This window comes from Oxyura jamaicensis, chromosome 22 (assembly GCF_011077185.1).
Source record: "Oxyura jamaicensis isolate SHBP4307 breed ruddy duck chromosome 22, BPBGC_Ojam_1.0, whole genome shotgun sequence".
Taxonomy (NCBI): Eukaryota; Metazoa; Chordata; class Aves; order Anseriformes; family Anatidae; genus Oxyura; species Oxyura jamaicensis.
In genome coordinates this window covers 3,695,227-3,764,212 of record NC_048914.1, presented here as the reverse complement: position 1 = coordinate 3,764,212, position 68,986 = coordinate 3,695,227, and the positions used below count along the sequence as shown (strand labels likewise).

The 68,986-nt window shown below is 57.8% G+C and overlaps 1 protein-coding gene and 1 long non-coding RNA gene across 3 annotated transcripts; both read right to left on the bottom strand.

Moving 5' to 3' along the window:
- Positions 1-31,125: 31,125 nt before the first annotated feature.
- On the bottom strand, positions 31,126-53,704 carry GFRA2 (GDNF family receptor alpha 2). Of its 2 annotated transcripts, XM_035345107.1 has the most exons (9): positions 53,121-53,704; positions 48,344-48,658; positions 45,028-45,111; positions 41,332-41,680; positions 33,851-33,960; positions 33,614-33,754; positions 33,344-33,516; positions 32,391-32,444; positions 31,126-32,229 (listed from the first exon to the last, which is right to left on the bottom strand). In XM_035345107.1, exons 1-9 carry the CDS (start codon positions 53,158-53,160, stop codon positions 32,101-32,103), a joined length of 1,395 nt encoding a protein of 464 aa, XP_035200998.1. In that variant the 5' UTR covers positions 53,161-53,704; the 3' UTR covers positions 31,126-32,100. The 2 variants fall into 2 exon arrangements, with proteins under 2 accessions (XP_035200998.1, XP_035200999.1); XM_035345108.1 differs by lacking the exons at positions 45,028-45,111; positions 48,344-48,658; positions 53,121-53,704 and adding an exon at positions 42,351-42,631.
- Positions 49,443-52,063, bottom strand: LOC118177426. Its single transcript, XR_004755792.1, has 2 exons — positions 50,635-52,063; positions 49,443-50,552 (listed from the first exon to the last, which is right to left on the bottom strand). It is a non-coding gene; the product is annotated as an uncharacterized LOC118177426 (long non-coding RNA).
- Positions 53,705-68,986: the final 15,282 nt, after the last annotated feature.

The window sequence follows — 68,986 nt, the reverse complement described above, 5'->3', positions numbered from 1 at the left end:
CTGGCAGCGAGCAAGCTGGCTGCCGTATCTGAGAGCACATCTGGATTTCTCCTCGGTTTTCAGCAATCCTTTCCAAAGCTCTGGCAGAGCTGCGAGGGATTTTGCGGAGGAAGCACTGGCTCAGCCCGCTCTACAGAAACACCAGGCGAAGCAGCGCTCGCATCTCAGCACCGATCCAAGCACGCTTCCACGGGTGGCCCAAGCCTTTCCTGGAGCCCCACGTGCACAATTCCAGCACGCCATTTAATGTGCTGTGCTCTGACACGTTAAACACACACTTGTCACGGGCTGGTTCCGGGATATTATTATTGCTGTTTCTCGAAATCACAGCACTGAGACAGCAGCGGGGACTCGGCGCCGCTGGCTCGGTCTGCGCTCACACCTCGGTGCACACTTTGCATTCGCAGAAGCTGCGACGCTCCTTCATCCCCAAATCCTGCCCTGCCCGGCACGGGGCTAAGCATTAAACCCTGCCATGGAGCCTCCCTGGGTGCCTTTTTATTTTCTCTTTCTCCAATATTTAGGGACTCACTTTCAGACAGCCTTGCAGGACCATGGGCACAGCGGGGCACGAATATTACCCCTGCTCTGGGTGACACAGAGCATGCGAGGGGCTGCAGAAACACGGGGGGCTGCACCCCGGGAAATGGCCCGCTAAGGCCAGAAGGAATGGAAATGTCTACCGAGAAACACAGAGAATTAAAAAGAGTCGAGATCAATAAAAATGTTTCATTTCAACTCTCTCTGATGGATAGGAGCGCATGGGGAGGGCTGAGTGATAGATGGGTATATCTGGAAGCTAGTGAGACGGATAGGATTCCCTAAACGAGTTGGGTTTATTTATTTATTTTTATTTTTGTTGTGTTTTTATGACAGCTTCGTTTCCACTCCTCCCATGCCCCTTGTGGTCCTGGCACAACGACGATGACAAATGGGACGGGGATTTGGTGTGAGCCTGGTGGAGCCAGCCAGCTTTTTTTGCCCTTCTTGGGGACATCCTCAAGCCACCGTGCCCCAGCAGAGCTTGGAGTGCTCCTCCTCGAGGGGTAACTTTGGGGCTGTGTTCAACCTGGTCTACTTCTGTTGGGGCAAAATGCAGCCAACAGGGGGACAGCGCTGGCAGAGCGGAGCCACCCGCAGATCCACCGTACAAAACCTGCTCCTGTTCAGGTGGATGAGTTCCTAAGCATTTAAACGGCTCCCGTTCCATCCGTGACTCATCTCCCAGGCTTACAGGAAGCAGCAGAGCACGCCCGGATGCTCAGCTCCCAGGGTGGAAATCGCTGGGGAGGAATTTTGTGCCGCTCCTGTGGCACCGGGTGCTCAGAGCCCCTCGGGGTCCCTGCAGACCGGGGCACATTGCCCCCGTTATTCTCCTCCCGTATCTCTTTTTGACAGGACCGATGGCATTTATGTTTCTGAAAGCTTCAATAAAAAGCACTTTAGCCACAAACTAATTTCCAGTCAAATCCCAGCACCTTCCCCCTCCCGGCTGCAAGCGGAGGCTCGGCTGCCTGACAGCCCATCAGCGGCACAGCCCTGCCCCGGGGATGTCTCGCGTTCGGAACCCAAGGACAAAAAATTTGCTAAATGGCTTGAAAATGACACAAAGAGGAAAAGCAGACGGCAGCTGGGCTGCTGACATCCCTGCAGCGGTGACAGCATCCCAGGCACGGTGCAAAGGATGGATATTTCACGTGGGGCCCCATTTGTGCGGCACCCGATGGGGCTCCAGAGCTTGGGATGCTGAGCTCCAATCTGGGATGCTGAGCTCCGATCCGCCGTCCCTCTCCGTGCCCTGTTATTACCTCAGATTGCAGCATTTTGGCATTACCGAAATGGAACGGTTTTGCCTGAGCGCGACGGCTGTTTTGACAGCACTGAAACGAAATGATCCAACATTACGGAAGCGTTTCAACAGCTCCTTGATCAGATTGCGCTTATTAAGGAAAATAAAATAAGATCATAGGAAAGGCTCCAGATTTCCAAAGGGAAAGGCAGGCTGCGAAGCAGCAGCCTCTCCAGCCAGCCCGCAGGGTGCTGCCAGCCCTGCTCAGGGAGCAGCAGGAGGGAAGGGACACCCGCGGCACCGCATCGCCCCGCGCCTGGACCACGGAGAGATGATGGAGAAGCAACGAAAAGAACCAACTTCTCCCCAAATTGTCCTTCTCATATTCTCAGTGAAGGAAAGGGGCTTTATAATCCGATTGCTTTTTGGCTTTTAATTTGTAGTGGCATTTCTGTTCCGCTTTTTAGGGCTATCTTCCAGCTCCAGATTCAGCGGCTGACCTTAAACACGAGCTTTTGCACCGCTTTGAAGACAAAGCGGGTATAACAGCTACGAACCGCGCAGGGAAAAAGGGAAGAAAAAGCCAAGTGGCTCCTCCAAACTTTCCATAAGGGAAAAAATCGCTCGTGAGAGGCTGCCTGGAGCGAGCAGGGCGGGCAGAGGGGCTCCGCAGCCATCCCCAGCGCAGTGGCAGCGCTAAGTGAATGTCAAATGCCAGCAGAGCCAGAATAGCGGCACTTTATATTCACTTTGCACGGGTATAAATGACTGCAGAGCAATGGGAAACGAGGCCCCTGAGCCCTCAGGGCAGTGCTCGCACGCCTGTGTTTGCTATCCAAAGCACAATAAACCACAACATGGGATTAATCTCGGCTCCGCATTATTCAGGCTCCTTGCTCGGGGAAGTCCTAGCGGGCTGGGTCTCAGTGCATCTCATTTCGGTGCTTTGCCACTCACCGTGGTATCAAAGGTCCTTATTTAATGGTTGCTCCATTTTTATGCAGACAAATTGCCTTTGAACTCAAGGACTGTAAGGGAGGCTGCGGGTATTGCTGGGCTGGAAGTTTTGAGTCCTCAGGCATAAAACTAATCACAAAATCCTGAAATCCACTCTTCTCCATGACTCGGTAAAGCCTCCAAAGCTCCCATTTCTTCGTGCTTTCCCTTCCTCAACCTTTTTGTTCCCGAGGCTGATGAGACAGCATGAAATACTCGGCTCGGCTCGGGGCTATTCTGCTCAACCATGCCCACCCTGGCTCACACATGTAGGTCCCCACAGTCCCTGCCCCAAACCGCATCATCTTCCCCCAAAACGCAGCACAGCATCAGGGAGTGAGCCACAGCTGGGGAAAAGCAGCCAGGGAGGGCACTGTCTGAAGCTGCTGGACGAACCACGTGTGGATGCACTTCCCTCTGCTGTTTCACCTCCTTTTCTAACCGCCCTTTGGTTCTCTGCCCCTTTCCCTCTCCGGAGCACTCAGGGCCGGTGCCGGGTGAGGGCAGATAGTGGGGAATTGGTATGCTTGGCAGTGACCTTGGGACATGGGGGATTTATTTTAATCCAGTCCATTAATCAATTTCTCTGTTGAAATTGAATTAACCGTCTTTCATCAGCATCACATCCTGGGACTCGGAAGCAGGAGCAGCCGCAGAGGAATGCAGATGAGGCCGCGGACACCTCTCCGGCCGGGTCCCACCGACGTGGAGGCAGGGGACAGCCCGGTCCTCAGCCCCCCAGGGTCCCTCTCCCCCTTACCTAAACAAATTCAGTCAAATCTGACTCCTTCCTACTCTTTTTACCGGGGCAGGGTGGGGAATAGTTGCTTGAAACTCAATTTAAAATGAAAGCAAATCAGATCTGGCTCCGTGATTCAAAGGCAAAAGGCTTATTACTCTCGTCTCCCTGCCGCTGGGATCTCTAATGCTATGTAAATTTGACAGCATTGAAAGAAACCATTCCTCACATCTCTGCCTGGAACCCCCCCCCCGCCCTTCTGCCACTGTGGGATAATTGAATGCAACCGGGGACAGCAACGCCTGCCAAGGAGCTGCCAGTTCGTGCACAGTCCCGTGCAAACGTGTCCCTCTCCCGTGGGTCCCCACCACCCCTGTCCCTCGCCTCCTGCTGCCACCCCGGGCAAATCGAGCCCCCACGTTGCTCTTTCAGAGAATCACTGACTCATTTTGGTTGGAAGAGACCTCCAAGATCACCTCGCCCAACCTCTGTGCCGCAGGGCAGGTCCATTTCCCCACCATTCAGCTACCCCATGCCGGACCCAGCATCCACCCAGAGCCATCAGAGCTCCCCCGTTAGCATCAGGAGGTGTGGGGCCAAATATTAAATCTGGGCTCTGGATAATGGCTCTTTTTTAATTAGTCCTCAGCCATCCATTGCGAACTGCTTCACTCGGAGCCAGGGCCCTGTTAGTGCAGGTTAGTGCCCAGCCCCAGCCTAAGGAGCGGGGGATGAGAGAGGAATTTGCAGAAAAGAAAGTTGCTGCATTATTTAAAAATTTGCTGATGAATAATTTAGTCAAATGAGTCTGTGAATGTTAGACAATATTGCATTACAGAATAAATCAATTACAATATATGGAAAAAAAAAAGGCTCCTTGGCTCATTGAAAAACACTGCAAAGGCAAACAGCATTCCCTTTATTAATATATATATATATAATTTAAATAAGAATCTGTTACAGTAACCAAGGCACTACCACCAGCATCTCCTTCACGGAGCCATGAAAGGGGAAGGCGCATCCTCCCTCTCCCTCCCTCTCCAGCAGCAGCTGCGGCGGCTCCCCTCCATTAAAATTCCTCTCCTGCTTTGGCGAGGTTAACTTTGAACCCCGGAGGTAGCCCAGCTTCCAGAGCAGCCGGCTTGGCTGTAAGCGTACAGAAATCAGCAGGGCTGCAGTCCACGCTGGCATGGGAGCAGCTCCAGGCACCCTCCCCGAGCCTCCGTGCCGGATTTCGGGAGCGGTTAGGGGTCACCCTGGCTTCAGAGCAATTTCCTTGCTCGGCTCGCCCCGGAGCACCAGAAAAGCATTTTGTGAGCGTCTCATGCTGGGGGCTCCCTGCTCTTACCTACCCTGCTGAAGCAGGGCTGGGAGATGAGGTCCCTAATAACACCAAAGTCCCCCGAAGCCCAGAGCCACTGGGGAGCTATGTATATGTGAGCACGGCCCCATAAATCCAGGGGCAGGCTGGCAGCCGAGCAGCTCCTGGGAACAAAAGGAATTTCAATTTCTCCCTGCCCAGCGCAGAAGTCGGGCTCCGGTTAGTTATTGCTTTGTGCAGGGCTTGAAGGGTTTAGGGAGGGAGAGAATTAAGGCTCCTCGGACGGATGCCAGGCCGGGGCACCTGTGTGCTTAATTGAATCCTGAAAATGAGTTAAAATGTTCAGCCTGCTCCTGACAGCCGTAATTGCCTGGCGGCTTGATGGAGAAACCTCTGCACGTGGTCAGCGTGCGTGCGAACCGTGGCAGCACGCGAGGGCGGCGGGGATGCTGCCCCGTTGTGCTTTTCCTGCCAGCTTCTCCCCCCTGCAGCTGGGAGAAATGCAGGTGCCCTCCCGGCTGGTCCTGCTCAGGGGTGGGCAGAATTAATCCCTGGGTAAATCGAGGCCAGGATCAGCATCATCAGAGGGCTGGGATATTTAATAGGAAGCCGCGTCTCTTATCCCAGCGTCCAGATTTTAAAGTGGTTTCATTACCCTGCCTTTTCAACCTTCCAATTATGCTTCTTTGCCAGAAATCAACCCAAGCTGTTCCCATCTCGACCCAGGCCAGAAGCCTTTGAGAAGCATCAAGCTCCTGGGGAGCACTTGGGACAGCTCCTGCCACCCTTCCCATAAAATATTGGGGTGTTTGGAGCATCCACGGCTCTTCACACCACTGCTCCTGGGGCAGGAGCTGTCACCCCACAAAACGGGGGCACCAAGCAGGGAAAGGTGCAAGCCTTAGGAGCGTGGTAAAGCCCTGGTATTACTTATTATCACGGAGAGGACTTGATGGGGAAGAGAGCCGGGGCAGTTTAATTAAAGATAGGATTGTTTGGGTGCTTATCGCGAGGCAGGCTTGGCGAGGACCCGAAGTTAACCCCGGCGATTTAAAGCTTGCAGCATAAAACCTGCGAGACAAGTACACACCACGGGGCAAGAACATTTTCTATGCAAAGCCTCTGAGAAAAGAAAAATAAGAAAGAAGGGGTTTTGTGGAGCACTTTGGGTGGTTGAGCTCGGGGGAGCTGCGCCCTGCTCACGTGGGGCGCGCACCCACAGCGCCTGGCGGAGCTCGGGGTGCTCGCACCGACGTCCAAGGGACACCTCGGGCCTCGTGGGATGGGTTCAGCGGGTCCTTAAGCCAATTTCTTGGCCTTTCTGGAGCTGCAGGAGAACTAGGCATCTTTGGTGTTAATTAAATCATAGGAGGAAATGACGGCGGGGATAAAAGCGGCAGGCACGGAGCGGCTGGGAGCCGGTGCAAGCCGGTGCTAATGACGGCTGATTTCGCATTAGCATGACTGCCTTTGGTGAGCAGACAGAAATCTGCTGAAGCAGAGGCTTTTGTCAAACCCGGGCCAAAACACATCTGTGAATAATTGAACAATATTCATGTCGGAGGAGTCAGCAATTTATCGCTGCCTTCCTCCGCAGTCTCGGGGAAAGGGGGGTGGCTTTCGGCGAGCGAGAGGAGGCGAAGCAGCTCCGGCTGGTACGTCAGCAGCCCGAGAGCACGCAGAGGTGATGCTGCGACCTGGCAGGCCCGTGCACGAGCAAATCTCCATCATTTCTGCCGTGCATTTCTGCTGTCCTACAGGAGAGAAAGGCAGGAGGAGGAGGTGGTGGTTGTAACATCGGCGTTGGCGTCCTGCGTCATTTTTCTCCCCGTGAAAGGCCAGCAACAGCTGGCCCTGTTCACGAGGACCTTTGGTGGAGAAAATTGCCTGGTGAGAGGGTGATTTCCAGGAGAGACGCTGCACTGATTGCATCGGCTGCCCGCTATTGGCATTTAGACACTGTCGGGCTGCTGCCCCGGCGCTTCTTCCCGTGCCAACCCTGTGTGCAAGGGAGGAGCGGGCTGGGGCAAACCCCGGTCCTCGTGCTGGGATTTGTCCCTCGGTCCCAAGCTCAGGGCACCGTGGGCTGGCTCCGAGGTGCTTTGCTGCCTCCACATCACCAGCCTGCCCGTGCAGATGTGTTGGGAACCTTGAATGCCTGCGGTCTGGGAGCCCGGAGTTGCTTTTGTAAGGGAAGCGGTGGGAAGGCATCTGAGATTTTGCAACATCTTATAAAATTCCCTGAAAACACAAAACATGGAAAAAACATGAAACATTTCAGCTTTAAAAAATCCCCACCCTGATTTAAAAAATGGCTTTTGGCCTACAAAACGCCGCCACTCAAACTGTTTGACTACTTCTTGCTGGTGTGTTTTCAGCTGAATAAAATAAAATAAAATAAAATAAAATAAAGCAGTTTTCACACTCCAGTCCGAGCTCCGCCAGAAGCTGCTGCTCTGCACAGCCCCACGCTTGCTGTTTCCCTCCCTCCAGCCGTGCACGCTGCCTCCCTGCTCCTTTTAGCAGCCCAGCAGAGCGTGCATCTCGTACAGCTCCAGCTCCCGAGCATGTTTGTAAATCTGCAGCAGCACCAGCCCGAAAAATTGTAAATCTCTGCTCCGGCGTTGGAGGCTGACACTTCTGCAAACCTGAATTTGTTTTTCCCCTGAACAACCCCATTTATACGTAAACGTCCTGCCCCCTCCCCGTGCTCCTCTTTGCTGTACTGGAGCTGAACAAAGAGGAAGAGGAACTTTGCAAAGAGGAGCAGCGAAGGCAGGCTGCGTGGGGTCAAATCTGCAAGGGGAACCCATGGTGCAGCATCATGGCCACAGCCTGCGCCAGTGGCTACAGGTCCCTGCCTAGCAGGGGTCGATATACTCAGGGAAATCTCTTTTCCAAGCTCCAACCCAGCTGAGCACACCATCAGTGCTGTCACCTGTCAATGGGACCGTCCGCACAACGTTTCTTCTTTTTGTGCTTGGTCCTGAGCACGCTGCCCTTGGCTTTTTTGCTCCGAAAGGGCAGAAAATGTGCACCTGCACATCCCCAGAGCGGAGATGTGGCCCCAGGAGCGGCAGCCCACGGGGCTGCACCGAGCAGCCCTGCCAGTGTTCCCCGCATGGGGTGCGAAGCCAAGCAGGCGAGCAAAACACAAGCCAGCACGCTCCAAGAAAGCATCTGCCTCCAGGCCCGGTGCCCGTTTTTCAGGCTTATTTGCAAGCTGTGGCACAGCGCAGGATGAGTAGTACGTGCTCGCTACCAGGAAAGCAGGGAAACAGAGAGGGTGGCAGATTGAGGGATGGTTTGGTCGCAGCCGCGCCAGGAGCGCAGGTGGGAGCCGGGCTGGGGACAGCCGGTGGCGGCCACCCCCCGGGGCTGTCCCTGCCGTGTCCCCTCTGCTGCCCCACGGTGTCCCCACGCGGCTCCCCTGGCTGCCAGCAATCGCGTCCAAGGATTAGCGAGCGATTATGAAGTGCTTTGAAAGTGTAAAGCACAACAGAGGAGATAATTATTTAATATGGAAGAGCAATAACGGAGAGCAACCAGCAAGGAGAGCCAGCAGCAGGGATTTGGCACAGAAGCAGTGCAGGGGTCAGGCTTGGGGGGCTCTGCTGACCCCATCCCTTATGTTCCCCCCCCGACCCTCAATGCCTGGCTCACCATCCGGACCCTGCAGGCTCTAATTTTTTACATGGGGTGATCAACACCCCAAAAAAAGAGCCCGGTGATGCCCTGCAGGGCACAGCACAGAGCAGATTTGGGGGTTTTTCAGGAGGTATTGCCAGCCAGCGAGCATCCAGCTCGGCATCATCTATGTGCCTGCAATGGGAGGTGACAGCAAAACCCTTTCTGCACCCCACAGTCCCAGCAGGCAGAGCTGGGGACACCGCGAGGACAAGGCTGCAAGGTGCCACCCACCTCCCAGAGCCCTGCCTGGCAAGCCGTGCCATTTGCTTTCTTTTGCCTTAAATCCCAACAGCTTTGGCTTTCTTTTTTTTTCCTCCTGGAAGCCGTACAGCTCTCCGGGGATGAGTTTCCGAGCTTTTCCGCAACGCGACGAGGGCCAGCAGCTTTCTGGAGAAAAGGAAAGAAAACTGTGATTGGCACGAAACCACCCGAGCCCAAACAGGGAGGCTCTCCGGAAAACAGCAAATACTGTGAGCACCATAATAAAACTGGGAGAGCTGGCAGCTCATAAGTCATAAATCACCTCCGGGGCTTCGTCAGGAGCGAGAAGGGGTCGGGCAGTGAGGCTTTGAAGCTTCCTCGTGTCGAAGGGGGTGGAGGAGAAGTGCTGGAGGAAGAGGATGGTGAGGCTGCAGCAGCTCCACGTGGCACAGCACGGACGGCAGAGACAGGCAGCAGCCTGCTCTGTGGGGACAAGGGACAAAAAGCACTCGGGGAGACGCTGCTTCAGCCAGATCCTCCCAAATCTGTCACCACGTCCCATGCAAGGGCTGCGTCACGGAGCTCTGCACCCTGCTTACAGATTTTGGGGGCTTGGGGCCAAAACTCCCCCCTGCTGCCGCTCCCCGGGCTGTCCTCCTGCTCCCCTCCAGCCTGGGGACTGCCTGACCCAGGGGGATTTTTTCACCCAGCCCTGGGGGAGCGCAGCCCTTCCCGCACGTGTCCCCCTGCCTGCTGATGCTCGGGGCCACGGCTTTTCCTTGGGAAGAGGGCTGGGACCGCTCGGGCTGCCACCTTCCCGTTGTGGGAACGATCCGTGTCAGCACGTGGAAATGATCAGGGGGAACATCGGATTCGAACGTATCAGCCAGATTTGACTCGCTCCCCCACCTCCAGACAAATGCCTTCCCATCCCCAGCGTCGAGCCGGGGCTGGGAGCTGCCATATGGATCCGATTCTTTTCCTGGAACTTGCTCTCTAACGCATGCATAAAACGAGTTATTTGCGCTCGGGCCCAAAAGCTGCCATTTCGCCCCGTTTCCCTTTGACCTATCCTGTTCCTCCGGCTTATTTATGGGCATAATTACACCGCGCTATTGATTTCCTGACAGCTGTCCTGACGGTAACTATTTTACAGAATCAAGCTCATTTCTACAGCAGAGGTTTTCACGGCCCTTGGCAGCCCCACGAAGGCGGCTGACGCAAGAAATAATCTTATTTTCTGCCGCGGCTCAGATACCTGCTCGCGTGGCACGGCAGCCGGTGGCAGGACTCAATCACCAGGGGCTGGCAGCGGTGGCGGTGTCCCCGCTTGTCCCCTCCTCTGGGCAGAGAGCGAGGAAAAGGCAAGAAGTGCACGGAGACCCACAGATGCCGGTGACGCAAGAAATGAGCTGTGAAACAGCCTGGATGGGAGCTTGGCGGAGATGCAGTGCAGTGTCTGAGCTGGTTTTGCTCAGAAAAACCTTTTCCAGGGAATCGAGTGGGTTTTCTCGCTCACTTTCCCCCCCCCCCCCCCGAGGACAGGGTGCCAGTAGAAATGTCAGGGACTCGTGGGGATTTCTGACACACTTTTCCATCCTGGACAAGTCAAAGAAACGGCAGCTTTAACGGAACACAGAGCTGAGGGGGAAAAAAAAAGATATATTAAATCAACTCGGTATTGAAAGAGGTTTATTTTTTTCCAGAATTAGGATTCAAGTGAAAACACATTGAAATAGCAACATTTCCAAGTGATGCGTAAAACCACCGTGGATTCTTGTGCGTGGGAGCGGAAGGAGAAACCCACAACCCAACTTTTTCTTTCTCTGCTCCAGGACTGCCGCTTCCAAGCGCACAGCACTGCTGCGCTGCCCCGAAACTGGGGATGCACCGGCACATCACTTCTTTTTTCCTCGCCCCAAAAGTGCGAGGGGCAGCACAACGGAGCCGTGGCACAGGAGCTGGGGTGGAAAATCCCTCCCCCGGTGGGAACAGTCCCTACACTGAGGCTTGGATTTAAAAACGTGTGTGTCCAGCCAAGGAAATACCTCGCTGTTCCTGGCGCCCTGCCTTAGGGAGCTCGCGTTGCCATGCGGCCACCGTGCAGCAGCCAGGGCAGGATGAGCCCCATGCCAGGGATGTGCCAAAACCACTGCTCAGCCCATCTTGCAGCAGCAAACAGGGCACCTCGGCGGCTCTTTTATCCTCCCCCAGGACAAAAATCCCCCTCCACACACCCCATTAACCCTCTGCAGCAGCACGGGGGGCTCGGGACACCGTGAATCCACGCCGTGACCCGGCCCCTCGGTGCAGAGCCCCGGGTCACGCCATGCGCTGGGCACGGTGCTCTTCTCTTTGAAACAGCAACAGGTCATAGCCAGGAGCAGCCATTAGGCTAATTAGGCCCCACAAAAACAGAAGCGTGGGGGGGCGCACAGCAAAAGCAGCAAATGAAGCCCAATAATGAATATTTAACTCTCTTAAGTAAAGTTTAATTAAGTTAGCCTGTGGCCGAGGCTTTTTGCAGTATTACCGTGGCTTTCAAGCACATTAAGGTGAGCCAGAAATAAGCTCACCAGAGATACGGGGTGCTCTCCCCGTCCGCTCCCCTCTCTGCCGAGCCCAGGGGTTTCATTAGCACAAAAGCTGTGAGAATTCAGAGCAAGGCTCTGCCCCCTTCCCATCCCAGTGCCCAGGGACAGGCAGGCGATGCCCAGGTCCGGGCACTCCCGTGGCGTTTTTAGGGTTTCAGCCCTGGATGGAGGAGGCAGAGCCACTGCGAGGCACTGCCCTGCACCCCACAGCTCTTCCCCAAACCACTTTAACTGGGAACAAACACAGCGGCCCCCACCTGGGGCTGGGAAAGCAGCAAGTGGTGTCAGCTCCCTTGCTGGATTGAACCCTCCACCCGACGCCGCACCGAGGCGCTGCCAGGTTTGCTTTGCTCCCCTCTCCAGGGCGAAAGCTCTGGGAGCCTACACGAGGCCAGGGACCAACGGAGACCATCCGGGCTCCGGGGAGAGCTTTAGAGCATAAATCCACATCGCCTCTCGGTGCTGCCCACCCATCCCATCCTGCAGAGCATCCTTCCCCCTTCTCCCCCCGTGCCCGGAGGCGCCCCCGCCGCCCAGCCCCAGCCCTTCCAGGAAGGAGCCTGCTGCTGATTGCTCTTTGAGCACAAACCCAAATTCATTAGCGCGCTTCCCCTTCTCTCCCAGGTTTGCCCTTTAGAGCTCTCAGCGATTTTTTGTTGATGAGCATTAACTTCCCCTCGGAGCGGCGCCGGGAGTGCACACCTGATGAACAGCCTTAATGTCACGCGCTAATTGCGGAGCCCTCCATCCAGGAGATGATGCTCCATTAACTCCAGGGCAAGAGCAAGTCCTGGGCTGGGTGCTGGGGGGATCTCACCCCTCGCAGCCCCCAGACCCGTTCCCCCAAAGCTCGCCTCCCCGGTGCAGCAATCAGCCCGCGATGGCCGCGCTCCAAGCTGCTGGGAGGACGCTGAGTGATTTGTAACAACACCCCATCAGGTGCACGAACCTTCCTGTAATTGCCTGTCCTTCTCGGGGCTCTTAAAAGCTTTCCACTGGAGGAGAACAGAAGCTCCTTGTCAGAAACAGGCTATTATACAGATGAAAAGAGCCTCCCCCCTTCTCTGCCTCTTGTTTTTTATTTTTTTTTTTTTTAATTTTTTTTTTTCCTCCCCCCCCCCCCCCCGCAAGCTGTTAGGGCAGAGGGCGAGGCTGAGGCATGGCTGGAAGGACAGCGCCTGCAGACGATGTCCCTGCTAGGGAGGATTTTAGGAAGCTGGCAGGGCAGCAGCCTTTAGCAAGGGCCTCGATGCATGCATGACCACACAGCCCCATGCTTTTGTTCCATGGCACGGGCTGGCAGCAATCCCCGAGGCACCCGGAGCAGCGTGGTGCACACCACGTCCCCCAAACACCACTGCAGCATCCAAAAGCTCTGGGGGGGGGCAGCTCCGGGTCCAAGAGTGCCACAAATGCCACATGGGGCAAAGCCCCGCAGGGCACCCTGTGCTCCCACGGCACCTTCGTGTGGCAAACGGGGGACGAGAGCAATTAAAACGTCCTCCAAAGAAGCCCACGGGAGGCACTGCAAACAGCTTCCTACCCGTCTGCCCGGGATCAAACTGCCAGCGCCGAGCGGTGCTGCTGACTCATAATGCTTCATTAGCGATGCGCCAGCAATTAATTCATCTCTTGATGATGTTCGGTCGTTTTTAGACGCGGAGAACCTGATTTTAATCTCCCTTGCGCTGGTTTGGGTTAGCGCGGCTGGTTTCAGCCATCCCGGCCCCCTCTCTCGCTATGAGCCAGCTCCCCCGTGCAGAGCAGCAGAAGGAAGCAGGGCCAAAAAAAAAAAAAAAAAAAAAAAAAAAAAAAAAAAAAAAAAAAAAAAAGCCTTGTTTTTGAGCAGCCTGATTTTCCACATCTTTCTTTAAAGCAGCTGAGACTGGTGACTCTCCGAGGCGGGGAGCTGGGGTTAGACAGGCTTCTGGTCTGATCCAGTCTGACAATGCTTCCGCTCCGCTGCTGTTCGTATCAAGCACCACAAGGCGAGGGAAATTGGGATTTTCCCTTTGAATCAGTACTTAGCCTGCTTGCGAGGAGCGGCCGGGGTCACCGATCGGGAAACCATTTCATTCTCCCTGGAAATAGCCCATTATGGCACTGCTCGGCCGCGGAGCAGGGGGCAGCCCGCACCAAGCCCAGGCACGCAGCAGCTCCTTTAGCCCAGCCCCAGCTCCCCTCGCCCAGCAGCAGCCCCCAAAAGCCCCTGACAGCAGCAGGGTGTGGGGGGGGACAGGGTGCAGACCCCGCTGCAGGCACCCGGCTGCAAGCCCCTGCCCCTGGAGCAGGGGAGGGATGGGAGAGCCCCCTGCCCCAGGGACCTTGCTTCACAGTGTCTTTGCCTGTGCTTGAAAATCTGATTTTTCAAGCAGGGAAAAGGCAAGAAAATAGGGCAGGAGAGGGATGCAACCAGCCCAGCAGAGGGGGAAGCTGAGGCACGGAGCAGTTCTGCATCCCCCCCACCCCAAAAGCAAACAGCTGGAAGCCCAGCAGCAGCGTGTTCAGTGGCAGCTCCCTGCCCTGGCAGCAAGACCGCCCCTTCTACCTGCGGGGAAGATTTAAATATTCGTTTTGAAAGCTCGGCTCCGTTAAGGATTTGTCTTCCTGCCAGCCCTGCTCCGGCACAGCCATGGGACTTCGGTGTGTGCCGGGCAGCCGCAGCCGCCCCGTTCAGTTCTGTAAAATTCGTCTTACAAAATCGGACTCAGGGCCTGAAAGGACTTGACAGTGTTCCTTTATTTCCCACGCAGTCCCCGGAGGAGCTGGCACCGAATTGATGTCCGCTTTAATTCAGCCGGAGGATTCTTCTCTCTGCCCGAAATTGCCTTCAGCTCGCCGCTCGATGCGTTCCCCGGAGCCGCGATGGGGGCTTGCAGAGGGGATTTGCAGGGTGGGCTGGGATGGGACAAACCCCTCGAGCTGCTCAGCTGCTGGCAGGAGCACTGCCCCAGCCCAGGGAGATGCACATTACAGCCCCACGGGGTGATTTTTCCCCTGTTTTCAGGCATTTTGCCATTTCTCCCCCAGGAAAATCATTGCCCTCTGCACACCTGCGCGAGAGCAGCGAGTTCTCCTCTAATCCTGCCCATGCCACCCAGCCTCCACTCCTCTATTTTTGTGCCTTCTTTTGTTCCGCCTTCTTTCTTAACACTTTCCCCCACTCTCTCCCCCCCATATGTTACTTTAGGAGGAAAAAAAGTTGGGCTGAGGAGCCAAAAAAGAAGAAACACAGGCGTATCGGGGTGTTTCTGAGAAAACCAGCCACCAGGATTATTTTTAACAGGAATGGAAACAATTACAACTCTAATGGAAAGCCATAACGAAGATTAGCTCGTGTTGTGTTGTGTTTTTCTTCTACCAGTAACAGCTTCCATCGTGAGGGAGAGAAGAAAGGCCAGCGAGAAGAGAGCAGATAACCCAGAGAGCTGATGCTTCCCGTAACTCTGAGTGGCATTTTGTGGTGATTTGCCTGCCTGCGTGTGGCAGGAGCCGTGCCCCGTGCCTCCTTTCCTCCTCTGCTCACTCCAGCAGCTCTTGCATGCTGCTCCGGAGCAGGGGCCGTGGCTCTGCTTGAGGCTGGATGCAAGGAAAGTGCCCAAAAGGGGAAGATTTGGGGCCATGGCAGGGGACGAGGTGGGATGCAATCAGCTCCCATTCATCCTCTCGCCATGCCCTGGGGTTCCTCTGAAAGCCCTTAATCATTTCTCTTATCTTCGGGATAAAAAGGCAGCGGTTAAGGACAGCGGGGTCCCTTCTGCCGTGCTACAGCATGGGATGGGGATGCAGGTCCGGGTGGAGGGGGACCAGAGAGCCTAGATGCCCCCAAAGCCATTGGAGCACCCAAAACTTCTCCTTCCCACCAAAACGCCTGGGCAGAGAGTTAATTTTAGCCTCTGATGATCAGAGATAATAAGCAAGAGCCTCAATAAAGTGGAATAACCGAGGGTGTCTGCACACCCAGCGGTGCCCCAGCTCCGTCCCTGCTCCAAACCACCCCACCCAGCTGCCCTGGCACAGGAACGTGTTTTTGGGGTGAAATCCCTGCTCTTTTCTCGCGTGCCGAAGCCCAATTCATCGTGCTGCCAGGGAAAATCACAGGCAGAGGGGGGCCGCTTGCTGCTTACGCACAGCAAAAGGGATCACGCCGATGCTGGCGCACGCCAATCCTTCCTCCCTCATTTAATCAAGTGAAACTGCTCGTGTGACGTCAGGAGGGAATAAAAAAAAAAAAAAAAAAAAGGGAAAAAAAAAGTTACCTTGTTCTCCTCTCCAGTCCCTTTTGTTCTGTCCAGAGCTATAAAACCCGGTGCGATTTTTATCTTTTCATAAAGTTTTATTGAATCTGATGCCGGGAGGGCCGTGGAGTGCCATCCAATTAAACTTCCCCTTAATCCCGCTCTTAACTCCGCAGCACCGATGGGAGATTAAGAACTAATAAAGATGACAAATGAGAGGAGATAAACGGGAGCCGAGAAGGAGGATGGAGGGCAGCAGGGCACGAAGAAAGGGCTTTAATTGTGTAAGCTGTAACCCCGGTAATTCGAGAAATATGGCTTTCATATACTGCCGGGCAATGGGAGCTGGGGAGGGCTGGCTTTAAGCACAGCCCTGGCCAAATCCTGTGTCCCTCCAAGATGCTGTGGAAGGGCTGCTGTAAGTAATTAGCCACCTTCCGACACCCCAGCTCCTCACCCACCAGCTTCCACAACCCTGTATTATAAAATAAATATAGCTGAGAGGCGCAGCTCAGGTTTCCAAGAGGCCATGCTTCACTGAGCAGGCATCTGACATGCCAACACGTCTCTAGCAGGCAGAAAAACACGTCTGGGTGCGCGGGACGTGTCGATCCAGCCACACGAGATGCGACCCACGACCGTCTCCTCCTACCCAAAAAATCCTCCCGGCCTCCTTCCACGGAGCCTCCGCCAGCCTCCAAGCTGCAGCTTGGTCTCCCACCGGATTTGGGGCTGGGACCTCAGGCAGAAGTCAGGCACCACTTTTACCAAGCCCCCGGTCACGCTGCAAAGGGACAAAGAGGAAAATTCCTGCAGAGAGGCCGGGGCAGGCTTCCTGGGAGCCGCTCCTCCGCAGCCCGCGTGCCTCCCTCCCGCTCCCGAGGACGGGATGTAATTGGCCTTGATCGGGAGCTGCTGCTTTTAATTCATTTACCACTGACTCATGCCTCCGTTCCCCAGCGCCCTGTTCCAAATGCACGGCGAGCAGCACTCCAACGCACTGGAGCTATTTTGACACACTAAGTAAATATCAATTAATTCGCCTAAAAAAAAAAAAAAAGAAAGAAAGAAAAAAAAAAAAAAGAAAAAAGAAAAAAGCTTAATTGAAAAAATCCAAGTCCAGATTTGCAGCCTGGTATTTGCCAAAAGAGCTTTGTTTTAAGTCTTGCATTTCTCGATTGCTGGGGACTTTACAGCTCCCACAAGCCAGAGCTGTCTCCGAAGAGCCGAGTGAGTCACTGGAGTCGGGGAGAAAAGGGCGAAATCCTCATGCCCAGGACAGGCACACATGTGTGAGCCCACCTGCTGGGGCACTGCTGGCCAAAGCAGCATCACCTGCATGGCCTTGGAAGGGGACATTTGGCTCCAGCCAGAGCCACGCCAGCACCTCCTGTCCCCAGTGCCCAATTCCCTGCACATCACCAAAATTTCGAGGAGGTAAATCCCAGAGCAAGCCGGCACCGCTGCGACACGGAGCCAGCCTCCCCCTGTGCACCACCAGCAAGGGGAGTTGTGAAAGCTCTGTATTTAACAAATACGACACCAAAAAAACTCCAGCTCTGCAGAACGGCTTCATTTAGTGAACCACTTTGACTCATGCAACGATTTGCTTTAAAACCACAATGAGCCATGGAACCTCTGCTTTGGGGCTTTTCCTCCCAGCACCGAGCCCCAGGGAGGGGGGTGCATGCGTCCAGCCAAAAACGTCCCCGAAACAGCTTCATGCTGCTGCCGTCCTGGTGTGACCACAGCAGTGCAGATTCATCTCCTGCTCTCCCCAAATTTCCCCTTTTTGGCACCAGGCTCCCTGACGCATCCCGAGCCCTCGCTCCTTGTAGGTGCCCACACTTATTCCCCAAACCTAAAAGCCTCTGGTTCACGGGACCCCTGCCCAGCCACGGCTTCCCCATCCTCCCGCAGGGAGATGCTAACAGGTTTCCTTCAATCCCTCCTCCTAAACATTTCTCCACTTTTTCCCCAATACCCCACACGACACGCTTCCTTCTACAATTCCTGGGCTGAAAACCAGCAGAATGGTTTCCTGATTTAAAACAAATCAGCTTTTCCCCCCCACCCCCCAACAAGCTCTGCTGCATCCATGAAACCAGAGCGCAAAGACCGGGTGCTGTGCTCAGCTCCACTCCCTCCTTCGACACCTTCTAATTAGGGTTACCCTTTACATCAGCATGCACCAGCCTTTTAATTACAAGGGGAAGGCAGAACGTGTGAGACACTCTGTATTTTTAGCCGGCGCGAAAAAAAAAAAAGCTATCTGACACATTTCCCCCCCGCACCTCCTTCCTCCTCTTCTGCTCTTCACAGCTGCCCTGAGCTGAGAACTTCAGCGCTTACAAGTGAGAAAGGGATGGGGGAAAGGTTAACCAAGCTGTCAGGAAGGTTTTTTTTCCTCTCCTTAAGATGGCAAAACAGGGAAATGTGTTTACTGTTGGGCGTCGGGGAGCTAACGAGGAGTAGGTACTCCCCGGCCTGACACTAAGTGTCTTTGACACCGCTGACGGCCCTTTGGTGGGAGCGAATTCACCCAGTGCCTAAACAGATTATTTCAAGTGTCTGTTGCTCGGGAGCACCACTTTGCAAATATTCTAATGTCTGAGCTGCCTCATTTATCCGGCCCCGTATCCGCGGCGTGAGCCGCAGCGAGGGGAATTAGAACATGAGCTCCGATTGCAGAGCTTTTCGTGCTTCGTGTCTGAATGGCAAGCGGCACGGCCGGGTCCGGGCGGCGATTAGCAGCGGGTTGTTCCCATTTCAGACAATTCTGCCACGCTGCTCGCCCTAAGTGCTGTCACCCAGGGCTCAGCCCCGAAGCAGGCAGCAAGCAGAAGTGCAGGTCTGTGCTGGCGGTGCGCTGACCTGATGCACGCACAGACAGGAGGGGGACACTGCAGGGTGGCGCATCCCTGCCAGCAACAAGCAAACCCCACCAGGAAAATGCTGTTTTCTCCCAGACAGCTGTACGAGAGGCAGAAAAGCTCCATCTATTGCACTTCACGCTTGGAGGTTACACAAACATCACAGAACCAGGAGCGGTGACCCCAGACAGACCTTACAAGAAGGGGCACCAAAAATCCCAGCCCTTACAGGGCGAGTGGCATCCGTCCGCTGACTGGCATTGCTTGGTTTCCACTTGAGCATTTCTTTCATTAAGGCAATCAGGTGGGTGTTTGAAGGAGCTGGAGGGGCTGGCGCCCACCCCCTGCACCCCCAGGTCAGCAGCAATGCAGGGGGGGCTCTTCGAGGGAGCAACCAGAGCTGTCCCCAAGGCAGCAGACAGCCCTAGAAGCCCCCAGCCCCCAATCCCATACACGAAGCCACCTGCAGGCAGGGACCCTGGAAGCCCCCAGGGATGCCAGGAGGACACGCAGACAGGTTGCGAGTGCTGGAAGAAATCCTGAGCAGGCAGGAGCTTAAAGAGCTCCGGCTGCTTGGTTTATCAAAAGGACAGCAGAGGTGACTTGATTGCCACGTGTAAGTGCCTTCCTGGGAGAAAACACAGGCGGCTGAAGTATCTTTAATCTAGCGAAGAAAGACATAACAAGAGCCAGGAGTTTGATCGTGTCTGGCTTCGGCTTCCCACTGGAAAAATAAGGCACGTGCTTTTAGCAGCAAGGCTGGTTAACCACGGGAGCGGAGAGTCAGCAAATCGAGGGATTATTCAGCTTTTAACGGCTTCAGATCCAGCTGGGGGCAGGGGGCAGCCAGCACCCACCCGGCTCACATAGGAGACCAACAGCCAGCTCTGTTCTGCACCCCAGAGGCTCCAAAAACCCCCGGACAAAAGGATGCAACACGCACAGAGTTACATATATAATGCATGAGCTTGCCTGTAAGAGCTTAATGCATTTGTTGCACTGTGCTCACGGGCACGCTGCGGCACCGGGAGGCTCCCTCGCATGCAGAGGCTTCTTGGGGACCTGTGGGGCTGTACTGGTCCCTGGTGTCATCTTCTGTGCCAGCAGGCTTGCTTGCAACACGTGCAGCAAGACCTCGGTGCCTACGGGGAGCTGAAACTTGGATTTCCCCCCCCCTTTTTTTTTTTTGTTTTGCACAACTTGGTTTCCATCCAGGACTGGAAGAAAGAAGTAGGAAAAAATAAATCACCATAAAACAAGTCCAAGCAAACAAAACAGTTTGGAAAGAAGCAGGCCAAGGGAACCCAGCTTGCTTTTGCTCGAGGAGCACCAAGAAGGTCCCTGCCCTCCATCTGGGGCACTTGTTCAGCTCCCCCCTTAAATCCCTGCCCTCAGCATCGCCAGCACCTGGCAGTGAGCTGACCTGGTGGTCGGGGCCAGGAAGCCCAGGGGAATGCGATCACGCAGGAGTGCAATGGTGTGATGATACCAAGAGCGCTGCTTCCCCTGCACAGGCCTTTCAGGAGCACGAGGAAGCCAAAGCCGAGGCCATAAATTGTTCTTCTAAAGGACAGGGCCGCGCCGCAGGAGCCATTACCTTCTCAGAAGTCAAGCTGCACAGATTAGAATGGAAATTATTTGGGAGTTTTCGCAGGGCTGGGCAGGGATTGTTCAAGGCTCAGTGATTCTCTGCACTTCATCACCGGGTCATTGATTCACTTGCTGCTTTGCCATTTGCACAGCTGCGTGCGAGGCGGGGAGCTGGGCAGCGAGGGCTGTTCCCTTTAAAACCCCGAGCTTTGCCTCTTTGGGCTCCATCCCGTGGGAAATTCGGGGTGTAGAGAAGGTCTCACGTGTTTAAGAAAGCCAAGGGGTGTTGGAAACACGAGCTGGAGTGGGAAGGAGCCCCCAGCCCCCCGCTGCAAAGCCCTGGTTTTGGATAACCGATGGCAGGCGCTGCTGTTCCTGCTTTTTCTGCTGCTGCTCCTCGATTTCCGAGCATGTCGGTGGAGGAATGATCCCAGATTTTCCCTGCACCACAGCAGGCGGTGCCAGGGAGGATTAAAAGATGCGTGTCTATGTGAATACTTGCTCAGGAGAGGTCACTTGGCTCCAGGAGCTCAGGCCCTAAACGCAACGCACTGAAACGTTGCTGGGTTTGGTACCGAGCTCGGAGACCCAGCGAGGATGCTCTGACACTCTCAGTGCCAGCTCTGGTGTTTGTTAGACTTTCAGCAGCAAAGAGAGGCAGCTGGGCAGAATCAGGGTGAAAATCACGGAGAAAATTAAACCCAAAGCCTGAGTCCGAGCAAGTGGAAGCACCGGAGCCGAGGTGCAGAGCAGGGATGGGTGCAGGGGGAGCCACGGCTCCTGCTCCGCTCCTGCCCGGCAGCATCCCAAAGCTGCTCTGCTAAATGCCTGCTAGGAGGAGGAACCAGGCAGCATGCCTCATCCTGCTCCACAACCTCCTAAGCCCTGCCAAAAACAATGTCTTTATTCCTAAAGCCCTGCAATCCGTGTAGGGACAAGCAAGGCAGCCGAAGCTGTGCGCTGAGCACACTTTTCTCTTCATATTACCCAAAGGAATGAACTGCTATTATGAAATCATTAAATTAATAACTTGGTAATATAGGCAGATATATAAAACAATCTGTTCCTAGAACAAAAGAAATTACTACGTTCCAAACATTCATAATTTAATTTAACAGTGAATTAAAGTGGCATACATAATTTCACCCTCGGAAAGTCAATAGCACTGTGTAAATAGAGCCCGGTGCCGGTGCCGTGGGGAGGTGATGTGCCCCAGGGGGAGCCCTTTGGCACCAGCTGCCGAGGACAGGACAAGACTTTTAATTTTAATTTTAATTTTAATTTAATTTAATTTAATTTAATTTTTGTATTATTATTATTATTTTAGCTCTAAATATTTAAAGTGCTTTGCAGGATGAGGATGGGGAGGAGAAGGGAGAAGAGGCTTTGGCTGTAGGCAGGTGGAAAGGGGCGGTGCAAGACCTTGGGGGTGCTTTGGGGACTTGATGTCAGCAGGGATGAGGTTTTGGGGAAAAACCAAAGCCCTCAGTGTCACTTTTCCGCACCTTTTCTCTCCCTGATCTGTCCTTCCAGGAGGAAAACAAGATTTGAAGCCGAATGTGGTATTTAAATGAGCATGACTCCTATCTCGCGTGTTCTCTTACTTCCATTTGTGTTGCCTAATATTTTTTTCCCTTTTGTTTGAAATTAATTTGCCATAATTTATGGGAGCGCGTTTTGATTGCTTTTGATTAAGTTTAACAAGCAGGAAAAAAAAAAAAGTCTGCCGCATTAGACATCAAAGCAAACAAATCCGTTTTCTAGGCCCGCTTGCGCATAATTAATAAATGCTGTCACTCCTCGTACAGTAAATATATCTATTATGTTACAATAAAATATGTGTTGTAGTAATTAATACACGCAACCCAAGTACGTTCTGGGTAAGCCCACAAAAATCTGGGAGCAGAAGTGGATTTTGGTGCAACAGCCAGGACTTGGAGGAGGCGTCAAGATTTCAGAAACTTTCACAGGTGGGCAGAAGTTTGCTTTTGGGCAGAAAAGGTTAAATTGTAGTGCTGGGTTGTGGCACGCAGGAGCAAAACCCCATTTCCAAGGGATTTCTGAAGGCAAAGCCTGGGAACTGGCAGCCCCAGCTTCTGCTGGGACCCCGGTGGCTGAAACCACGGCATCAACAGAAATTCCTGGGAATCCAGAGCTGCAACAACTATTAATTTAAAGAAAAAAAAAAACAAAAAAAAAAACTTTGCAAGTAGGGCAGGTCAGATTTCAGGCTGAATTCTCCGCTAACTACCGGCTCCTAGGCTCAGCCACAGCCACAATTAGAAGGCAGCAATCCTGGCGTGCCATCCCCTTTTTGCTAGCAAAAACCTCGTTTAACCCAGTGGTGCTGGCTGCCAGGCTGCAGAGCTGGCTGCGAGCTGGCTCCGTGCACCGGGGAGCCGAGAACAACCCGGGGAGGAGGCGTCGGAGCACAGGAGGGCTCTCGGGATGCTCGGGAAGCCCGGAGATGCTCCGATTAATTCCCCTAGTTAGAGGAGAAGCTGTCCTGAACACCAATTTCAGCCCATCGCTCCTTAGAAAATGCTGGGGTCGAGCCCTTGGCCAGCTGTCTGTTACCTCCTGCTTCTTTATTCAGGTTCTGGATGGAGAAGGAAAGACACGGGGTATAAATATGCTAAACCAAAGGCGCCTCCTGGAAAAGTGGGGGAAAAAAAAAAAAAAAAGCCCTTGGACAGTTGGTGCCACTTCTAAACACATTAAATATTTATGGGCCCTTGCTCGTAGCTTCAAATGAGCTGTAAATTGAATGGAGGTTATTTTCTAGGTAATTAAAAATGGAGAGATGGAGGGGGCTGTTTATGGGAGGCCGTAAAAACCACAGCCACCAGGAGTCTCGGTGCTCAGCTCAGGGAGGGGACCTGGGGATGAGGTGGGATAGTGGGGGTGGCACGTGTGGCATCTTGCTGGTGGGCTGCTCCCCAACAGAGCTGTGTCCCCTTCTGCAGCATCCCCCTTCCCTGCACCTCCACGGGTGCCCAGGACCACTGCTGTGATTTTCCAAGCTGTGCCAGAGGGTGTGAACAGCCCAGTAGGTATAATCAAGGTTTATCCCATCGCTGGGCTGCAGGTATGAATGTTTTCCTGGGGTTTTGGTGTCCTAGCCACCCCTTAGTGCAGCCAGGCTGGGGCAGCAGCCGTCCATCCCCCTTGCCTGCTGTGGCAGCAGGGGAGATCTGACCCCCCCACAAACTCCTTGTAATTCCAGGGGTCAGGGAAACCCAATGACCCAGAGATCATTTTCAATATCCCCCCTTCCTTCTCTGCGCAGAGCCATCCACGTCCCTATCGCAGCAGGGCTCTAACTCAGCCTGTTATTAACGTCAGCTCCGCTGCAAACCCCTCCCTGTACAAATTAATCCTGAGCAGAACCCTGCGGGGCCGGGGCTGTGCCTGCAGGACTTGCTCCCTGCTTTGTGCTCCCAGTGCCTGGGGAAGGGGAGCGAGGGGCTCCGGGCCCCTTTGCAGCCGGTGTAAGTCAAAGTGAAAGCCCGACCTTCCTCCCCGCAGGGCTCTTCTTCCTCGGGGTGCACAGCTCCGTCCCAGCTGCTGAACAGAGGGGCTGTGGAGAACTGTTTTCCCTGTTCTGCCCGTGGGAGAACAGCCTGCTTTGTGCCCCACTTGGCCAGCACGGCTCCTCTCCTCCTTTTGCACTGATGCAAGAACAACAAGGCTCAGCCCTTCCCTGCCTCCTGCCTGGGAAATCCCAGAGCAAGCCAGGAACTCCAAACCGAGCCCCCGGCAGCAGGTTTTGGCTCGTTCCCTGGCTGGCATCACACCAGAACTCCGGGGAGATGCTGTGGGATGGGGTCGGGCACCAGCAGGAGCAGGGGAAGGGGCTGAAGGGAATGGGGAAGGGGCAGGCAGCCTGACAGCCACCAGCAGCGGGTCCTGGAGCTGCCCCGGTCACTGCTAAACATCCACTGCAATGCAAAGGCTGCTCAAGGTGGTCACTGGCTTCAGCCCTCTGTGGTCCTCAGACCCCTCATTTTTTGGGTGCCCCCTACCCAAAGCCCTGCAGAAAGCACGGAGACTTTGCCAAGCTCCCCCAGCCCCGCAGAGGCATGGGCAGGGCTCTCCCTCCCGCGCCTTGTATTTACTCCTCTAAATAATCCAGCAGATGGTCAATCTCTTTAAAACAATCCAAACAATCCCCCCGAGGTCCCGATGCTCCAGCCCTGCCTTCCGAGAGGTTTGTTCATGGCTTTCAGCCAAGGTCCGCAGGTCAGGGCAGTGGGCGAAGGGCAAGGCACGCACATTTTGTGCCGTTCAGCAGCAGGACGGCCAGCTGGGAAGGTGACAGCTTCACCCCTGGTGGTGGGGATGGTGGCACGCGGGACGCCCGGGATAAATCACCACTGCAGCATCCTTCCAGCTTGGCAGGAGGGTCCCCAGGCTGAGGATCCCTGGCCGGGCAGGGGCTGCAGGGGCCAAGCGGTGCCTTTTTGCCTATTCACGCAAAAGAGAGGGGGGAACAAGTGCAGCTGGAGAGAAGGAGGGACCGGGGAGGAAAGCGAGGAGATTAACAAACAAACAAAAATCCCCAAATCCATCAGAGCGGAGGCTACAAAACAAATTAAAGTTGTTATGGCAACTGGTATGTGTGGGCAGCAACATGCGTCTCCGAACGCACGGAATTAAAACCAGCGTCATGCTCGGCAGCTAATTAAATCACGCCGGCCAAGCGCGCTCGCGGGGACCCCTGCGCGCTGCCGGGGCCAGCGGGACGCAGCTGGGCTCTGGTGATCGCTTCCAGCCCCCGTCCCGCTGTGGTTTGGCTCCCAAAAATGCTGAGCTGTGGCTGGGATGGAAGGGGAGAGCAGTGTGCGTGCACCCCAAAGGCAGAGGAGCTGCAGCTCCGTGGGTACCGGCAGGGCACCCTTGGGTGCCCCCAGCATCACCCAGGCACGGGAAGGACACGGGAGCAGGGCGGACCCGCTGGGAATCGCCTCCCCCTTCCCCTTACACTTGATTTTCTCCCCATTGGACTGCGCAAGGTCACCGAGAGGACCCCGGGGCCGCGGAGCCCAAGGGAAACATTAAAGCCCTTGTTCCATTTCAGCTCCCAATAAAGCTCGAAGCTTGGGGAAGAATCGGCCCCATTGTGCGCCCCGCAGGCCAGGGGTCGGGCGCACCACAAAATGCTGCCTTTATGCCGAGAGGCCTGGGAACGGGGCCCCCGGCCCCATTTGTCAGCGCTGGGGCTGCCAAGTGCAACGGGCTGCAACCAAGTGACCTTAACCAGCGCATCCCTTCCCCTTCTGCAGAGCACCCAGACCCGAGTGCTCCTCGAAGGGGAGGCGATGGGGAGATGCTGATGCTGCCAGGGGCACCGGGGGGGCAGCCCTCAGCCAGCCCTTGCTGCTCCCTGCCCCACCACGATCCCGTAGCAGCTCCTGGTGCACGCCTGGAGGGTTTTGCGATGCCTGCTGCGACCACCTGTGACTTCCCGGCGCTCCGCTTTATCCTCCTTGACATCCCTGCTTCAGCAACGAATGCACAGACAGGGACCTCGGAGAGCCTTCTCTGGGTTTTATTCTACCTGATGAGCCTAATTAACATACGGGAGGACGTGGCGCTCGAGCTGGCATTGGGGAATAATTCCCCAGGGCAGGAGGGAGTCGGGCAGGCACCATGCGGCATCGCCCCCGCTCCGGCTTTGGCACCGCGGCAAAACCTCACACCCACCTCCACAGAGGTTCTCGAGCCTCCTTTACCAAATTTTCCGCCCTTTACGGCAAAAACCCAGCTAAAACCAAAGAATTCCTGTACAAATGAGCTCCTCCCGAAGCCAAAGGTTAAGCAAAGGGCTTCGGTGCTGGCAACTTGTCCTAGTAAAAGACGAGGGGCTCGTGCTTTTAGCACAGACACCAGGCAGGCAGTTTTACGGGAGTTTAAATCTCTTCTCCCACTTCTCCCTGTCCTCGCATCCATCCTTCCAGCCCCCGTACACCTGGATCCGCCGCAACCCTCTGGCCAGGAAAGAGGAGGGAAGAAAATTCATTCCTGTTTTTTTTTTTACCCCTTTACCATCTTGCACAGTACTCAGAGCACCCTGGGGTGCCCTGCGCCCACCCACCCCCGAGAAGTCTCTGCTCTGGCCCCATCCCAGCAAATTTCAGCTCCCCACAGAAAGCCAATTTTCTAGAAAGTGCTCCCCCCCCCCTGCCCCCCCACCATCCCGGATGGTACCTTAGCCTTGTACTTTTCTATTTTTGGCGCAAACGGAAGCTAGTTTTAAAAATATCTCTGAAAACACTTTATTTTTTTTTTCAGCGCTCCCACCGGTTGGCATTTCCTGCAAGTAGCTCGGAGAGTTCTGTCAGTGCTTTAAAAAAAAAAAAAAAAACACATGCAGAAAGCAGGCTCAGAGACCTCACGCCAGCCTGAGCATGGAGCTCGATTTACAGCAGCGAGGGGCAGAGCAGAGGTGGGGAGGGAAGGAAAAAAAAAGCCCAGCACGCCAGGAGGCTGAAGGGGAAGCCACGAGCATCCCATCCCCTCTGCCCTGCCCTGTCCCCAAGTGCCACTCACTGCTCTGTCTGGGGCACAGAGCAGCTGGCCACGACTTCAATGGCCAGGAGCAAAGAGCTGGGGAATTTCTGCACGGCGTTGAGCAAGATGCTTTGGTCTCCAACTAGGTTAAATTGCTTTCTATATTTAAATTGCCTGCTGGCTGGTTGGGCGCGAGGCACAGCTGCGGAGTGGAGACTTCCATCCAGTAAACAGAGGAGGAAACCCTAATGGATTAATCTGTTATAATTAGACGATTTGCTGCCACTTTGACACCGAGCTCGCAGAAAGCGGGGAGTCAGAGGGGCCGCGAGATGGCTGCAAAGGGCGCGTGGGGTGCAAGGGGCACGGCAGGAGGCGAGGAGCAGCAGCAGCCACGCACACGAGCAAACTCGGTTTCAGCTCATCCTCTCTTCCCCGAAGTCACCAACAGGCCAGCACAAACATTTCCCAGCACAAACATTTCCCAGCACGTGGTTTTCGTGCTGCCATTCAGTGCAAGCCCTCCTGTGATGCCTCCGGGCCCTTGCCGTGATTTTGGCACCGCTCTGAGAAATCCAAGCAATTTTCACCCACCGAGGTGCAGGAGCGTGGAAGTGCTGAGCTCTACCCCGTAACTCCAGAGCAAGAATTAAATGCAATTTATTCTCTGCCTCCTTTATCTACGAAAAGGAAGGCTCTCTCTGGGAAAGCTTTAGCAGCTTTCTTCAATTATTGTTTTATGCAACATCCAAGAAAAAAAAAAAAAATAGTGTTTTCAGCACTTTCTCATATCAAGGAAGTAATTGAGTCAAAATGAAGAAGAAATTATCTATGAAGTTAATTATCTAGCAGACATGTTTTACACTCAGTCATTTTTCACTACCACGCAGTAACTGGAAGCACAGGCATTTTTCTTTCCTGTAATTAATGTGCTCGGAACACGCTGCAGAAAGCAGCCGGGGTTACTGCTTGGGGAGGCATCAGTTCCCCGAGCAGCGGGGACGGGGACCAGGGGAGCGGAGCGGACCCGGCTCTCCCTGGGCCGGTTTCCAGTTCTGGGATTTCCACGCCTTGCAGTCTGCTTGCTTGGAGCCCTTTGTGAGCTCTGGTGCAAGTTAGGGTTTCCAAAAAAAATGGGTTATGTGGGCAGCAGAAGTTGCTGCTGTCACCCGTCCAGCGTTTCCAAGCACCCCGCCAGCCAGGAGGGCGCACGCAGCCTCCCCGACGCCGTCCCTGCCTGTGGCCACTTTCCACGGAGGGAATTTCTGGTGCTGTGAAGGGATCCTTTCAGCCCTGACTGCACAGGCACGGCTCTTGTCCCAAGTCCCAGGGCATGCCAGCAGCAGGGAGGGACTCAAACCTTGCAGATCTTTGCTCCCTGCAGCTCCCCCAGCACCGCGCTGGGCACACGGACACCGAGCATCACTTGATGGAGTTTGGCACTGGTGGGGCTGCGTGGGTGCTGAGCGGGCTGGGTACCTTGCTGGGGGCTTACGTGTCTGTGGGTGAGTGAAATCTGCTTTAAAATAAAAAACCTTTTGCTTCTGTAAGGTCTCGCAGCAGTGTTACACACCCATCCATCCATCCATCCACCACCAGCTCAGAGCCACCAGCATTAGCCCTGCTCCTTCCCCTGGTGGCAGCCCGGGAAGCTGTCCCCGTGCTGTGAACTTGCTCTAGCTGAGGGTTTTGTTTCTGATCCGAACACACCTTTGGAGGAGAAAAGCCTTGACCCAGCCCTGAGGGCTGCCTACCTTGAGACAAGCAGAGCGCTGACCCCCGGCAGCACACACAAGGGGTCCCTCCCCCTTGCCTTTCTCCTTGATTTAATTCGCTGCTCATTTGCTGCGGTAATTATATTAGGAAGCTGTAAGGCAGGACACCAGAGTCCCTCGCAGGCTGCTAATTGTTGCTGGAACGAGGCCATCGGGGAGGTAATTGAGAGAAACGTGCCTGCTCCTGCGGCCGTGGGGGAATGCTGCAGCTGAGAGCCTGGGCACGGAGAGGTTCCCAAACCCAAACACCCCGCTCTGTGCACGTCCCTGGCCACCTCACAAGGTCAAGATGTTGTTTTTATGCCTTTAAAATTAAACACAGACCATAGGAGGTCTGGGGGGGGCGGGGGTTGGGGATGTTCTTTGTGAAGTGAAGCAGCTTGGAAAAGTTAATGAGGCAAAAATACCAGCTTGTGGGGAAGCCGGAGGTGTCAGCAGAGCCCCAAGGTGAAAACTTGTGGATTAAGGGAGGAGGAAGGTGGCAGCTCTGTGCCTAAAGGAGAACATCAAGTTATCACCAGGGGCAGAGGGGCCATCCCATCCATTTCCAAGCACCTCTCCTCTCGGAAAAGTCTTCCAGCACTGCTGCAGCTGCCTCTGCTGTGAAAGAAGAGACAAAATCCAAGTGGGCTGTCCCGCAGATGTCCAAATCCCAAATCAGCACACTAGAGAACTTGCTCGCAGGGAGCTGAACAGCCCTTAATCCTTTATTCTTTCATTTTCTTTCATTTTTTTTTTTCTTCTTTCTGCGAGGAGATCAGAGCAAATGTGGTGGCTTCTCAGCAGCGGTTTTGCAGGCTGGGTTCCGTTCCTCCCGTCGAGCTGAAGCTGCAGCGAGCTTAAAACCACCCTGCCTACGGGCACCATCCTGCCCAGACACCTTGCATCAACGAGGCTTGGTGCAGAGCAGGTCGGTGCTGGGTTTCCGATGCAGACCACAAAATTTCAGAGCCTGCCCAAGGTCCCCAAATGCCTCTGGGTTGCTCCAGATCCAGGCGAGGTGAGGCTTTGCTCCGGCTGCAGGGGGCTGGGGGCCCCGAGCCCACCCGGTGCCTTCAGCGCCGCTCCTCATGGAGGTTCCCAAAACACCGCCACACAAATGAAATCCCCTTCCTCATCCCGCAGCTGCTGTCAGGAGGGAAGTTAGCAGCTTAGCACGCTGCATCATCTCCGCTGCAGCCTCCAGAACAATTCCCACTCCGCCTTCTGCTGCTTCAAAAGCAGCCGGTGTCTCCTGGCACTGCCCTCCCTCCAGGAAATGCTTTGTGTTCGGAAAATAAAAAGACTTGGCGAGGCTTTGGGAGGATAACTCGGCGGGATTTTGCGTCTCAGCCTCGGCGTGCCCAGCCCAGCATCAGCAGTTCCACCTTGAAGAACTCCAGCAGCTGGAGATCAGAGGCACTGGGGCAAGGGCTGGCTGCCTTCCTCTCGTAAAGGTGAGCGTTCACCATCATCATCAGCGCCTCGCACCCTGCCAGCAAGGGCACAGCACCAGCAAATGAAGCAGCTCCAAGCACTGCCCTCCTCTTGTCCCCCCTGGCACTTGGGGACCACCAGAAGAGGGGGGACAACCCGTAGCCACGGCACCCGGAGCTGTGCTGCGGATGGGGGACCCAAAGAGCTGCAGGGAAGGGGATGGACGCCTTGCCGGTAGTCAGGAGGGAGCAAGGGGGATAAAAACTCAGGATTGCAGATGGGGTTAGGGTAGGGAAACGCTCGGCAGCTGTGGCATCAGCTGTTTCCCTCTGACCTTTATATGCAGCGGAGGAAATCACACCGCTGCCAAGAGGAGCATCTGCACCACGTCTATGCTCAGCCCCTTTCCTACACCCTCCACCCTCTGCATCCCACCAGGGCTGATTTTGGCAGCAGGCTTTCGGCTCACCCCACACCCCCGGATCCCCAAACTCGGCCGCAGAGCCCCCCAGACACCACCTCCCCCCCAAAACCAAGCCGTGCCGATGGTTTTTTTTTTTTTCGGTGCCGAGCAGCTTAGCACATCTGGCTCTCGGTTCCCGAGCTGTCATTTTCCTGGCTGTTAGAGGAGAGGATCTGTTACAGAGCAGCGGCTCCTGCGAGAGACGTGACATGTTTATTTTCCCCGCGCCAACTCGCACATCAAACGCGGTTTGGGTTTCTGCCTCGCCAAGGGGAGCATTGGTCCCTTCGGCAGCACCCCAGGGGGGGCACCAGAGCCCCTGCAAGCAGCCTGCTTCACCCTCCAGCCCCCTGCCCCGAGACGCCTCTGCCTGCAACCCCCTAATTCTGCTCCCCGGCACGAGCAGCGACGTGGGAGAAGGGGCGTCCGACTGCAGAAACTCGAGGTTTTGCATGACCCAAATTTCAAGCTTTCAGTTGGGTTTCAAGCGCTGTCAGGTGGCTGGGGGAAAAAAAAAAAGAAAGAAAGAAAGAAAGAAAAACAACACACAAAGGAAAGGAGATGGTATTTTCAAAACCAAAGTTATTTCGCATTAAAAAAAAAAAAAAAAAAAAAAAAAAAAAAAGCCCTGCCACATGGGAACGTGTCAGCTCCTTTGAAATGTTTGCTTGTTTGCTTGTCTCCTGGAGCAAAACAGACAGGGAATTGTTCGCAGCCTTGCAAAACATTTCCACTGACCCAAACCCCCGCGGTTCTGTAGCTGAGCATCCCCCAGCCCACCCAGCAGCAGGGGGGGGGCAGAATTTGGGGTGCTCTGCAGGACACGGACCCCATCCTGCACCCCGGCGTCTCCCCAGCCCGCCGAGCTCGGCTCTTGCTTCTGCTTGGTTCTTTGTTCTCGGTTTATTTCTTTTTTTTCTTTTTTCCATTATAGACATCGTTTAAAAAAAATAAACTTTACAATAATACATTTGTAGTCGTTGCCATTTGAGCGTTTCTTTTTTTAAAAAATAAAGGGGAAATGAAATTGTAAAAAGCCACACGGTAGATGTATATGGTTATGTATCTACATACATGTATGTGGGTGTAGGTGAGCACTATATACATACACTATATATGTATATATAAAAGAAAACTGAGTAACACACAGAGGTTTCCAACCCCTGCTGGGGTCGGATCCCATCCCAACCCAAATCCGACAGGACGAAGGATGGAATATAAAAAGACGATGGAAAAAAAAATCTCCCTCTCCAAGTGACAGACTGAAAGCATCAGGACAACCTCACACCGTTTGGGTACTGGTTTCTTTTCTGGTTTAAAATTCTCACCGACAACGGGAAAAGAAAGAGAAAAAAACCCAAAGGCGGTAACGATGTAGAGAGCTGGAGCAAGTTCCCTGGCCGGAGGGAGACGGAGAGCCTCTGGTAGCACGGCCGTCCTCCGGAGCAGGGTGATGAGGATACGTCCCTTGTCCCCATGGGGTCCCTGCAGCGTGCCCGGGCTGGTGGCTCCTGCAGCCAGCCCTTGCCCGAGCTCTGCTCGACGCTCGTTTTCCCTCCCCGGTGCCGTTCACAGCTTTGGCTCCCCATTTTGGGGGGCGCGGGTGGGTTTTGCCACGAGCCTTCGGGCTGCTGCTTCAGCAGGGACACCCAACGCGCCGTAAAATGAACCAAAAAAAAAAGGCAAGGAAATTTTTTTTTTTTTAAAAAAAAAAGAAGGGGGGGGAAGAAAACCACCAAAAGTTTCCCAGCGCCACGAGGGTCCTTCCACCGCCGTGCCGTGGTGGCATCACCGGTGATGGGGAGCGTTGCAGTCCGGAGCCCGAGGTGAGCCTTCGCTTCCCGATGCTCCCGAGGCGGCACCGGCGGCACGGCCGAGGCTGGGGCGAGCGTCCCCGTCCCTCTATAGCACCAGCACCAGGAGGAGGACGGGCACGGCGGGCAGGATCCGGCCCGCCCAGTGCCGGCTGCCGCCTGCCTTGGGGTCCACGAAGGTCTTCTGGTCGGGCATGGTGTCCGTGGTCAGCTGGGTCTGTGGGTGAGGGGAGAGCAGGCGGTCAGCTGCACCCTCAGGTTTGGTTTTTTGGGGGAAAGAGCCTATTTTTGCCCATGGGTCGGTGAGAAATGCAGTCCCTGGGATGAGGTCCCCGCAGCAGCACCCCCTCCCCAGGTTTCCCCCCACCCCCAGGTTACCTCTGAGTAGCACAGGCTCTGCTCTTTGGACTTGTTTGGCTTCTGTCCGTGCTCCTGGGGGGGAGGAAGGAGGCAGGCTCAGGGCAGGCTCCTGCGCCTGGGGCTGCACGCCAGGGCTGGGCTCCCCGGGGTCTTTGCTGGCCCCTTGGTTTTGCAACCAAAAAGGAAGCTGCAAGCGTGGTCACAGCCCCATCTGAGCCCCAGGTTCATTCCCCCTGCAGATGACCCTGCTCAGCACCACTGTGACACCCGCAGGAGTCGGTGCCCCCGTCCCCAGCGCGAGGCACCAAACCACCAGCCCAGCGAAACCCAAGGAAATTCATATTTTTCCAATTTCCCAAAACCACAAGGAACGCCATCGCTTGTTTGCACCCTGAACAAGCCCGGGGGCAGAAGTGGGGCTCAGGATGGGTGCTGAGCATGGAGCAGGGCTCGGATCCTCCCTTCCCTGCACCAGGACCCCCAGTTCCCACCCGGCAGAGAGGGGGTGCAGCCCCAGGGGGGGGCCGTGCCGGGTCCCTGTGCTCCAGCGTGAAATGGAGCCGCTGATTGTCTCACGGAGCGGTAACTAGAAGACAGCAGAGGTAATTACTCGAGCGTGCCGGATCTAATTAGAGGCTGCCCAAGGGTGACATTGCTGCCTGCACGTGCTGCGGGCGGAGGCGATGCTCCCCCAGCTGCGCGCACCCACCCACGGCACGGTGCTGGCTGCAGCCCTGCACAAGGTGCTCAGCGGGCACAGCACCACTTTTGCTGCAGAGCCACTTGGAGCAGGACCAGGGGGGCCAGATCCTGCCAGGCACCTGGGTACCAACAGCCCCTGCAAGCCAAGCTGCGTGCTCTTGGCTTGCACCATGCTGTGCCAAGAGCAGAAGGGCTTTTTGGAGGCCTGGAGCAGCCCAGCTCCGCACCAGCACCCCCAGTTTGCAGCAGCCACCGGGCTGGGATCCTACCTGGATGGAGGTGCAGGTGGTGATGATGCTCGTGTCGTACATGGTGTTGCTGTAGCTGTCAACGGGCAGGGACGGGCTTTTGTCCGTCTTGGGCGGCACGGTGATGGGGGGGAAGTGGTTCTTGGGGGTGAGGTTCACGTCGGTGCCGTTGCCGAAGGCCTGGATGGCGTTTCCTGGGGGGGCAGGAGAAGATGTTTACATGGGGGGCCGTGCAAACGGGGTGCTGGCCGTGATGGGCAGGGGAAGGAGGGCGACGGGGAAGCGCCTTACGGAGGCAGGGGTTCTCCGTGAAGTCCCTGAGGAACTTCTCGCACTCCTCCTCCAGGTTGCCGCTGCCTTTGCAGGAGCACCAGGGCGAGATGGTGATGCTGGTGGTGCTGGCGTCCACGTAGTTGGGCGTCATGTCGAAGCCTGCGCCCGGGAGAGGAAGAGGAGGAGAGATGAGGGGCTGAGGATGGGTTGTGGGTGGGGAGAGCCCTCCTCGCCGTGTCCCATCCGAGCACTCACCGATGAGCCCCGCGTAGGAGCCCAGGCACGCCTGGTAGTTGTCCCCGGGGCAGCTCGTCAGGGACTGGAAGGAGGCTTGGCAATTAGCGTGGAAATCGGCCAGCCGGGACCTGGGGGCAGAAACAGGAGGGAGAGGGACGGGGTTTCACCGCCGCCGCCGGCACCGAGCGACTCAGCAGTGAAATTTGTAAAAAATAAAAGAAACAAAAGAGGATGAACGGGATGTAGAGGAGAGCTCGGTGAGAGCTGGAGGCTCCGGAGATGCAGCGTGACCCCAGCAGGTGCCCACCCCCAGGCAGGTACCCCCCACCCCAGGGACCCCCACACCCCATCCCTGCTGCCCCCCCGTCCCCACCCCATAAAACTTCACCACCTCATCTGGCTCCCGGCGCCGTAACGCGACTGTAAAATTTGACTGCTCGGTTTTACCTTCCCCTTGAAACGTTAAAGCTCAGAGTGCAATTAAAATGCCGGAGGTTGGGGTTTGAATGTTTTTCTTTTGTGGCTGAGATGGGGAAAAAAAAAAAAACAAACCGGAGCCTCGCAGAGAGCCCGGGGGGCTGGGACAGGCTCGTGTCCCTTTCCTTGGGATGAACCAAGCCACCGGGGTGGAAGGACCAAGAAACGTGAGGGATGTAGAAGAGGATGGACAGATGGACTGGGCAGACAGACGGACGGAGGGCAGTTTTCCAAATTGACTCGGTCATGAGACGGACAGACACGAGGCTGAATGGTGGCCCGGGCTGGATCTCAGTCCCAAGGAGCAATCGCTGCGAAGCGGCCAAGCTGCTGGGTGAGACCTCACATTTCACAACAGAAAACCTCCTCGGCTCTTTTTCTCACACGTCATATAGGAAAAAGAAAGCATACATTATTTTCTTTAGCTTCCTTTTCCTCCCTTCTTAATTAAATGTCATCTTTGTCCAACCGGTGATTGAATCATCTGGCAGTACCTGCCTAAAGCCATAAGAACTGATGAAAATAAAGGCTGGAAACTGTTGTTTTTTAAATAGGAATGATTTGTTTTCAGGAGGTTTTTGATCAAATTAAATGGAGGAGCAAACGAAGCAGTGATTGAATGAGGTGGAAGGGATCCGCAGCAATACCTTACATTTATCCAGCGCTTTTCATCACAACCGCTCTCGAGTGCACTAAAGGGAAGAGGGCGCAGGCACCGCCTAAGCGCAGCCAGAGCCAGGGAAGGGGACGGATCCTGCTCACCAGCACAGGGCCAGAAGCCGGCTGCAGCTTCACGTGTTGTGTACCGGGGGGAGGACAGAGGAGGGAACAAAGCCCAGCTGCTTGGGGCTGCTCCAGGGCACCGGCTGCTCCGTGCCGGAGCGCAGCGCTTGGTGCAGCGCAGCCTTTTTCCTGGAGGCTTCTGCTGCTTCCAGCCACCCATGACAGGGGCTTTTTCCAAACCACCGATGCATCCCTCTCTCATGGAGCAGCTGAGTCTCTTTTCAGGAACTCCCCCACCCTTCACACCCCAGCATCACCCCTTCTGCTGCTTCCCACGGCCGGCTTGCGCGCAGCTTTTGCCCATCCACCGGCGGCTGGCGGTGCCAGTTGGATTATTTCCCCGCTTCCACCAGCTGTCTGACCCACTTAGCGCCTCCCAGCAGACCACAAATTTCCAGGGCAAGGTCGGCCTCTTCATCTGGGTTATTGGAGCGCTCGTCACGAGAAGATGGGACTCCTGGGCACCGCTCGCCAAACGTGGGGAATGCTAAAAACCAGCAGCGATGCAGCTGGCACCCCTTTTACCAAGACACACAGCCGGGGACGTCTGCTCGCTTGCGTGGGGAAGCCCTGGGGTCTGAGGCCCTGAGGGGAGAGCCTGGGTGGGCATAAAAGCCCCAGCTCTGCTCCTTGCTCGTGGTTCCCACCGCAGGGAGGTATTTTGGACTCCCTCCCTCGCTCCGCGGGAGATAAAGTTCCCGACAGCATTTCCCTCTGCCCAAATCAGAGGCGAAGGCACGTCAGTTCTCTTAAAGAACTGTGGCAAGTTCATCACCGAGTGCCATGAAAATTTGTCACGCTGCTCCCCGGGGCCCTGCTCCTGGCTTGTAGCATCCTCTAAGGCAAATGTTATTCTTTTCATAATACATGACAAGCCAGCTGGTAATCTTTCCAGAATATCCAAGCCAGATGTCACTCTTTCCGTTGCATACAACGAGTTCGCAGTCGGTGGATGAGGCTCGAACTGCCAGGCATAAACCTTACTGGAACCAGCCCACGGCTTCTCAGATTTCTGCTTTTAAGTGCCCGGGCAAAAAGGAGACGGAGCCAAGTCCATCTGAGCAGAAACAGGAGGATTTTGTGCCAAACTGCTGGCTCGTGGCTGCAGGTGGGCTCGGCCAGTCCCTGCCTTGATACGTGAGAGCTGGGCAGGAGCGAGCGGGGCTGGCAGCTGGGGTCAGTGATGGGGAAAAAAGGAAGACACCGAGCATGACCTCAGCCATGTCTGCTTTCCTGAAGGGCCTCCAGGACAACCCCTCAATGAATATATCCTTCCAAGCCAACCCTTCCACGGCAGGACCTGCATTTTTCATTTTAGGTGCTTGGCAGCCCCTCTGCAAGGTCATAAAATCACGAAGGCTGGAAAAGACCTTCACGATCATCTGGTCCAGCCATCACCCTACCACCAACACCCCCCACTAAACCATGTCCCTGAGCACCACGTCTAACCCCAGCGGGATTTCCTTCTGGGCACCCATCCCAGATAACTCATCTCCTGCCTTGATACCACGCAAGAAATCCTCAGCAGCTTGCCAGCGCGACACCTCTCCAACGTTAAAAGTTACCTGCACAGCAGAGGATTTCAGGTTGTATTTTTTTTTTCCCCCACTTGTTGGTACATTGCAATTTTTGAGCAGAAAAATCCCCGGAACAGATGCGAGGTGCCTAATTGGGTGCTAATTGTTCCCATCGCCACATGCCTGTAAGAAGTCCGAGCCCGGCGCTGGTAATAACTCTCTCCCCATCAAAGCAAACAGCATCAGGCTCTCGAATATTTCATGCAGAAAATGTCCGAGATGCAGAGATTACTCAAGACATGTTTTTCACAGGCAATTTACAGGGACCAAGGAAAAATGGCTTTAATAGACATCAGCGCGGAGAGGCGGCATAGAAAAAATGCCTGCCCCCCCCCCCCCCCTTCCCGCAGCTCGGTGGATGTTCAAGAAGCTGCGACAACACACAAAGCCCAGCAAGACATCAAAAGCCCCCGGGGCCCGCTGGGTGCCCTCCTCCCGGTCGCTCGTCCTGCTGGAGATGAATGCGTTTGGAGCCAGGGGATGCAGAAATAAAAACCGAGCATCCAACAACGAGGGCGGCGTGGGCGGGTGAGGCAGCGAGGCGTGGGGATGGCATCGGCTGAGGGAACGAGAGAGGAGCCAGAGCAGAACTCCGCTGCTCTGGATGACCCTCTATAAAGGCTAGGAAATAGTTCAAAGGGGGGGGAAAAAAAAGGATGGATGGAAATACTTGTTTAATCCAGGAAAGGTTTCCGGCCAACTTGGCTTTACACCCGAATTAGTGAAAACCACGTCTTTGGAGGATGAGCAGCGGTGCCCGTAACCAGCCCAAAGCTGCCCGGGGACAGCAGGAAAGAGGCAAAAAGAACAAACCAGAGAGAAGCAGAGGAGAAGCCCCAAAATTAGAGCCAGAAGAGCCAGCCTAGCGAGAGAAAAAGGAAACGAGGACAGACAGACCAGGGGCTAGGCTGGAAGTTGTTCGTTAAGAAGTTGAGTTACCAGATGTATTTTAGGACGCTGCATGTTGATTCACCACGGGTAAGAGCGGGTGAATGATTTTTTTTTTTTATCCTCTTGCCTATGCTCAAACCCTATCATTACCCGGTAAGGGAAGGGAAGAATTAAACACACGCATCATTTGATTTTAATTGAAGGACTGTTCTATTTCATTGAACTGCTAACTAAGCCGAACAGGAGATTGTGTTTACATAAGCAAACCCTGAGTCAGTATAGACTTGCTGTCACATTAAGTCAATACTTATGAAGGCTCTCTATTTAATTATTCAGTGCGAATTGACTTATTATTGTGTTAAGAGTGTGGGCAGCCGTGAGCAAGGGGGCCACGGAGCTGAGATCGCTCCTGGATGCCTCTGCACATGGGTGCCCATGGGGTCCCCGGGGAGAGGCACCCCGCTTGCATCCTCTCACCTCCCCATCCCTTCCTTCGGCGGGAAGCCAAAGCCCCCAGCCCTCACAGATTTGATATTTTAGGTCCAATTCAGAGGTTTTGGCAGGTAATTGCAGCCCTGATGCGGGCACCCACATTGGGGACCCCATTGCCCATGCCCTGTTCCCCCTTGAGACGCCGGCACTGCTCCCCTCTGCCTCTCCCGGAGCTGCTGCTAAATCCAGGAGCATTTTTCCCTCCTCCTCCTCCCCGACCACGGACAGCTGAGCCGCGCTTCCGAGCTGCTCTCATTACGTGGCGTGATGAGAAAGTTGAGCTGTGCCGCTGTTTATCACGGCGACATCCATTACAGACGGCACTTTGTGCTCGGCAAAGGGCGTGAAGGCGAGGACGAGGGGTTAAAAGAAAGCGTTTTGCTCCCGTGGTTGGTGTTTAGTTGACACAGAGCCAAGCTTCCCTCCTGGGTCATCGGTGATGGAGCAGGGCTTCCCCTCCCCAGGGCACAGCTCAGGAATTGGCTTCACAGCCAAAATGAGGTAATTTCTGCCCAGTTTTACCAAAACGAACCTCCCCAACACGCACAGACAGACGCAGGGGTCCTGCAAGGAGCCAGGCAAGATCCATCCCTCCCCACCACCACAAACACTGCCTGAAATACACCAAAAACTGGAGAAAAGTCAGGAAAACGAGCAGCCAGCCTGCCTTTGGATGCTGAGGAGCAAGAGCCAGTGGAGGCTGGGAAATTCTTCAGCACCAGCATCAGTGAAGCATATAAGACCAGATTATTTGTGTTCCCGACTTGCTGATGCAAGATGAAAAATACAGCAAACTGCAGCTGCTGAAATCAGCTCTTTTTCCCCCCCTCTCCTTCCCTTTCCCCTTAGCTGAGGTTTGTGTTTTGCAAAAGGTTTTTATATTCTGGGAGCTAAAACCTGTCCGTTGCAATCAGGCACAAAGCTCGGGGAGTTTGTCAGGCTCCTCCGCTGTGCCGGGAAGAGCTCCCCGCACAAAAAGCTGCACAAATTGCAGCCATCTGGGCTTGATTGCGCCCTGCCCTCGTGGCTGGAGATGGGTTTGGGGACCGGGAACCTCACGGAGGGGTTCGGTGGCCTCGCAGGTGCTCCTGCTCCGAGCATCCCCATGCACCCAGCTGGGTGCTGACCACTGCAAGGTGCAGGGAGAATGTCCCCATAAAGGCACATCCCTGTACTGAGGGCTTCACCCTTCATTAGGCGTTGAGCCAGGAGGCCTAATTAGGGTCTGAGCCCGTGCAGGAGCGTTATCTCCTCTCCCATCACTGCTGGAGCAGCAGCAGGTCTGCTCCTGAGTTCGCTGCCCTTGCCAGTCCCGTGCTCTGATAAGGACGAGCATCAGCCTGTGATCCCAATCTGATAAGTGCAGGCAAATTTCCTTATCCCACAAGGGACTGAAAGCTGCACGTCCCCATGGGCATGGGCACAGGGGTGCAGAGGATTTCATGCCCTCAGTGGGTGCAAGCTGGGGGCAGACACCATGGCAAGCAGGACAAAGCCTTCAGGCTCTGTTCAGACATGATCCCAGCACCCGGTGATGATCTTGGCAGCAATTCTCTCACCAATCCTTTGTTATTTCTAAAGGCAGAGCTGAGCAGAGGCCGCCAGCACCAGCCCCACAGACTGCTCCCCACCTCCAAAACCAGCCCCAGGATGAGGTGCTGGGACTCAGCTTGGGTCAGGCTGAACGCCGAGGGGAAGAAGCACAGAGATGGGGGGGGATGGATGGAGGAGACCCCAAAACAGCAGCGGGGCAATAAAGCACATCCTGCATGTGCACGGCTGCTCGCTGGGAACTCACAGCGCACCCAGCCTCTGCCAGAGCTGTTCCCATCCCAAATACCTGGGATGAAAAAGCCAGACCCACGCTCACTTGCAAAGCAGCATCAATACAGGAAAAAAATCTTCCATTTTTTTTGTTGTTTTGTTTTCCTGCTGGCCTCCGGGGAGGGAGCTCAGCTCAGGTGCAGGCACCGCTCACCCCGGATAGGTCACCGCTTTTAAACACTTTCGCAGCTGCAAAACCGAGGAGGTCAAGCGAGCTGCTGGAGCGTGTCAGCATCCCCGGGCTCCCTGCCGCTGGCTCTTAACCCTTCTTACACCCCGGTTCATGCAGCTGCTTGTGAGGTTTGGGGAGCTCCCCCAAGCAGAAGGGGCAGGATGGGACCTTCCTGCAGCACAGGTCAGTGCGCACCACGCCTTGCCAGGTCCCGTTGTGGGGAGAAAACAGCCAAGATTAAGGCAAAAATCTCCGCACACCAATGCTCAAAGCTGGATCCAGGAATAAATCAGGGTTTGGGGTACCTCTCCCAACATTTGCTGCTGGAAAATGCATTTCCTCTGAAGAGCAAGCAGCCAAAAACCCCAAAAACAGGTTGTACTCCGCCACGAGCTGGGCGCATCCGCAGCATTTAACGCCTGAGCAAGCCTCTCCTGCTGACGGAGAGGTGCTGCCATTAATTTGGCCGCGGCTCAGCGCAGCCCCGATATCTTTTATTCATAGACATTGGCGTATTGTATTACTTTTTGATAAAAAGCCACATTCCCACACTTCAGACGCAGTTGCTCGCAGCCAGGGGAGGACCCGAAGCGCCGTTATTTACGTTGCCACCGGGCTGTGGGAACCTCCATCACCGCGATGGCAAGAAGACCCTCCTCCTCGTAGCAAGCTTATTCTTTACGAGGCTCATCCGGACCCTGGAGGGTGACAGGAGGTTTTTTGCCCTATGAATAATGAGTTTCATAATGGAGAAAAAGCCTGATCTCCCCCGACTTGGCTTCAGCACTGGGAGAGGAGCGCGTTTCGCCAGCAATGGAGTTTCGCCGTGGATGCTGAAAGCACACCGAGGGATTTTGCTGGGTGTGGGTGCCCCCAGTGCCACGGAGCCTCAACACGAGCGTTTGTCCTCCCCAGGCCTTGGGGAGATGGAGAAGCCCCCCAAAGCTGCAAACCATACACAGCCCTGCAGAAACCCGTGGGCTCACCCCGCAACAAGCTGGGGACCCCCAGGCCCCCTCCCAGCACAGCAACCTCTCCAGGAATAGCCAGAAACCCTTAAACCTCCCCATTTTACACCACAAAGAAAAAAAAAAAAAAAAAAAAAGCCAGCTGCTGGAGGACACCCAGCCGGTGAACGCACACAGCTGGGAGGATGCAAAAGCCTCAGGGCAACCCACAAACATGAAAAGGAGCCGAGCAACAAGAAAGCGACGCAAAACCAGCCACAGCACCGCGCAAAACCCCCCTCCAGCACCGAGCAGGAGCTGCGGTGGATCCCTTACCGGCAGAGGTGGTCGGCCCGGCACACGCTGCGCAGCTCCAGGCAGTTGGGCTTGTGCTTGTCCTCGTAGGAGCAGGAGGGGACGATGGTCTGCCGCCGGCGCTCGGCGCAAGCCTGGTCCTTGCAGGAGCAGAAGAGGAGGCGGTAGGTGTACTCGCTGGGCACGCGGTCGAAGAACTGGCGCAGGGCTTTGTGGCATTTCCGCCGGCTGCAGTGCTCGGTGGCCGAGATCTCCTTGCTGCAGGTGGAGATGTAGCCCGAGCGCAGGCGCTTGCAGTTGTCGTTCAGGTTGCAGGCTTTGGCCGCGTCCAGGCAGTGGTTGCTTTTGGAGTTGGTGGCCGGGTCCATTCCTGCCCCGAGAGCGAGAGGGGAGGAAGAGGTGAGCCCGGTCCCGAGGGACACGGAGCTGCTGGGGACACGTCCTCGAGCCCCGAGGTGCCACCAGGAAGGGGCTGGCACCGCCGTGTCCCCGCTGTGCTGGAGGTGGGGAGGGGATGCAACGCCATGGTCCCCCCATCCTTTCACCCCCTGCATCATCTGGGAGCCTTCCTCCAACAGGGAAAGGGGTCACGCACACCAAGCACTCATGGAGACCTGGTTAAACCACCCTCGCTGCATAATTCGTGCCATGAATTTACAACATTTTTTTCCTCCAGTCAATTATTCAAAGAATAATTATTAATTATCCAGCCTGCTCCAAAGCTGAACAATCTGCTGAGCTGCACAGGACCCAACCCGTCCCTGTATCCCCTCCCGGGGCTCCCCAAAACCAGGTCACCCCCAGCCACGACCTCAAAAGGGCTGATCCCTGCCCTGGCAGGGACAATGGGGACAGAGCTGGGTGCCAGCCGTGCCCTGCATCCACCCTGGGAATCCCAGGTGTCAGCAAATAAAGCAGCCAGGGGAGAGGATGGACAGAGCCAAACCACCGAGTGGGAACAAACGCTGTTTTTTTTTTGCTTTGTTTTTGTCAAAATGATGAATTGCCCTTGGCAGGCCAGGTGCTATTTTAAAAGTCACCTGACTGCACCAGCAATTTCTTCCCTAATTTCCTCTCCTTCGCAGCCCAGCCAATTTCGTGGCTTCTTCCATTGTCTCCTGGCTTCCCCTGGCAAAGACAAATGACAGCACTGAGGAGGGTTTCCTACCGGGCGTGTTTGTAAGGCCCTGGTAATTAGCAAATGGCAATCAGCTGCCTTGGGGAGCGTGGTTCTCCTTCCTCGCTTTGCCTCTTTGAGTGCTGTGATGCCCATGGCCCTGCTGCCACCCAGGGCGTGCAGGACCTGCCCCCCCAGGTGAGGAGCGTTTTGGGGGCACCGTTTGCAGCCCAGGACCAACTTTGACTCATTTTCCTGCTGTTTTATCAAGCTTGGCATGAACACCCCAACCTGGAGCTCCTGCAGGCAGCAACACCTGCATTATCAGGTCCCAATTAAAAGACAAAACCTGATTTCTCCCCAGTTTTGTCCCGTGCAACCTCCCCGGCTCCCACCCTATGTGCAGTGGGGGTGCTGCCAGCGTTTGAAAAGGAAGGGGGAGCACGGTTCTGCTTTCTGCTGGTCCAAAGCAGCCCCTGACTGGAGCCTTGGCAGCCGGCAGCTCTCCAGCACGAGCGTGGGATCTATGCAAAGTGCCTGTTACTGCCTGATCCTCCCGAGCACCGCGCCTGCCCTGCCCCGGACCTGCGGGGACCTGGATGCATTTTAATAGAGCCGATGCCTGAGAGCGCAGGGTTCCTGGGGAGCTCATTAATAAAGCACGGGCATGAAAATTTCATGAGGCAGGGCCAAGGAGCTTCGGGAGCACCGGGAGGCGCGGTGCCACCGGCTGTCCCTGCCCGATTGGAACAGGACAGGGCTGGGGGAAGAGGAGGAGGAGGAGGGCGATGAGGAAGGCAGCACGGGCTGAGCCTGGCCACCCGATGCCCACCAATTCTCGGCTGCTGGCCCCGTGCATCTCGAGCGAGGGGCTGAGCCTGGCGGGGAGCTGCTGCAAACCCTGGTGCTGGGCGAGCCTCTTGATCTTGCCTCTCCAATTCCCCCCCCCAGTTTCCTCCAATTCCTTCTTGCCCGTGCCTGCTGCTTTCCCCACGGCTGCTGTTCCTGCAGGGCACTGAGCAAGGCTCTCATTTTGCATCGTCCATCCTCACCACGATGCTCTGCTCTGCCCCGTGCAGCTCAGGGGGCTCTGCCCCCAGCCCCCTGCTCCCCTCATGCTCCCAGCCGGGGCGCGAGCAACCAGAGCCCAGCCTCGAGCACGGAGCATCGCCTCCCTCCCTCCCTTCCTCCTCGCAAGGTAACGTAATCCCCCTGCTATCCCCACAGGCAATTAACAGCGCGCCGGCTCAGCCTTGTTATCCAGAAACAACAGCAACAGCTCATTTGCTTCAGCCGCTGGGGCTGCGGGTCAGGGCTGGGGGTCCCGGGGGGCTCCCCGCACCCCCAGCTCCACACAAAGGGGGATGGAGAGGGGGTGGAAGCAGCAGCGAGGCCACCCCGGTGGCCACGGCACATCTGCGGAGCGTAGCGCCCCGTTCCCCCTTCCCCGAAAGCCGGAGAGGCTTCCTTCCCCTCTCGCTTTGCATTTCGGAATAAATCAAGCCGTGAGCGTTTAATCCCCCGCTCCAGACACTCCGCTCTTCCGACTTTCCAGCGGCTGAAATATTTCCTTGACGATAATGCAATCCAAAAAGGCACGCGGGAGACGGGAAGGGGGTGGCATCGGCATCCCGAACCGGCGCTGAGCTCCCCGCGGGGAGCCTCGGAGAAGGGCTCCAGGAGCCAAAACCCGGCGGGTGACGGCAGCGAGGGGCTCCCCGAGGTGCACCCATGATTTGGGGCAGGGCGCACGGCGAGGGGTGCCAGGGCTCCCCGAATGCCCTGGCTGGCTCTCGGGGAAAGGGTTAAGAGGAGAAAGAAGCCAAGGCATGGCTGAATTAATTTGGAAGAGGGGTGGTGGCAGAGCTGTGGGTTGTCATGGAAATGGATGGCAAAAAAAAAGTTCCTAATGGACCGTGGTGGTGGGGTTTGGGCTTGGAGAGGAGGGCAAAGGACGGAGAGGTGCTCCCAGGGGCTCTGCTGCTCCTCTGAGCAGCATCCCAGGGCTCAGCTCCGGGCCAGCGGCCCCAGGAAGGGACAAATAGGGTCCTCCCCCCGGCTTTCCAGCCACCGAGGCCACAGAGAGGGCATCCCTCAGCTCCCCAGGACACAAAGGACTTTTCATGCAGGACCCATGGGCAGCGGGAGGCTCTGCGCCCCCTCCAAGCCTCCCCCACCTCATGCCACGACCCCAGGGGACGTGGCAAGACAAACGAGTGACTTACAAACCCCACGGGCCACCTTCTCTACTTATTATTGACCCAAGGTTGGAGTCCAGAAGGTAAAAACCTAAATCACAGCCTGGGGGGGGGGGGATTTAGAGCCCAGCAGGAGGATGCTGTCGGTGCTCCGGGCAGGGGCGGCACCGGACAGTGCCCAAGCACCGGGTCTGGGGAGATGGAGGAGAAGTGGGCAGGGAGGTTTTGCGCAGGGGGATTTCGGGCAGGGGGATTTGGGGCAGGCCAAAAGTGGGCTGGGGGCGCGATGGAGTGAACCACAGGGGAGGGTGCCGCAGGGTTTCACCCGCAGGGAGCTGGGTTGCAGGTTTGCATTCCCGGGCAGGAGCAGCCAAGCCGGCGGATGCATGTTGCTTTTATTACCTGAGAAAATTGAAGCGAGTCTGAATATATCAGAGAGACGAGAGGTGACCGGCTCGTAGGGGGAAGCTTCATAAAATTCTTCTCCTGGAGTGGGAGGGAGGAAAGAGAAGGGGAAGAGGAAGCAAATTAAAAGAGCGCAGTGAGCGAGCGCGGCCGCGCCGGGCACGGCCACCTCCAGCTGGCGAAGGGCAAAGCAAGAAGCACCCCAAGCAGAGCCCTGCGGGGCAGGAGGAGCCCCCTTGGGCCATGCTCTGGGTGATTTTTGCCGGCTGCCATGAGCTCGGCTCCTTGCCCCAGCCGGGTTTGGCCAGGGCTGAGCTCAGGCTGAGTAAATTCACATGCACAAGGTCAACGTCCCGCGGCACGGCTGCACAGCCCCGGCCAGCTGCACGCCAGAGCTGTAAGGGTCTGGACTCAAGGCCGGATTTATTTTTTGTTTGTTTGTTAATGAAAAAAAAAGCATTTCCTTCGAAAAGATGGCTGTAAAAAATGTCTTCCGCTCCAATCTGCCCCTGGTGCACTTTGGAGAAATGGGAATATTTCAGCGATGGTTGCTGTGGGGTGGGGGAACGCAGAGCTGGCCGGAGAAGGAAATCGTTTCAGCACCAACCTACCCACCCTAAATTCCTCCTTCCTCACCTGCCAGGGGGATCCCCAGCCCCGATTCTCCCCCCTTGCCCTAAGCACAACCCCGCGTGCTTTTGCTGCGCGCCCTTCTTGTAACTCCAGCAAAATTTGATTTCAGGAGAACCGCAGCTCTCGGGGGAGGAAACGCTCTCCTCAAACCCCATCAGCCGCAGGATTAAGAAAAATATATAGACTATATATTTAAAAATATATAAAAATAAATCAGTGGCCGGACCTGGAAAGCCCCGGTCAGAGGCTGAGCACCAGCCCAGAGCATCGATTTCCATTGTGCCTGGCAGCCCTCGGGGCCGGATCCTGTGCCCTGGTGCCCTCGCTGGGGGTAACCCTGCTGCACCCCATGGCTGCAGCTCTCCCGGCCACCGTTAGCCCGAGGCAGCAGCATTTATCCCATTAATTTTAAGGATATTTTAAGGATTATCAAGGAGCCACTTGACGTGCTGGAAAACAAGCTCGTGATGGGGTCGGGAGCGATGTGGGGGGGGCACGAACCCAGCCCTGCAGCCCCTCGGTGCTGTCCCCGGGGACTTTGGGGAAGGGCAGAGCCGGGAGGGGAGATGGGGGGACCCCAGCTGGGGGCTGTGGCCGGGGGTTTCCAGCCCAGGGGGATGCTGCGTGATGCTACAGGGGGGCGAGAACCCCCAGGAGGGATGGCTGATGATGATGGCCGGGGAGGAACCAGGCTCCGGGCAGCGCGTCCTCCCATTCTGCTGGGTTTCCTAATGCTCCAGTGACAAACAGCACCTTTATTAAAGTGCATTTAGGAAACACTGTAACCTCACGGTATATTGCTTTGCCAATGCAATAAATAATTAAATACTAGCCGAACCCTGCTGCTTGCTAGGAAAATTACCGAGCATTAAAAGGGCAGCGGACTTTTCTTGAGCTCGCTGAGATGCAATTAACCTCCAGGAACGAGGCTGGAGTGAAAGCAGCCCTCCTTAATGGCAGGGCTGCCTTGCACCCGCAGCCCAGGGGCTGGATGGAGGCGGCCGGGGCACAGCATCCTTGCTAAAGGCACGAGGTCGGGGGCTACCCTGGGCTCCTCGTGGCTTTCCCACTCACTGGTTCTCCCCAGAGTCTCCAGACCTGGTAAAATCTCCTATTTTTCCCCCACAAATCAAAGCACAGGTCCTGGGGTACCCGTTGAGCACTAAAGCTCCCTCCATTCACGTCTGCAAAGCCCTCTGAAGCCGCTGAAGGAAGGCTGCTAATGAGGGGTAGAGAACAATTAAGCACTAATTCCTGCTCTGGGCGGGTTCGGGGGCTCACTCATCCCTGAGCTGACCCAGATTTGAAGGCAACTCCAGCAGGGCTCGCCGCGGGGGGCCACATGCAAGCCCCCCACATCTTCATCCCTGCCACCGAAGGCTCCCAGCGTCACCAGCCTCTCCCCGTGCCCAGCGCAGGAACAGTTGTGGGGTCTGCCAGGGGGATGCTCAGCCCCTTGCCAAGGAGGGATGCACCTCCGTGGGCTGTAAAATGTGCCCCCATCCCCTGCGCTCCTCTCCAGAGGTGGACTGAAGCCAGGGCAATCAAAGAGCAGAGGTCCAGGAGCTTTTACGTGCCCAGATCCCCGTTGGAAATGGGGCCAAGCTGCCGTAACTGGCCGGGTGCGTGCCCTCGCATGGGCTGTGCCGTGACCCGGCGGCTCTGGAGCAGGGTTTTGGCACAGGCTGAAGCTGGATTTAAGAGCTTCTGTGTGCAGAGCCGCCCGTAAGCCCATTAGAGGGATCTGTGCTGTCAAACCGCTGCTGGCTCTGCCCGTCCCCAGCCTGGCAAAGGTGCACGGGGGTGGCCGGAGAGCAGAGCAAACCCCACGAGCAGCAGCCCCAGCCCCAGGCGAGCCCCTCAGCGCCAGCTTCTCCCTCTCCAAGCAGTTCCCAGCCCCTCTGAGCCCTGCACCAGGAGCCAGCCGGGAGATGGGGCAGCCCAGATAACCCCTGCCTTCGATGCACAACCCAGCCCCGGCCTGGCCAAATCCAATTTCAATTACCTGCGCTGCTCCAGCCTCTGATTTACTCCCCCGCCAGGCTGCAATTACGGCAGCCTCTGGAGCATCGCCTCTGCGTGGCGAGATCCCAGCGAGCCCGCCCTGCCGCCAGCCCTCCCGGAGGTTTGCCTTTCAGAATGGAAGGGGAGACGTGGGGCTTGCCCAAAACCATAGGAAAAAGCCCCCGTTTCCTCCAGCGTTCGTGGCTGACGAGGGTCTGGGGCTTGTTTCCAAGGCTCCCCCGCACCTTGCAGGGGGGAACGGGGTGGGCACAGCCTGCAAACCCTGCTCACAGGTGGGCGACAACCCCGCAGCCTTCGGGGGACACGACTCAGGGCCAGGAGGGAGGCAGTGGCTGGAGGGGAGCCCTGCACCCATGCTCAGCTCCCTCCCCACCACCTCCTGCATGATACCAGTTGGCTGTGGCTGCCGGCACAGCCCCCAAACCCATTTCCCCCTTGCCCCAAGCCCACCATGGGCACACTGCCCCCATCCCACCCCACCCCACACCAGCATCCTCCGAGCAACGCGGGCACCAACCCCTGCACAACCCCCAGCTCCACCCTGCTCCAAAAAGCAGCACCCCCAGACCCCCTCCAGACCCCGAACAGGTCCGGGACCCCCCCACAACACCCCCCCAACCCCACCACCACCACCACCACCCCGCATGGCCCGTACCTTCGGTCAGCCCGAGGTGTATACTCCAGTAGATCTGAAGGCACTGCAGCTCCTTCTTCATGCCCCGCTTGCAGCGGCAGTCGTAGAGGGGGCTCTCCTGCAGCACCTCCAGCGCCGCCTGGCACTCCTTGTTGGCCAGCATGGTGTTCCTGTCGCGCCCGGCCAGGCACTGCCGCAGCGTGCGGTACCGCGAGCTGCAGCTGGGCTCGGCGGCGCACAGCTCGTTGGCTCGCACGCAGTCCACGGGCGCCCGCCAGCCCTGTGGGTCCTGCCCTGGGGGGGACGGGGGGGCGGCCAGCGAGCGGAGGGTCTCATCTGGGCCGGGGGCGGCGGGAGGAGAGAGGAGGGCAGAGAGAGGTGAGGGGGTGTTGGCGGGGGGGAGACGTCCTTGCCCCGCGCGCACCCGCCGCCGAGACCCCGAAATTCAGCCCCCAGCCAGGTGCCCCGCAGCGGGGTGCGGATGGGGTGTGGGTGGGTGCAGGGAAAAGGGTTGGGGTTGGTTCGGGGGGGATGTCAGCCCCAAAATCCATGGAGAGCTGAGAGCAGACTCTGCACCGCTCCCCTGCACCCCTGCACCACTCCCTTGCACCTCTCCACTGCTCCCCTGTAGCCCGGGTCTGCTCCCCTGCACCTCTCCACAACGCTCAGCATGCTCCAAAACCACACAGCACCCTGGAGAGGGATCACATCCTTCCTCTGCTCCCAGCCCTTCCTGGATGTGTCCTCAGCTGCACCCTCTGCAATCACGCAGCACCCTCCAAAACCACGCAGCACTCCGGCGAGGGATCACATCCTTCCCTCGCTCCCAGCCCCTGCCCTCAGCCACAGCCTTGCCAGGGGACTGCAAAACTGGGGGGTGAATTCAGGGGGTGGCCTGGAAATGCAGCGGGGCACCAGACGCCCAGAGGGGACAGTGGGGTTAGCGCATGCCTCGGCTCCCGGTGAGGACACCAGCCTCTCCGTTCCTCGTGAAATCAAAGAGCAAACGGACACACACGGCGTGTTTCCAGCCCTGGTGCCCGCGGAGATGACCCTCCCCGCACACGACCTCTCCAGAGCGAGCCAACCCAAACTCCCCATGCGCATTGCTGGTTTTTTGTTAGGTTTGGGCTCAGCATTTTCAGCCCGGCCATGGGCTTTTTAGGGCGTCTGACTCATGGGTTTTGAGCTCCCGGGTTTGGCAGGGCTGCGGAGTGGCGTGGCTCGGCACGAGCTCTCCCCGAGCACGGCCTCCTGCCTGCCTCCGGGCTGCGCCCCTCCAGGAGGCCGTGCTCCAGCTCCTGCCCTCGCTGCAGGCCCTGCCTTGGCCGTCGGCCCCGAGCTCTCCCCTCCCTGCCAGGCACTCCCTGAGCTCTCCCATCGCTTGCTCACTTTTTGCTTTCCAAAAAAAATCTGGCTAAGCAGAACCCCAGACAAGGCGGGTGTCCCTTTGTGGGCACGTGGGGAAGGGGGACAGGCTGCGACAGTCCCCAGCCGAGCGAGGGGGACAGGGAGGGGACAGCAGAGCCCCTGCCACTCCTGGGCCCCCATTGCAAGCCTGCAATCTTGGGCAGGAAAAACCCTGGAGCAAGCAAAGACGGACACGGAGGGACCTGTGGGGCATCCTCGGCCACCCCAGGGGGTGACACACGGGGACACCCCACTGCGTGCAACGCCCCCGCCACAAGCCATGGGTGTCACTGCCCATGGTGCCATGGGGAGCAGCTCCTGGAGCAGCAAATGTCAGCCTCCGGCTCCAAGCCCCTTTCCCTCTCCGTGGCCACTCATCCGGGTACGGCGTGGGGACAGTGACACCTACAGGCATGTGACAAGGGCCACCCGTGTCCCCCCACCCACGGGGCCACGCAGGGAGCTCCACGCAAGCAGGGCTCGTCCCCTGCCACCGCACCGGAGGGGACACTGGGGGCTCGGGTGGCTCTGCAGGAGGGACGGGGCGATGCGGGGCTGGGACCCCGTCCTCCCATGGCTTCAGCTGATGGCCCCAAAAGGGCATCGGTGGGTTTGGAGAGGTCTGGAGGGCGTCCAGGTGAGCAGGAGCAGCCACAGGGCCCCTCTGTCCGTGTTAGATCCAAGGTGGGGTGGGAGGTGTCCCTGGCCACGGCTCTCCTCGGCCTCTCGGGTTTATATTCCACAGGGGAAGCAGGCAGGATCCGTGCACGGCGGGGGAGAAGCTGGCATCCCCAAACGCTCCCCAGGGCTGAAATGCAAGCTCTGCGCCACGAGACGGGTGAAGCTGTGGTGCTGCGAGAAGACAGGGGCCGGCTCTGCGTCCTTGCACGTCGGGAAACCACAGCCTTGAGCCTCCCAGCGAGCTGGGACAAGCTGCTCCTGCAGGGCGCTCGGCTGCCAGACAGGCAGAGCCATCCCACAGCTCAGCACCACGCCGTTTCTCCTCGTTCATCCCGGCTGCACATCCCTCTGGCTCCAGCCCCAAGCGCAGAGCTCGGCTCCAATTCGTGCTCCTGCTGCCTCCACGAAGCCTCCTTGCAGGTCCCCTCTCCTCGCTGCCTCCGTGAGCCTCCCGGGCAGGGTCCCCAGGCGCTGGGAGGGTGCAGGGACGGGAGACGGCTTTGCTCTGATGCAAAATGCACCGGAGCTCGTGGAGCATCCTCCCAAGGGGCCCTGGGTGGCACGGTGCTGGGGTGGGAAGCCAGGCAGTAAATCCCCCCAGCACCACCACGTCTGAGCTGTGGATGCCAGCAGCACCGCGGAGCACGGCGCACAGCTGTCCTGCTCCGCAGGAAGGGCAGAAGCAGCCCGGATCTTTGCCCCAAAGCCAGCCACACGCTCAGCCCCGGCTGGACAGGCTGGCGCCGAGGTGTTATTCCTGAAAGCCCCCTCTCCTCCTGCCCCACGGCACTGCCAGGCTGGGCAAAGCCCCCCCAAACCCCAGGGGTGCAAGGAGGGGCAGGCTGAGCCTTCGTTCTACCCATCTCACGGACAAACCCCTGGCTAAACTCCTATCAGTAAAACACCTGCAGGGAATTTCAACCTAATCCTCGGCCATCCCAGGGGGGTCAGGGCGCAGCACGGATTTGCAGGCAGAGGCACAAACCTCCACCAGCCTGGGAACGAGGCAGCGTCAGGCTCCGTAGCCACCGTTCCCATCTAGCTGTAATGCTTTTTTCCTCTTACTGGTCGTGCCAGAGACCTTTGGACACAGGCAGAGGGAAATATTTATCCTCACAACTCGACTAAAAACAAACAAACAACAACAAAAAAAGAATTCCTGAGGAGCACGCAGCCTCCCAGCCTCGCTGTCGTGGTAGCAATTGCGTTATCCCAGCCGAGAGGGATATTTTTTTTTTCTGTCTCTCCGGAAAGAAAAGCCCAGATGTTAAGAGCTAAGCCAAGAGCTGGGCTTCCTCCCTGCCCGGCCCCGCCACTCACCCAGGAAGCCCCAGGGGCACAGGGAAGGGGCTGAGGGTCTGGATTTTGGGCAGCCTGCCCCACAAGGAGGATGGACCTCGGCTTGGATGCCTCAGGTGCAGCATCCCGGTGGTCCCTGCCCTCCTGAAGCCCCCTCGTGAGACCTCCACCAGCGACTCAGCCGTGCCGACAACTGGGGCTGTCCCCCCCCCCCCCCCGGCAGCCCCCACCGTGCCCCCAGACCTCTCTCCCTCTGGCTCAGGTTTGTGCCGTGACCCTGACAGTCCCCACCAGGTCACGGGGAAGGACACCCCAAATTTTGGCTCAGCACCCCGCATCCACACCAGCGTGGGGGCCTCGCCACCAAGGCACAGCATCCCCTCCCCAGCCAGCAGGATTATTTCGGGGAGCAGCACGGGCCCCCCTTCACCCAGGGCACTCAGCATCCCCGGAAGGTGCTGAGCACCCTGCACAGGGTGGCTCCTCCGCCGTGGGTGCCCTTTCGGGCGGTCTGCGTGCCAGCCCTCTGCAGCTCCCCGTCCCTTCTCCTCGGCCTCGCATCTGAGGCGAGCTCGGCGGAGTTTTTCCAGGCTGCTGCAGAGCTTTCGGGCTCGCTCGCACGCAGAGCCAGTGGGGTGCAGGCGCTGCCGTAGCCGTGGCTGGAACACGGCACACGAGCCACAGCAGGGTGGCTCGCTGGCCTCCCAGGGGGAAAACGGGACCCCGCTCATCTGCTTCTTTTGCACCCCACGTCCAATCCGACCTCTGACTTCTCCCCTTCCCGTCCCTTCCCAGCTGCACCTTCCCCATCGCGGCAGGAGGCTGCCCTAGAAATGCGAAGCGTTCTTCCTGGCAGCCACAAGAGCTCCGGAATAACTCACACATGATCGAAAGCAAGGCGCACGGATTGCAACAGCGGGGCCGGCGGTTCCCCGAGCACACGCACACGCCATCAGCTCAACTTTCCGAAACCGCTGCTCCACGCCGAGCTCAAAGGCGCCCGCGGGAACAGGGGGCACGAAGGGCGCTGGGGGGGCTTTGGGGTGGGAAAATCCTCCGAAATGCCAATCCTCACGGCGCTGCCAAGGCGAGAGGGGAGCGGGATCGTGCGGGGGCTTTGCGCATCGTGCCGGCCGCGGATCCTGCGCGGTGCCTTGGCCAGAGCCACGTCCCCGCCGTCGGTGCCCCGGGGGGGGGGGGGGGGGGGGGGCTTCCGGGGGGTTGGCCGGGGTTTTCCCCCCGGTTTAAGGTTGGGTAGAGCATAGGCAGAAATTCCTGGCCCTAGAGGAAATCCTGCTGTGCGGTGTCTCGCCTCATCCCCCTCCTGATCCGGACGAGGAGCCAGCGGATGCGCAGCGCCCGCAGCCCGCGGGCAGGGCAGGGCAGGGCAGGGCTGGCTGCCACTCACCTACGAAGAGGACGATGCAGAAGGCGTTTGCCAAGATCATGTTAGTAAATCCACGAGCTCCTCTCCACGGGCGGTGGGAAAAAGGAAAAAAAATAAATTAAAAATGAAAAAAAAAATGAAAAAAAAAAAAAAAAGGAAAAAAAAGGGGGAAAAAAAAGGGGGGGAAAAGGATCGGGGAAGGAAGCAAAGCCCCCAGACGAGCAGGTAGATCCCAAATCCGCACGGCTCCGCGAAGAAAGGCGAGGTGGGGGGGTGTGGGGGCGCTCCGCCCGGCAGCGGGGCTCGGAGCTCGGAGCCCCCCCGCACCCCCGGCCCGCTCCGCGCACGGGGGGCACCGCGCACCGGGCACCGGGCACCGGGCACCAAGCACCGGGCACCGAGCACCGGGTACCGGGCACCGAGCACCGGGCACCGAGCACCGGGCACCGGGCACCGAGCACCGGGCACCGAGCACCGCCGGCTGCCGGCGGCTCTGAGCCGAGCGGGGGCTGCGCGCCCGCCTCTGGCTGCCGGCGGGGGGCGCGGCGAGGGGCGGCTGCGCTGCTCCGCCGAGCCCCGGCGGAGGAGAAGGGGCAGAGCCGCCGGGGCCGCCCCGCTCCTCCCCGCCCCTGCCCTCTCCGCCCCTCGGCGGGGCTCGGGAGAAGGACGGGAGGGGGGCAGAGGAGCTGCGGGCGCCCTTGTGCCGCCCTTCGGTGGGGCAGGGGCTGGGGGGTGCGGGCTGGGGGATGTGGCGGAGGGACGGCTCTTCATCGCTGGGTGCCTGCATCCCTCTGTCTTTCCTTCCCTGGGTCCCTAAATCCCTGTCCTTTCACCCCTGTGTCCTTCCATCCTTGTGTCCCTATATCCCTGTGTCCCTCCGTGTGTCCCCATAACCATGTCCTTTCATCCCGGTGTCCTTCCATCCCTGTGTCCCTCCATCCCTGTGTCCCTGTATCCCTGTGTCCTTCCATCCTCGTGCCCCTCCATCCTTGTGCCCCCCATCCCTGTGTCCCACTATCCCTGTGTCCCCCCACCCCTGTGGCCCCCCATCCCCATGTCCCCAAATTCCTGTGTCCCTCCATTCCTCTGTCCCCCTGTCCCCCTGTCCACCCCCACCTGCACACAACGGGGGAGCCACCACTGCTGCAGAGCCAAAGGTGAGCCCCCTTTATTCCCCCCCCCCCCCCCCCCCCCCAGGGACCTGCTCACCCCCCAGCCCCGCTGTCACCCCAGGGATGGGGAGCGGGGACCCCGGTGAGGAGCCACAGGGACACAAGGAGGTGGCCAGGCAGGGAAATGCCACCAGCTCCTTGGGAAGGGGGACAACAAGGGGGGGGGGGACACCTGCCGGCTGATCTGCGCGTGGGAGGCACCGCACACCCCCGCACATGTGTGTGCACACGCAGCACGCGCACGCAGCCAGCGGGGGAATTATTCATTCATTCACGGCTCCGGCTCCGCAGACAGCCCGCTGCCAGGCAGCCCCGAGCTCAGCCCTTCCCCGTGCCCCCCCTGCATCACCGCTGGTGTGTTTGGGGACGGGGTCACCTCCATCCTGACCCCTCTGCCTGCCCCTACGAATATCCAGGGACGTGCAGAGGCGGGGGGCTCGCCTGCTTCTGGCTCCCCCGGCCACCATCCCTTCTCCCAGCGCTGCCCTCCAAGCCTGGCGTCCTCCCCGGCCCAGGGAAAGGTTCAGAAAGGAGTGGGGGGGACACAAACGGATCAGAGCAATGGGTATTAGCGAGGCTTCTCGTCTAACATCCTTCCCGTCCTATTCTTTTCCTGCTCTTTGCTCTCCCTGGCTTGCCTTTAAAAAAAAATAAAAATAAAAGAGAAAGGAAAAAAAAAAAATAAATAAAGCCGCCACTGACTTAGCAGGATGTTCCCGTGCTTTCACAGAGCCTAAATGGAGACAGCAGGGAAAAGTGGTGTCCTCAGCTGCCTGGCATCACTTTAATTTTGTCAGCCCTCGCAGCGGCTCGCTGTTCTGGTAGGATTTACCCAAAAGCGCCGATCCCCACGGAAAGAAGCTGCCGTGCCGCTCGGCGCTCCCCCCTTCGTGCCAGGGCACGCAGAGATCTGAGCCCAGCAGCTCCGGCCGACACAAGGCACCTCCATCTCCCCCTTGGGATGGTAAAATTGCTTTATCCCCGTGGCCAGGCCCCTGCCCCACGTGCCGGGGCTGGAGCAGGGCGGCCACCAGCACCCGAACAAGGCAGGGACCCGGAGCACGGCGTCCCATGGGGTTAATCCTGACCACGCTCCCACCGCAGGCACCGAGCGTGGCACGTGCCAGCCCCGGCGTTATCGGGAGCAGCCGGCCACCCGGCCTCGCCTCGGTGATTTATCCCGGGGGGAATTTATAGTTCCTTAAATCGAGGGGAGCCTCGAGCTGGAGTGGGATGAGGCAGAGTGGAGGGGGGGGGGGGGTGTTGGGTTTGGGGAGAGGAGCGCGCGCCAGTACAACCCCTGCAAATACTTATATTTGGGGGAAAAAAATAAAAAAGGCTCTATTATGCCACCGAAATAACGATGCTGATTGCCAAGTGTCCCTTTGGCTGTGCCAGGATGGGGCCTCTCGTGGGGCTGGGGCAGCTCGCTTTGTTTCTGCAGAGGGCCCGATAAAGGCAGCGGGGGGATTCCTCCCCTCCTTCCCTCTAAGCCCCATTAATATGAGCTGGATTTGCCTACCCTCCTGACTCCAGACTTTAATTCTGCGGAGCATTATCATATTAGCGGGTGTCAGGGTTGCTAAAGTGATGGATTATACATTAGCAGTGTAATCCTGCGGGGGGGACCAGCCTCGGAGCCCGCCCCGACACTCACTGCCTTCTCCCGGTCCCGCTGGCCATGGGGAGGGCGCGGGGCTGCACGAGGGTGACCCCAGGTCCCTTTGTGCTGCGTTCCTGCCCTCGGCCTCCTGAGCTGCCCCGCAGGGACAGGGAGCAGGGCAGGGGCCGGGGAGCAGCACGCCGAGCTCCGTGTCCCCCTGCCGTGGGGCTGTGAGCGATGGCACCGAGCTCCGCACCGAGCTCCCCATCACCCAGCCCTGCTGGGGGGGCACTGAGCAGGGCAGCCGTGCTCCATTTATTTCCTGCCTTTTAGCTCCAAAGTCCCGGGATTTTGCCCCCCTCGCAGAAGGAACTCTATTTTGTATTATTTTTGATCAAGAGGGGAAGAAACTCGTGCAGCTCCTCGCTGTGCCCAGTGCCCGTCCGCGCGCTTGCTGGGGGAGCACTGCGCCTCCATCCTGCCCCAAACGCTGGGTCCCATCGCGGGGTTCCCACCTCGGGGTGCCTGCAAGGAGCCGATCCCCAGGGGCTGAACCCACAGGGTGTCACCGGGCCTCATCCCGGCACTGCCACCCCTTGGGAATCTCCTCGGGGACCACGTCTGCAGGACTGCTGACAGCAGCCAGCTCGTAGCCACCGGCTACGGGAGTCCTTAGAGCACCCCGACACTGATGGGCCCCGACAGCTCCGTGCACACGCAGGCTATTTTTTCCCTCGCTGCTGTTTTCTGAGCTGATTTTACCTCTTTAACCTCTGCCAGGGCAAACAATCCCCATCCCCTGCCCTCCTCCCATCGGCTGAAGCCTTGAACAAAAGGGAGCCCGAAAAGGAGCTCGGTGACAGCCGTCAGCGCCATCGACCCCGCTCCCAGCTCCGTCCTGCCGGAGAGGAAGCGATAATTCGGGGAGGACGAGATGCTCCCAGCTAATCCAATGGGTTTTCCCAAGCCAGGTTGAAAACACCCCAAAATGCTGCCTCCCCCCAGCTGGCAGCAACAGGAGGGATGGAGCTGGCGATGCTCGCGGTGACGGCCAGCTCCTGCAGGTACAACGGGGTGCTGAGCGGAGATGGCAGGCTTGTCGTGCCCTCATCATCCTGCCCAGCCCCAAATCACACCCGACATTTACAGCCACCACCGCGGCACCCGGCTGAGCTGGAAGAGCAGCAGTTTGGGGATTTTCTTCTGGACTTGTTGGTTTTGCTCTGCTCTCCCCTTAGTGTCCGAGCTGGGGCTCCCTGCTCCAAGGGACCCCATGGGGTGATTTTTCTGGGCACATCAGGGACACCCCGATTTTAGCTCCTGGGATGGAGCCCCAGCACCCTCCCTGTGCAAGCAGCTCCTTGTTCCCAGCAGACGAGGGCTGGAGGTGAGGGCACAGAGGAGAAGAGGCTTTGCAGCTGCCCTGGGAATGACGTGGGGAAGGGCAGGGTGATGAGGCCGCTTCCAGCACTGCGCACTCAGCCGCAATCAGGCAGCGAAGCAAATCGAGTTTCACTAAAAGCTCCGGAGCCCGGCCTGGGCTGCCCCCTCCCGCCCCCGCGCCGGTCCCGGGGAATGAGATTTCCATCTCCTAACCGGCTGCTGGGGAAGAGTAATTGCCGCGGTCTGCGGTGGGGCAGGAGCCTTGAGTGGATCTGACATAATCGGATGAAGCTTCCCATGCCTGCGCTGTCGGAGTGGGTTAGCAGGATGGGGCCCGTGTCAGGAAACAGCCCCGAATTCCTACAGAGCAGCACGCTCACGGCGAGGGGGGAGCTCTGCAGGGGGGCTCCAAGCAGGGTGGGGGTCCCCAGGGAGGTCCCCAAACACCCCCAAGCATCCTCAATGCCCGGGGCAAGGTGCTGCCAGGCTGGGCTCAGCACCAAGGGCGCGCGAAGCAGCAGGTGCCCAGGCAGCGGTGGTGATGCACAGCACACCCCGTGCATTATTTAGCATCATTTAACGGGGTATTCTTCAAGCTTTTTCCCCAAACACACCCTTTTTATAGCAGCATCGCCTGCGCCCAAGCGATTCGGAGACGAATTTCTGCGTTGTGCCCCCCCCCCCCCAGCCTTCACCGGAGATGGCCAAAGCCGCGTCCTGCTCCGCTGTCCCCTCGGGTCCCTGGCACCATCCCCAAGTCCCTTGATTATTTTTATTGTCTCCATCTTCCGCTGCGAGCCCTGCCTGCTGTGTCAGCAGGCGTATTTATAGCTCCGCTCTGCTCCCAGACTGATGTCAGGAGCATCCTTCCCCTGGCTGCTCACTACCTGTCACTCCAGGCTTCTTCGTGCTGGCCCGGACACTTCCACTGGCAGCTGCTTTTCCTGCTTCTGCTCCTCTTGGGCACCGAGTTTCCGTGCAAACACCTTCCTGGTGCCTGCAGGCAGCTCCGGAGTGACACGGAGCCGTGGGGACATTGCGTTATGGCTGTGCCGGCTGCAGTGGGCTCGGGGGGGGGTCCGTGCTCCTGTCCCCCCCGTGCAGCAGCCTTGTGCATGGCTTCAGTGATTTTACGACCTTTGTTTTCCTTGGCATTGCGAGCTGAGCTTAATTACGGGCACTTTTATCTGCGTTAATAACATTTGCAGTGCTGCGAGCCAGGACAGGGGGGTGAGGGCGGGGAAGACCTCTGCTCCGGGCAGGATCTGGGGGCTGCAGGGGAAAAGCAGCTGCTCGGCCCCACGTGTGCTGGATGTAGGTGAAAAAGGAGCAGGCAGCACGAGGTGCCCACCCAGTCCCCACCTCCAGGCTCCCTGCAGCATCACCTTGGAGGGGCAGCTTGCCAAAATGCGCCCTCGGAGCTCGTGTGTGCGGGCACAGACGGCGTTGGCAGAGCAGCCCGAGTACGCATCTTGTCATTTACTCCTTGGTTCCTCCGAGAGCTGTCAAGGAGGATAAGAGGGTGCAAAGAACAATGGTAACACTCCAAAATAATCAAAACCCTCTCTGAGAAGCAGATCCTGCCAGCTCAAAGCCAGCCTCCCTTGGGAAAGGCACTTCAAGCACCATCAAAAAAAAAAAAATAAACCCTCTGTCTTCCAGGAACCCCCCTGCTCGCCGGCGCTCTGCGAAAGGAGAGCGCTCATTTTTTATTTATAAGCCCAAAAAACAATAACAAAATACTAATAAGGTGGGAAGGCAGGGGAAGCGGGGACGCGGGGAGCGCTGGGGAGGGCAGGAGGAGCCCAGCGTGGTGTGAAAGCGGCGCTGACTGCAGCGTGTCCAGCAGCGCTGGCACCTGAGCACGGAGGATGTGGCTGGCTCTGCCGAGCAGGCAGGATCGGCCCCTTTTTTTTTTTCTGGGTTGTTTCAGTGGCAGCTTTCCAGGATAAATAAATAGGGCACGGCAGCCACCGGGCGCTGCAGGGGCTCGTCCCGTGGGCTGGAAGCAGGAGGAACCCTGAGGGTCCCAGCCACCAGGACAGGGGGACAGGGGGAAGGAGGGACAAGGGGACAAGGGGAGGTGGCCACAAAGCAGCGTGGTGCTGGGGATGGGTGGCAAGGGTTTGAATTTTAGGAGTGCCCGCAGAATAGCGAGCTCAGCTCCACACCATCTGGGAGCTTCGCCTTCGGGCTGGCCACAGCAGATGGGCACCGATGTCGGGTCCGGGCTGGGGAGGCTGGTGTCACCTTCTGGGCTCTGAAAGGGAGCTGGTGGCAAGCCCTGAAGTGCTGTCATGAGCCCTGAGGGGTGCTGGATGAGGCCGCATGGCCCAGATCACCCTGAGGGGTTTGTAAGGCTTGGGCAGGGTGGCTCAGCTCAGCAATGCCCGTGCACCTTGCTGCCATCCCCTGGCACTGCCGGGAGTTTTGGAGCAGAGCAGATCCGAGGACATCTGGAGGAAAGCATCCCAGGTGCATCCCGCGTCCCGTCCTGCCTTGGGAAAGGCTGGGTGGCGTGTAGGAGGGCTGAAAGGCTCCAGAGCTGGGCATTTCAGGAGCCAGGCAAGTTGTTAAGTGGAGTTTGCCAGGGAGAAACATCGGCTTAGCCAAGTGCCCCCCGCTCCCCGAGCTGCCACCACCCCGGTCCCCAGCCCAGCACCCCCGGTCCCCAGCCCAGCACCCCGGTCCCCAGCCCAGCACAGATTTGATTAGAAAAGCCAGGGACGGGCTAATTGAGCTCCCCAAGGCTGCTGCAGGCACAAATTGGACGTGGCCAGCTCCAAAACCAGGCCGCTCCCCAGCTCCTCCCGCGCATGCTGAATCTTCATTTAGGCAGCCGCTCCTGTCAATTAGCTCGGGGCCTCTCGTTAGCAGCCTGGCATTGCTCGGCCTGCCAGGGCTCCCACCGGGGCTGCAGCGTCTGAAATAAGCCTGGAAGCTGGGCTGGCTCCTCCAAAACCCATCGCAGTGGGCTGGTTGGGAGCATCTCTTCTCGTAGCTTCCCCTCCCTGCAGCCCAGCTCCTGCTCGGCTCCGGGGCTGCGCCTCCCAAACCCTCCCAAGCTTTTGGGCTGGAATCGAGGCTTCTGCATCTTCCCGAGCTGTGCAGGGCCGTGCAGCAGAGCTGCAAACAGGTCATTACACAAACGAGCTGTGTGCTCGGGCTGATGCGCCCTCCGAAATGCCGCGGCCACGAGCGCCGAGCGCTCCTCCGGGGCTGCACATCTCCAGGCAGATGCAAGCGCAGAGGTGAGCGGCGAAGGGGAGCCAAAGCTGGGGCCAAAAATCTCTTTTTTTTTCCCCCCAAAGCAGCCCTGCCTGCCTGCAGAGCCTGCCCTGCCGGCTGCGGTGCTGGGGACATGTCCCCGTGGTGTCCCCGTGGTGTCCCCAGCACCCCCAGGGGAGGGCAGGATCCGATCTGCACGGCCGGCTGGGGAGAGCAGCAGCTGGAGACGTGGATCCAGTTGACTTGCTCTGGGTAATATCTCTTGATTATTTCACTGCAGCATGCTGAGGCTGCAGAGTAATCGAATTAGGCAAATATTATGGGGAAGAAAATGGGCAGATAAGTAGCTTAAAGTGATCGAAATGACCTGGAGGTGGCCATGCAAATGGTCTGTATAATATCCTGTAATAACCCTGTCCAGGCAGCTTCTGGGAGGCTGGATTCCAGTAATAGGGTGTCTGATCAGCCTCACTCACGGCAGCGGGGCTGGGAGCAAGCCCAGGGGCTGGAGCCTCCTGGGGGGCTCGGCTCAGGACCCCCCCAGATCCCCCGTGCCCGGGCAGCCTCCCCCAGCACTGGGACGGGGGTGGGTTTTCCACCAGGGGAGGACGTGGAGAGATCCCAAAACAGTGCCAGGGGATACGCCGGGTGGGGAAAAGGGGAGAAAGGATTCCAAGCGCATCCCCGTAGGGCTAAAAGCTGCATTTTAAACACCTCCCGTCCCCTCCTGTCCCTTCGCACAGGTAGGGGAGCGGGAGCAGTGAAAGGAGAGGATAAAAATAGGTTCCCCAGCAAAGAAAGCAGCCTGAGCCGTCAATCCAGCTGCCTTCCCCGGGAGGCTGACACCACCGGCGTGGGCTGGGGGAGGAAGCCAGAGCTGGCTGGGACGCGGGGTGGCAGGCAGGCAGGCACAAAGGTGATTTATTTTTTTTTCCCAAGATTAAGAGAAAATGCCCTCCCTCGCCGAGATCAATTCAATGGGCAGCATCGGCCGCGCCATTTCCGTGGGTCTCCAGAGCACCCAGAGCTTGGCCCCTTGGTTCCCGGCCGGATGGCTCTGGAAATGCCCAGGAAAACCCCGGTCCCCCTGGAAATGCCCAGGACAACCCCAATCCCTTTGCTGCTTGTGTCTGTGCCGCACCAGGAGCGAGGCCGCCCCACTTTTTGCTCTGGGTGTCCGCACACAGCAGGACGGGGAACTGACTGGGAACGGTCTCAGGAACTGGGGTCTGCTGGTGCAGCTGGGTTGATTTCCCATCAGAGGAAGCACCACAAGACGTAAACCAACCCACCCACCCAACACCAAACCCAAACACCCGAATCTGAGCGGCCTGAAACAAAAGGCATCGATGATCCATAACGCTCTGCGCTTGGGGAAGAGATTGCCTCTGACAGCCTAATAAACGTCAGTGCCCCGGCTCCGAGATGAATCCTCCCAACTTTAATTGGAGACAGGATGCTCCCGTTACCCAGAACAGAAAATCCCACCGCCCTGCCTCCGATTTCTCCACCGATGGAATTAGCTCTGCAATGCTCTAATTGATGGCAACGCTGCCCTTCTTCCCCTGCTCCGGGCAGGGCTGGGGCAAGCCCCGGGGCTGACTGCGTGGGGGGAAAATGGGGGGCACGGGGGGGCCCCCAGGACCCATAGCATCCTCTGTGAGCCCCTCTGCTTCCCTGGAGGAGGAGGAGAGCTGGGGAGGCATCAGGGACTGCCAGGGAGGGATGGTGGATGAGCTGGGATGGAGACAAAGGGAAGGGCATCGCAGAAAACTAGGCGATAGCCATCTCCCCCCCGATTTTAATTACCCTGTCGGATTTAGCAGGCAGATCTGAGCCCAGCTGGCTGCAGCTGACAGCCCGGGCGGCGCTGACAAGCAGAGATTAGTGGTGCTGAGCCGGGACGGGGCTGGAGCCCCCCTTACCCACATCTCCACCCGGCATGCACGGGAGATGGGGTTTAGCTTCTAAATTCAAAGGGAAAAAGGGGTTTCTGCCCATCCTGGAGGCAAGCAGGGCCTGGGCACTGTGGTTAAGCGCTGCCCCTCTTCTCCTGCCATCTCCTTTCCGAGCAATAAAAGAAAAACCCTAATCAGACCCCGACGAGCTCTGCCAGGGATTAGGAGGGGAACACGGCCGGCCTTACTACAGGCCAATGGCCCAGGGTGTGTGGCCACTTTCCGCCTTCCCACCTTACATCTGCTCCTGGGCTCGCTGTTGTCGTCCTCCCCAGCACTTGCATTTAATGATGAGGCCAGGGCCGGGTGTTTTGGGTAGATGTCACCCGATTGGAGTGTGCTGGGAAGAGCCGAGCAGTGGGGGCACGGGGGAGAGCAAAGGGGGGGGCAGGAACAGGGATCAGCCCCCCCAGGGAATGCCCTCGAAGCACACGGGGTGCACACGGAGGCAGTGAAAGCAGTGCCACCACCCTCCCCACGGCAGCAGGGCAAGGGAGCGTTTGGAGGAGCCCACCCGGAGCTCATCCCCTCTTTTTTTTTGCCAGCAGGGCAGGGCTCATCATTAATGATTTATTCTTAATTAGGCTGTTCCGTCCGCCGCAGCGACGCTCCGGCATCGTCGGCACCAAGGTGTCTGGGAACACCGAAGGTATTGGCAAGAGGACGAATTACCCACCTCTCGCTCGGGCAGCGTGGAAATAATTACATAGCAACGAGGTGAGCTCGGATGGCGCCGAGCAGTTGTGTTCGCTGGGCTCCCGATCCCAAATATTCCCCGTGATGGATCCACCAAACACGCAGCTGTGCGCGGCCACCGCCTGCACCGGGCGCTCGCGCCCGGCACGGGCACAGCCTTGCCGGGGGGACGCCCCCGGTGCCCACCCATCCCTGTCCCCTGTTTCCCTGCCCTTGAAACACTTGAAAACGGGGGGAAAAATAGCTGCTGGAGGAATCCAAGACACCTCATTTTAATTGTCTGCCACTCTCGGCTCACCGGCGAGCGCCTGGCACGGGGAGCGTCAGAGGCGTTCTCCAGCTGACGAGCAGCGGTTGTCTTCATTTACAAATAGCTCCGCTGATTAATTGCGCGGGGGCGAAGTGTTTCTCCTGCCATCGCTGATGAGCCCTTCGGGGAGCAGGGTCACATTGCGAGCTCTCCTTCTGGAGAACATCGCTGGAGTGATGGTTTTGGCTCCCTCGGCTGTGCCGTGGGTGCTGACCTCCTCCCTTCCTCCCCAAGGTGCCCGTTTGGTGTCACCGATCCCTGTCCCTGCCAGGACGAAGCCACCACATCCAAGCGTGGTCCCCGTGCTCATCACACCCACCGCGGGCAGGGGAAGCCAGCAGCAGGGATGCGTTGCCTGGAAAACCCTGGAAAACCCTGCACTTGGGCAAGCTGCTGGCCTTGGGGACACATCCTGCGCCACGGGAGCACCCGGCTGTGCCAGTGGTTGCCCCTGCTCCTGCTCTTGGAGGCTGTGAGCCCGGTCACAGCCCTCAGGATCCTGCATCTGCAAAGTGAGAATGAGAAGGAATGAGGGGATTTGGGACCCCCCCTCACACCCAGCCTTCGCAGGGGGGTCCCCAGCACAGGCTGCGGGGACGGCGGTGCCACAGGTCCCCGAGGCGAGGCCGTGCGGCAGCGCTCGGGAGCCACCGTGCTGCTGCAGGCAGCAGCTCCCCGACGAGCCAGGAACACACACACACACAAAAAAAATCCACCCACAGCAAACAGAGAGAGAAATCCTGGCTTTGGGAGGCCATTAACGAACCCGCAGCGCTTTCTGAAAGAGCCCCCGTGCTCGAAGCAAAGCCCTGCTCCAGCCCCACTAATTCTGTTCTTTCTCCTAAAATCTCCCCTGCCTCTGAAATTAGGATGGGCAGGAGCAGCAGAGCAGCAAGCAGGGGGATGCTCTCGGGGCAGGCTGCAGGACCACCTCCACCTGTAGCCAAACCAGGATGCCGGAGGCTTTTTGGGATGCCAGATCCCAAAACTGCACCGAGCCCTTGGAGACGTCCCTGCCCTGCTTTTTGAGGCCAAATCCTTGCTTTTCCCCTTATCCACCCTCCCTTCCCAGAGCACGCAGGGGGAGAAAATCCTCCCGGCAAGGAGAGGCAGGACCCGAGGCGAGGGGGGGGCTGCAGCCTTCGTCCTCCCCCCTTTTGCACCGTCGGTGACGGGTCTGTGCAGGATGACTTCCACAAGGCGCGCGGAGCCGCAGTCAGCAGCGATGAGACGCCGGCGAAATCTCGCCCCGATCTGTGTCAGCGCCCTAATCGCAGGCGACAGGCGGGCTCTGCGGCTGCTCGGAGATGATAATATTCGTGTCAGGAAGCATCAAGCGGCGGAGGCGCCTTTCAAAGGGGGGATTACGCTCCTCGCCGGAGCAAAGGAAGCAGCCCTAATCTTTGGCTGCTGGATCCCGAGGGCTCGGGGAAGCGGCACGGAGAGGCCGGGGCTGGTTTTGTGCCGTGGAGGCAGGGAAAGGTGCAGGTGTGCAAGCGTGCACCAGTAAAGGGTGTAAACGGGGGCTGCTTGTGGTGTGCACGGCGCTGCACACGCAGCACACTGCACCCCATCACCTGCTTCTCCTCCGCCCCGCTCCCTGCACCCCGCTCCTGCCTTCCCTCCCCATCCCGGGGAGGAAAAGTGGGGCTGAGGAGCCCAGGTGCAGAAGCGAAGCTCTCCCTTTGCGACTCAAGCTGCTTTCCCCCGTCTCCGGGTGCGGCTGCCAAGCCAGAATTTATTAGCATGCAATCTGCTCTCATCTGGGACGCCGGAGAGAGGGGAAACAAACAAACAAAAGCAGAGGGCTGCTGCGGAGCCTGACGGGTGCGAGGCTCCAGTGGGAGGCAGCCCTTTAGGATCACATTTTTCATTTGTTGCGAGCCTTTTTGGGCCAGCTGAGCCTCCCTCCTGCCCCCAAACTCCTTGCCTTCTCGAAAGGATGACCACAAAAACCCGGAGCCATCAGCGTGCGGCTCCCTGCTGCTGGCACATCGGGTCAGAGCTGCTTTGGGGCTGGGTGCGCACAGAACCAGCGGCCAAATCTCCACTCAGGTTTGGGGGGCTCTGAAAGGGAGGGGGCGAGGCAGGGCTGGTGGTTGCGCTTTATTTCATTTTATTTTTTTCCATGGGGGATAGAAAAAGCCCTTCTCTCGCTTCTCTTAGGGCTGAGCTGAAGCAGAAGCTCGCGGCACTGTGCTGTGCGGGTGAAATGCTGCTCGCCCCCTGCCCGACTGAGCTCATTTCTAATCCGTCCCTCCTTGGTGACTTCAAACTTTGCTTTTTGCTGTTTTCCCACCAAATCCTGGCTGTCCCAGGCCTGGCACTGTGTGTTCTGCGTGCTCCTGCGTTTGATGCAGCAGGGACAGAGATGGAGACGGAGATGGAGATGGAGACGGAGATGGAGATGGAGATGGAGATGGAGATGGAGATGGAGATGGAGATGGGGATGGAGACGGAGATGGAGAGCTGAGCCGTGGTGCTGGGGAGCAGGGCAGGGTGCGGGGGCACAGGGGGCTGCAGAAAGCTGTAACACAGCAGCTGGGGAGAGGGCTGGAGGAACAGAAAGTCCCCCCCAGGGGGCGAGTTAGGGATCAATAACCCAGAAAGCAGAGTGCAGCAGCCCTGGAACTTGCTGATGGGAGCGAAACAGGGGCACAGCGAGCCCCAAGGAGCAAAGGGCACAAAATGCGGGAGGATGGGCCGGGGCTGACAGCTAACGGGGCTTTGGGGGCCGTAAATTGATGAGGGCTGCGATAATGTGCAGTAGGTTACGGGGGGGGCACGGGGGGAGCACTGTGCTTAATGGGGAGAAAAGCAATCGGGTCGAAGGTAATGGGTCCGGAGGAGGAAGGGGGGGGTGGGAAGGGCCTGATCCTGCGCACGGACCGGGAGCTGCCCGCAGGAGTATCAGGGGAACGGGGTGAGGACGTGCTCCCCACCAGCAGCAGCAGCAGAGAAAGCATCCTGCTGGCAGCAGGGCCGTGCCGGGCTAATTCAAAGCAGAAGGGAGTCTAGGGTGCTTGCGAGTGCAGAGCTCGTGGAAAAATGGATCTGCAAGCCGGTGATGGGCCCTAACACAATTACTGCTGAGGCTGTGCTCAGATTTTGATGGGGCCAAGACAAGGACGGGTTGCTCCCACTATATGCCTGGGTGGAGCCTTCTTCCCAGCCTCCCTAAAGGCACCAGCCCCACACGCTGCCTCCCCCCAGCCCTCTTGTCCCTTCTAATCCCATTCTGGGGAAAAAATCCCCAGGTTTTGGCTCTCTTCCTGCAGGCCGTACCCGCACGACACCACCTTTGCCCCTGCGGAAAGCCGAGGCGGCCGCGGGTTTTAATTAAAATTAACCGCCGCCCGCGGCTCCTGGACGCAATTAGGCAGCCACCTGGCATTGGCCCCGCTGGCAGGGGATGTAATTAAGATGTGAGCCATGCTCCTGCCCTCCGGGGGAGGGCACAGAGCATCCTTGGGACCCCCTTCACCCCCACGCCCTTCCCGTAGGGCTTCGGTTTCAACCTCTCCACCCCCAGCATCACGGGGCCGGTGCCAGCCCCAGCCCTCATTAAGCAGCGTGCCCCCGCTGCAGTAATTACTCCTATTTATAACCACGCAGCCTGCCCTCGACGAAGCCCCCGGCTGCTCCTCCTCCTCCTCCCGTGTCTCTGACAGGGCGCAGCAGCTATTTTTACCCAGAGATTCGTGGGGTTCGAAGCCGCGCGGCCGCCCCTGGGGACCGCTGGTGCCACCCTGCCCCGCTGGGGACACCTCGCTGCGTCCCCACGGCTAGGAGATGGGGAGCACCCTGGTGGCACCCCGTTAGCCCTCCTCCTGCTCCACATTGCCTGATTCCCCCCCAATTAATTCAGCGGGGTCCCCAGGGGCTGCGCTGCGTTGATTTTGGTGGGGAAAAGTGGGGTGCAGGAGGGTTTAGGGGACCCAAGGCTTAGGCGTGCCAAGGTGCCTACAGACGGCTCGGGCTCGCACCGACCCTCCTGCTGCTGCTGAAATCAGCCTGAAAAAGGGCAGGCCAGGCCTGGGATGGGAAGGGAAAGGAAAAGGGAAATCGTTCGTCTGCTACCCAAGCATAAATCCAGCGAGGGAGCCTGCTCACGGGGACCTTGAGAGCCGTTGGCATCCCTTGCTGCAGAGGGCTGAGCAGCAAGAGCCGCTTCACGTCTGGCTGGCGGGGGCAGCGAGCTCCTTGCCAGCCTGGGAAATAAATCCCAAATCCTCCTGAATATGTGTCGTGTGTACCAAGGCTGGGGCAGCTTGCTGCAGGGCCGGCATCCCCCTGGGACCACCAGCATTCCCCTGGGGTTGCCAACATCCCCCTGGGGCCACCAGCATCCCCATGGGGCCGCCAGCATCCCCTTGGGGTCTCCAGCATCCCCCTGGGGCCTCCAGCATCCCTGCCCTGCATGCAGAGACACCTGGAGGATGCCAGCACAAACACACTGGGCTTTTTTCGGTGGCGAGCAGGCGACGGGGGCCGCTTCTGTCCCCGGACCACGCCGCTGCCACCAGCTCGCCCCGTGCACGTCCCCTGCCCCGCGTCCCCGGGCGCTCCCCGGCGAGGCGGCGCAGCGGCACATTACTCATTCCCGCGGCACGCCGGAGCCATCTGGATGGTGTTGGCCCTTCTGCCACGCCACCGAGGATCGTTAACACAAAGCATATGCTTTGTTTGAAATTAATAATAATTTGAGGCTCTCGCCAGCTGCTGGTAATTGGCTCCCCTTTCGCAGAGATAACCGAGAGCAGCAGGGTGGAAATTCAGCCACGTCCTGGCTCCTTTTCTAATGAGACGAGTGCGCATCCCCGGGAAAGGTGTCCCTTCTGCTGGGGACACTGTGACACAGGCCGGGCGATGGCCTTTAATTACGGGCTACATGCTTCCCAGGTGCAGGGTCTCCAACCCATCCCATGCCGTGGTTGCCCCAAAACCCGGGGGTCCCAGCAGAGCCGTGCAGCAGCAGCCCCCGGAGGCTGCAGCCCCCCCCCCGGAGCCCATCAGGGGCAGGTTTTGGGAGCTCGTTTGCAGCCTAATTGCTGCCGTCAGCAGCGGATGAGCGCAGGGGGTGTATTTTTATCTATCCTTGCTTCGGCAGCAGTCTGGGCAGGTGGGTGTCGGGAGGTTGGCGGGGATATTTATATTGCAGCCCTGACAAAATCCGCCTGCGGGGGCTCTCTGTAAAATACACCGGGCATTATTTTGCTCAAACACCGCGCGTGGAGGCGAAGGGAAGGTGCTGAGCGCGTCCGCCGCTCGGAGACGGGCAGGAGTTAGGGATTCGGATTCAACCCAGGCTTTTAAATTCAGCCTGCCCCGTGCCCGCTGCTGTCTGCAGGGCGGGGAGCAAGACAGGGATGTGGCTGTAACGGGGGGGATGTGCAGCAGGGGGGGATCTGCCCCCCAAAATCCCCTTGATTTGCTTTGCAGAGTGATGGAGAGGAGCAAGGCGCACCCAGTGCCTGGGCACCCTTTCCCTGCCCACCCCACAGCACGAGCAGGCATTAATTGCACCCCCCTCTGCC

What these genes read in the sequence shown, in the direction of transcription:
- GFRA2 (XM_035345107.1), bottom strand. Translation starts at nt 53,160, where the DNA reads ATGATCTTGGCAAACGCCTTCTGCATCGTCCTCTTCGTAG. An exon ending in CGGGCCGACCACCTCTGCCG is followed by an intron (nt 33,961 to 41,331) that starts GTAAGGGATCCA and finishes TTCTGCCCCCAG; the next exon opens with GTCCCGGCTGGCCGATTTCC. An exon ending in CCACCTGCACCTCCATCCAG is followed by an intron (nt 32,445 to 33,343) that starts GTAGGATCCCAG and finishes CCTCCCCCCCAG; the next exon opens with GAGCACGGACAGAAGCCAAA.